General features: G+C 52.9%; 3 protein-coding genes across 4 annotated transcripts in view; 1 reads left to right on the plus strand and 2 right to left on the minus strand.

Annotated features, from left to right (window-relative positions):
- Window positions 1-566: 566 nt before the first annotated feature.
- SNTB2 (syntrophin beta 2) lies at window positions 567-53,098 on the minus strand. The gene is made up of 7 exons (XM_054048925.1): window positions 52,583-53,098; window positions 27,465-27,678; window positions 22,136-22,346; window positions 17,794-17,936; window positions 13,569-13,765; window positions 7,356-7,540; window positions 567-6,674 (listed from the first exon to the last, which is right to left on the minus strand). The coding sequence occupies exons 1-7, from the start codon at window positions 53,061-53,063 to the stop codon at window positions 6,582-6,584; spliced, it is 1,524 nt and encodes a 507-aa protein (XP_053904900.1). The 5' UTR covers window positions 53,064-53,098; the 3' UTR covers window positions 567-6,581.
- Window positions 53,099-58,411: 5,313 nt separating this feature from the next.
- On the minus strand, window positions 58,412-69,811 carry UTP4 (UTP4 small subunit processome component). The gene is made up of 16 exons (XM_054048921.1): window positions 69,636-69,811; window positions 68,573-68,764; window positions 67,511-67,595; window positions 66,741-66,830; window positions 66,145-66,356; window positions 65,604-65,775; window positions 65,410-65,501; window positions 64,844-64,940; window positions 63,850-63,914; window positions 62,904-63,026; window positions 62,481-62,640; window positions 61,876-61,982; window positions 61,517-61,612; window positions 60,767-60,952; window positions 59,901-60,011; window positions 58,412-58,616 (listed from the first exon to the last, which is right to left on the minus strand). Exons 1-16 carry the CDS (start codon window positions 69,792-69,794, stop codon window positions 58,500-58,502), a joined length of 2,064 nt encoding a protein of 687 aa, XP_053904896.1. The 5' UTR covers window positions 69,795-69,811; the 3' UTR covers window positions 58,412-58,499.
- A 128-nt stretch (window positions 69,812-69,939) lies between these two features.
- CHTF8 (chromosome transmission fidelity factor 8) overlaps window positions 69,940-69,998 on the plus strand; it is a 4,171-nt gene continuing 4,112 nt past the window's right edge. Inside the window, exon 1 of one of the 2 annotated variants that reach the window (XM_054048930.1) lies at window positions 69,940-69,998. This exon is cut by the window's right edge and continues 76 nt beyond it. The gene's annotated coding sequence lies outside the window, so the exon portion shown is untranslated. The other variant, XM_054048929.1, reaches the window with a different exon arrangement.

A 69,998-nucleotide genomic window follows, 5' to 3' on the forward strand; every position in this document is an offset into this window, starting at 1 on the left:
GGAGCTGATGGCTCATATGGGTGAACCCAGGGCTGGCTCCAGGCACCAGCTTAACAAGCAGGTGCTTGGGGCGGCCAAGGGAGAGGGGCGGCACCTGCAGCAATTCGGGGGCGGCAGGTCCCTCACTCCCTCTAGGAGCGAAGGACCTGCCGCCGAACTGCCGCCGCCGCTCGCGGCTTCCCCCCCCCCCCCAATTGCCGCTGCAATTTTTGCTTGGGGCGGCAGAAATGCTGGAGCCGGCCCTGGGTGAACCGCCTCATGAATCTCAATGGAGGCATGACCACCACAGATCCACCGCTGTCCTCGGGTTCTGCCAAGTCCCCACCCTTCCAACACAGAACCGTGTGTGGCAGGAAAAGCAGAGTCTCTCCTGTTCTAGGATCAGGTGGTCTCCCTGGCTGCCAGCTTCCAGGGTGCTGCACCACTGCACTGCTGGGGGGGTTGGGTTTTTTTTGTTTGCTCCCCTAAGCTTCTGGCCAAGGAGGGCAGGGAGTAATGTTTTCCATCTTGAATGGCAAAACAGTTATTGCATCTCCTACCCCAGACAAAACAGAAAAAACAAAATCTAAAAGCATAAAAGCCTTTATTGTTATTTACAGTATAAAGGTTATACTTGCCCTTCAGTTACATTTTCATTGTAATGTACAATACTATACAGTTAACATGCAACTCAAGGGACAATAGGTTGTCTATGCATCTATATTTATAGAGTACACATAAAGCTTTAATGTGATTGTGAAATACACAAACTCCCCTGCTTGTCACCACTTGGGTTATTTGGATTTGGTAACCTGGAAGTTCCAAAAGCTAGAGATTAAAAACCTCAAAAAAGGAAGAATTGTATAAATAGTGAACTACAAAGAATACAAAAATAGAATTGATTGCATCTTATTTTATTTTTCTCATGGGACTGTTACAGTCTGTGCCTTGATTATATCATATCAAACAGCATAGAGTTTGCACAGGTTAAAAAACAGTTTATTTGTAGTGGTTCGGTGCAAGTTATTCTTCAGATGACCTGGGGTCAGTTATACCTACAGGGTTCTTGTCTCTAGCACCTGCGGCTTGTAATGCTCTATTGACCCAAATTGTAAACTTATCACTGATTCACTGTAGTGAGATCCCCTACACTGGCTGATCCCAGACAGGCAGATATGCTAAAAGGAAAATGGAGCACCACAAACATTGATGTGCCAAGGGGATTTTGTTTTTTTTTTTTAATTTTCTTCAGCAGAGAAGAGATGTCACTGCAAATGAATTTATTTTTAAAACCAGGCAGAACTAGCCCTGTAGTTCTCCCAAATTCTAGAACATGGAAGTGCAATCAAGGTTTTGATGTACTGTATTGCAGGCCAGGAGGCTGCAAGATCAGCAGCAGAAACAGAATTAACGCATGTAGCAAAATCCTGGCAGCATAAAGGCCAAAGACAGAGGTGGGCTGGTTGTAGAGAACAGTTACTTAGCCTTACGGCAACCATGGTGCTTCAGGCTGCTCTGGCCACGTGGCTCCCACGAAGCACATGCACTCGGGAGTGGGATTCACAGCCAAAGATTCATTTGCTTTTACTAGTCTCACATCCATTTTCTTTATTGCTGATTATCTAACGCAAGGAGGCTACTGGCCTCCTTTTAAAGAAAAGTGTAGCCTGGTTTCTACATGCAAGCAGTGCTTCATTTCCGCCAGGCTCAGCCCTGGCACCTTTGGGCTTGGCGTGTCAGTTAGGAAAGTAAAAAAATTGCTTGAGCCCGGGCACCTCTTTCGTGACAAATGAAGCCATGCGTGCCATGTCTGCTTTCAGTTGTGGGAATTAGCCACAGGCATAGAAATATTGTATTGGGGAAAGCACAAGAATCTGCAAAGATTTTGCAGAGTTAACTCTGGGAGTCGATCCCACAAGTGCTGTTTGAAGAGGAGTTGGTAGGAGGAATTGATTGACTAGATAGCTTTTAAAATCTACGCAGCTTATGTAAGGTTTTGTAAACACCGTTCACTAGTTTAATTACAGCCCCCCCCCCCATATCTAAGACACTTGCCTGCTCTTATTCTGGACAGAAAACACAAGCTCGGCATAGATATTCTCCTCTCCTCCCTCTGGTTTCCAAGGATAACCTGGGATGCCTCTCAGTGGTGTATCTTCCACATGGAATGCTGTAACAGCTCTCCAGCTGCCGAGCCAGAGCGCCACATGGGGCATTTTCTAGCTTTCCAACATATCGCCTCAGTCAAAATCCCAAGGTTTGCATAGATGTGGGAGGGGGCAGGAGCAGTCTCTCGCAGACATTCCGGAGCCTTTCCCCCACTTACAGGGAAGACAGGGCAAGCTCCCAGGAGTTTGTACATTTCCCCAAGTCTCTACACAGGCTCTGGGAAGGGGAGCGCCTGCTGCCACCAGAAACAAACGAGGCCAGGTGAGGCACATAGTGTATGTACTGCAGATAAATCTGGTACCTCAACACTTCTGGGGAGGAGCTGGGACACAGTGGGGGCCTGAGCATCAGAAATTCAGTCTGCAGAAAGGCTTTAATACCAACATTAAAAACCTTAAAAGCTAAGAGGACTCAAGCTTCCAGAGTAAGCGATGGCTCGCAGCGTTCCAGGAGAGCATGCAGCATTCTGTAACAGGGCAGATATTTGGCATGAATGGAAGACAGCCCTGGGGAGAACTAGGCAGAGTGCAAACTGGCAAGTTTCCCCAAGTACCTCTGATCCGCAACAGACCTGAGCCTCCAATCAGTGAACACTGACGCTCACGCGAATGAGAAGATTGGTCTGGTTTGGACACAGGTTCTCTGGGGAGTAGGCTGAGATCTCAGGGGCTTCACTGGTGAAGCAAGTCAGAATCGAATTCAGGCTTTGTGGCAAAAGGCTCAAAAGTGATTGCTTAAACAGGACAGAATGTAATTCCTAACACAGCGAAGCCTGGGAAGGAACCTGGGTCGGTTGGGAGACAGGCTCATGCTGCCAGCCTGAAACTTTCTGCACATTAACTATACCACGTCTGATGCAAAGGGGAAGACAGACCATACTGTACTTCATTCCAGCTGGCCGTGCACAAGGGGTGCCAGCTCAGCTTGTAGTGGGCGGTTATGACAAGGCAGTACTAAGTACTCCCCTACCTCCCACAGAAATCCAAATCCAATCGAAAGGAGTTAAAATAACCTCCTGTTAAGCCAAACGTCCATCACGTGCAATTCGATTTGGCGTCTACTCTTGACATTTCAGTTGCCACCTCAACCAGAGCTTTGCTAGTGACAGGTGATTTGGGAAGAGTTCACCCCCCTGACAGCAAGGCATTTACACTGAAGTTTTGCACAGATCCTGGGCAGTACTGACAATCAGTGACCACCACCAGACCTTAAAATAGCAACCACTCAACCTTAAGTGTCAGAGCAAAATAAAAAAGCAGAGAAAGTGCTTAAGTCTACAAGTTGTTCCCTGAAATCCTCAGGGATATCTAACCCCTTGAAACCAGACAGGGCACAACAATTTGCATAGCAGCTTATTAGGTAGTTTGCAGAATGAAGGAATAATGGGGGTGGGGGGAAGAGACTGTCCCATTTTATGTGATATACTGACACTACTCACACTTCCAGTACAACAGGGGTGAATATTCCCCTGCTGATGGACCCCACCTTTACCCTCGTAAACCTGGTTCCTAGCAAGCCACATTTTCCTGGGAGAAGGAGGGACCTTGTCCAGAATTCTAATTTAAGTTGACATGTGGCTTTTGGTAAGAGACCAAACTGGCCTAGCCTCTAACTAAAAATATTCCAGTGCTTTACAGCCACCAATGTGGTGAAGCTGCAAATTAAAGAAAACGGACATTTAGATAAGAAAATAGTCTAACCTGGTAACAGCTTAATCACCATGTGGCGTTAAGAGTATTTCTTTATGGGTTGTCTAAGAACTGAGGCTTAGAACAAGTCTACTCTCCCTGCAGTAGATTTTTCACCATACAGATGCTGTGGTTTCCAGCACTCGCTGGACTGGTGGCACAAACCCCAACCATACTAGAGCTAAAATATCCACTTTAAGAGCAGCTAAAATAGACTGAAGAGCTTAACAGCCTTGTGTGGAAATGACAACTCTTCCAATTGGTCCACAGACCAGATAACAGTCTGTTGGGCGAACACAAACCTATCCAAATCAGTACTGTGCGGGAACTCACTTTATATTAACTTTATATTCACTTCATAAACCCCAATCAGCTAAGACACTATTCTAAGTATGTTATAACCTAGCACGATTTGTTGTTTAAACAAACACGTTTCAATTGATTGGCTTTTACTGGTTGCTAAACCAGTGTTTGGAAATGAGCTGCTAGGCATCCGGCATAGGCCTCGTAGTTGTGAGGGGCCTGTGAAGAACACTCCCTCCCCCTAGGGTTTCAGCAGGCTGCTGCACTGGCAGGACAATCTGGGCTTCATACCTCACTTAAAAGGAAGTGTGCCCTCCAGGATCGGTTCTTCACACTCTGCGAGCCCGTTCTGGGGAAGGCCAGGCTCGAGGCGGCATGCTCTTAGGTTCACCGTCAAACGTTCTGTGCTGTGAATTCTCACCCTAAGTCTAGTTACATCAAGCTGTCGATCTGTGCCAATGGGCTACCGTACTGGTCTGCAGATGGAGTACGTGTCCCACAAGGCTCTAGCCAGTCTCGCAAAGCTCAGTACACTGGTAACTTGAGAAGCTGAATCCCAGGAGTTAATCCTGAGCAACGTACACTGGGAATCAAACACTCACAACAGTAGGCGCTAGAGGCTCCAAGGAAGCAAGCAGAGCCTCAAAGGACTGTCCAAGCCACCTGATGTGTGCGCGCAGTGGGGCTCCTGGAGTCCCTGTCCCCCATCTCTGGGCGTCCCAGGTACAGCTCTTCCCAAGCATGAGAGAGACCAGGAATCTAGGAAGAGAGCTGGAGGGTGCAGGCCCTGCTGAAGGTCTGGGTTACGCAGTGAAATCAGTTTCTCAGAGTTTTGAGCCAGGCTGCATTGCCAGGTGCCCTGAGTCCTGTTGGGAAGAGGTCAGTGATGTGCTGGAGGGGGCTTCCAACAGCCCTGTGTGCAAATTCTGCCCCCAGAGTGAAGGAAGCACTGCAATTTCCCTGCCCCCCCTCGCCCCTGCAGATGTTCAGAAAACCTTCTTTAGGAATGGGACAGGCTGTGCCAGCATGCGCACAGCTCTGTGGGGCTTGAAAGCTGGTCCCTCTCACCGACAGAAGGAGGTCCAATAAAAGAGATACTATCTCCCCCACCTTGTCTCCCAGGCCCCTGTCACCCACCGCCCTGCAGCACGCACACCTGGGCACAGGGGCTCGCACAGGCTGAGGGAGACAGGCAGCCCAGCACTAGGGAAGGAGAGGGTGCTGCTCGGGTCTCAGAAGGAAGTTGCCAGGCCCAGAGGCTGCGTGCATCACTATAGGGCATCAGCTGCTTTTCGCATTCCAGCTCATCTCGGAGCACGCAACCACCTGGCCTTTCGGTGCCTCCGCTCCAGCCATGTGGTATCTGTCCTGTTGCATTTGACCATCGGGGGCCTTGGTAAGAAGCATCAGCAAAAAGCACCAAGTGCTCTGTATTTAGAATGTTTCCAGGTGCCCAAAGCAAGTCAGAAAAGTGACTGAAATCTCCCTGACTACCCATCCCACTGGCTAGTGAGGAGGACAGGCCGCTTCCTTACCAAGGATCCCTGGGAAGGTGGCTTTGTGGCAACAGAGGGAGCCGGGTCAGTCGTTCAGAGACCCCTCCTCTGACTCGGTGACTAGGGTCAGAAGCCACAGTGAAGGGTGTACTGCGTACCCTCCCCTAATATTTATCGACTGCAAAAGGAAGAGGCAGGATTCACCAGCTCCCAGAAGAGTCCCCCTCCCTCCAGGAGGAATCCTCAGCGAACTCAGCCTCGCCTACATGACCCCATGAGAGCTGCCGCACAGCCACAAGTCCATCTTTGCAACAGTTCACTTCTCCCAGGGGAGGCCGGGCAGCTTGGAACGAGCCGGGGGGGCTCATGGAATGCTTGTCCAGAGCGACCAGCGCTGAACTCCCAGTCTCCTCATCCCCAGCTCCAGTAAAGCCCCACCCACCTTACGCCGAAGGCACAGTTGGTAAGCAATAAAAATGACGTCATACGGATTGATTACAGTTCCTGCCCTAACCAGCTCCCCCCTCACAGCCCCATGCCAACGGCTCTTCTTGCAACAGAAGAGTGCCGGATGCTCGGCTTTACGTTGAGTCTTCAGGGCGACAATCGAATCCCAGAGGCGTCAGGAAGAAGAGTGTCTGAAATGGCCAGCAGCCAGGCAGTGGCTGGAAAGGGAGAATGTGAGAACCGCTTCAGCTACCAGCAGCAGCCTGGCCTCACGACTTTCTAGGCAGGTGGAGAAGTTTTTCCAGGGGATTGTGGAGAGGCTGGAGTTTCTGGCTAGGGCTCTGAGGAGGGCAGGAGCTTCCTTCCACACTGTCATGGTTCTGGCATGAGTCAGTCTTTGTCAAGGCACTGGTACTGCAGGAGGACACCACAAACTAGGGTCTTTTGTGCTGCTGGGACAGTAGATGTGTTGTTCGGAGCTGTTGGGATCCTTCACGTCTTACACAAGCAGTCCCATACGGGTGACTTTGGCTGACAAGAAAGTGTGCAACACAAAAACAATGGGTTTGGGACAGGAGTGCAGGTCCAGGGTCTGGAGAGAAAGCACAAGAGATGCCGTCAGTCCCACATATAGCACAGGGCTCGACTTGGAGTGAAGTGTCACTGTACAGATTGCAAACAAACCACCCCAAGACAGGTGTTCAGCTCCCACGCACCCACAGAGCCCAATGGTTACAAAGAGCTTCTCACACTGCAGGGAAGAGCAGATCTTGAGCTGGGCTTTCCCCCTGGGGACCGCCAATCTCACCCCCCCAATTCCAAAGGTGTTGGAAAAGCTGGGCCCAAAGCACTGAGGGCCTATAATCACCATAGAGGCCGCACGGCTCAGTCTGGCTTCAACAAGCAACAGCCTCTCAATCCACCTGCCCCTTGGGATCTGGGAGTGACGTGTCTGCACGGCAATGATTTGGGATCAGCCACCAGCATGGTGTGGGAAGGACTGGCTCTCCTGGTATGTCTGAGCAGACAGGGATCGTTTGGCCCAATGGTACCGAGTCTTGTGAGAGTGGAGTCTCCCAGGGCAGCTCTCAGGCCCTGAAAGAGTTCAGCTCATGGAGGTGAGGGCACAAAGGGTGGGATGGGAGACAGCTGAGACAGGCTTTGAGCACCTGAAATTAACTCAAGTCACACAGTAGTTTGGCAATGGACAAACCTGAATCCTTCCCACCCCACAAAATACAGCATCACGGCGCATCCCCAGCCCCATTCTCACCAGCTCCCCCTCTGGGCCACCAAAATCCAAGTAGAGGTTCCTGATGCCATCATCTGCAGACACTCTAAGCTTCTCAAAGGGGTAGAGGAACAGGGTGCGACTGGAGCCTGCCTCCTCCCTGGAGAGAGTGAATCCATTTTCATAATGGACCGTGAGCTTCACCTCCTGGCCATTCAACATGCAGCCTACACAGGAACAGAGCACAAACCCTCAGGAGCAGCCAGCCAGCTCAGAGAACATGCCCCCAAGCCTTCCCCCCACTGCAAAGACAGAGCCTGCAACCGCTGCACTGGACCCTGTGTCCCAACATTAAGAACATAAGAACAGCCAGACTGGGTCAGACCAAAGGTCCATCTAGCCCAGTGTCCGGTCTTCCGACAGTGGCCAATGGCTGGTGTCCCAGGGAGAATGAACAGAGCAGGTAATCAAGTGATTCATCCCGTCGCTCATTCCCAGCTTTTGGCAAACAGAGGCTAGGGACCCCATCCCTTCCCCTTCTGGCTATTAGCCACTGACGGACCTATCCTCCAGGAATTTATCTAGTTCTTTTTTGAACCCTGTTATAGTCTTGGCCTTCAGAATATCCTCTGGCAAGATGTTCCACAGGTTGACCGTGCGTTGTGTGAAAAAATACTTCCTTTTGTTTTGTCCTGCTGCCTTTTGTCCTGCTGCCTATTAATTTCATTTGGTGACCCCTCGTTCTTGTGTTATGAGGAGTAAACAACACTTCCTTATCTACTTTCTCCACACCAATCATGATTTTATAGACCTCTATCATATTCCCGCTTAGTTGTCTTTTTTCCAAGCTGGAAAGTCCCAGTCTTATTAATCTCTCCTCATATGGCAGCTGTTCCATACCCCTAATCATTTTTGTTGTCCTTTTCTGAACCTTTTCCAATTCCAATATATCTTTTCTGAGATGGGGCAACCACATCTGCACGCAGTATTCAAGATATGGACGTACCATGGATTTATATAGAGGAAATATGATATTTTCTGTCTTATTATCTATCCCTTTCTTAATGATTCCCAACATTCTGTTTGCTTTTTTGACTGCCGCTGCACATTGAGTGGATGATTTCAGAGAACTATTCACAGTGACTCCAAGATCTCGGTCTTGAGTGGTAACAGCTTATTTAGACCACATCTTTTTATATGTAGAGTTGGGATTATGTTTTCCAATGTGCAGTACTTTGAATTTATCAACACTGAATTTCATCTGCAATTTTGTTGCCCAGTCACCCAGTTTTGACAGATCCTTTTGTAGCACTTCGGAGTCTACCTGGGACTTAACTATCTTGAGTAGTTTTGGAACATCTGCAAATTTTGCCACTTCACTGTTTACCCCTTTTTCCAGATCATTTATGAATATGTTGAATAGGACTGGGCCCACTACAGACCCCTGGGGGACACTACTATTTACCTCTCTCCATTCTGAAAACTGATAATTTATTCCTTCCCTTTGTTTCCTATCTTTTAACCAGTTACCAATCCAGGACCTTCCCTCTTATCCCATTACATCTTACTTTGCTTAAGAGCCTTTGGTGAGGGACCTTGTCGAAAGCTTTCTGAAAATCTAAATACACTATCTACTGGATCCCCCTGGTCCACATGCTTGTTGACCCCCCCAAAGAATTCTAGCAAAGTGGTGAGGCATGATTTCCCTTTACAAAAGCCATGTTGACTCTTCCAACATATTACGTTCATCTATGTGTCTGGTAATTTTGTTCTTTACTATAGTTTCAACCAGTTTGCCTGGTACTGAAGTCAGGGTTACCGGCTGTAATTCCAGAAGTGACCCTGGCAGCCCTTTTTAAAAATTGGTGTCACATTAGCTATCCTTCAGTCATTTGGTACAGAAGCGGATTTAAATGATAGGTTACCAACTACAGTTAGTTCTACAATTTCACATCTGAGTTACTTCAGAACTCGAGTGAATCCCATCTGGCCCTCATGACTTATTACTGTTTAGTTGATCAATTTGTTCCAAAACCTCCTCTAATGACACCTCAATCTGGGACAGTTCCTCAGATTTGTCACCTAAAAATGTTAGCATGTTAGATGGGGTGGGATCTGAGTTACTACAGAGAATTCTTTCCTGGGTGTCTGGCTGGTGAGTCTTTCCCACATGCTCAGGATTTAGCTGATCGCCATATTTGGGGTCGGGAAGGAATTTTCCTCCAGGGCAGATTGGCAGAGGCCCTGGGGGTTTTTCACCTTCCTCTGCAGTGTGGGGCATGGGTCACTTACTGGAAGATTCTCTGCATCTTAAAGTCTTTAAACCATGATTTGAGGACTTCAATGGCTCAGACACAGGTTTGATACAGGAGTGGGTGGCTGAGATTCTGTGGCCTGTGTTGTGCAGGAGGTCAGACTAGATGATCATAATGGTCCCTTCTGACCTTAAAGTTTATGATTCTATGATTCTAAAAAGAATGGCTCAGGTTTGGGAATCTCCCTCACATCCTCAGCCGTGAAGACTGATGCAAAGAATTCATTTAGTTTCTCCGCAATGGCCTTATCCTTGAGTGCTCATTGTGACCACGAGGGCAGAGAAGGGGTCTACTCGCCCTTGGATAGGTGCAGGAGAGTGACCAAACTGACCTGGATGTGTGTAGTGAAGGTGAAGCATTTCCACACTAGTGCACCAGCTGTACCATTAATGATACAGACTGAGCCAGCGTGAAGTCAGGCTGCCCATGGAATTGCAAGGGACACATCTGCTGCTCTGTGAATTCACACAGGAGCATTATTTGAGTCCATGCCATTGTGCACCAAGCCTACAAAAGCATCGCCAAGGGACACTAGGGTGTTTCCTGACTCCTGGATGAGACTGGCAGTCCCCTTTGTGGAGCCAGTAAATTCACCATGCTGCCGACAGCCCAGAGAGCACACAAATGGAACCACTGCACAGAAAAAGGGAAGAGACTGGGGACTGTGCGGGGTTCAGAGCAGACACGTCTCTGGGACAGGGATGCTGTCGCCTGCTACAACTAGAACCAAGGAGCAGAGACTGGCAGATGTCGCTGAGGGGAGAAATACCTCAGGAAAGCCAAAGCAGGAGCATGGTGAGGACACTAGTAGAGGAAGCATCTCAGAAAAGCAGAAAGCCTGGGATTTCAATCATGTAACTAGATGGGTGCAAGATGACTAATCCTGCTGGAGCCTGGGATGGTGTGTGTGTGTGTGTGTGTGTGTCAGACACTCTGTCTGTGTCCCAGGACAGCATGGGGGCAGTTCAACCTGGAACATCCTCGAGGCACCAGCATGACACAGGATCTGCGCCCAGAAAGAGCAGGATTGCTTGGTTTGTGCCTTCACAGCCTGGCAGCGAGAGGGGCAGGGAACATAGGATGAACTAACTCACCAAGAATACACAGGGCGGTGGCTTAGCCTGTCAGTCTAGGCCTGCCTTTCGCTCTCCAGTCCCTTTCCGAAACCCATCTCATCCAATACTTAAACATGAAAAGAGAGCTCTCTGGGGTGTGTCTGCTCCCTGTGGACACAGTAATGATCAGAGAGACCATTAGTCTGTTCTGGACTCTCCTATCAAGGGGAACCTGCGAAGGACAAGACGGAGGTTTGGGATGTATAAAGACGCCCTGAAAGCATTTTTAAAAGTTGTTTTTCTCGGTTCGTCATGCTATCATGGCTATTGGATCTTTCCGGGAGGACTCAGGATAGAATATGAGCCTTTTTCAGGCCCTAATGTTAGAGTGGGACCTGAATCTTCACAAATAGCTTTTCTCCCAGCTAACTATTTTTAGGCTTTTGAGTTAACAAATAAAACTGTGCAACAGTTTCAATAAAAATCTATTCCCACCTCAACTAAATTTTACTTGCATGGCATATCAATCCTACCAGTTCTCCAGACATTCGGAGTCTCCCAGGAAACCAGAGTAGGTAAAACTTGAATTTCCAATGGAAAAAAAACAAGTAGATTCAACCCCCCACATACACGCCCCGCAGGCCTTTAACACATTAGAAAGCAGCCAAAAAGGGACAAGTCCACCACTCCCCCCCTAGATTGTTACTTTTTGCTCAGATTGCCGGTCACATCTAAGGCTTGTGGAACTTGTTCACTCCCTGTCAGCAGTCGTGCAACAGGTCCTGTTTTTGAAGGACTTCAAGCAGTTGTGTGCAGTATCAGGGGACTTGCATTCGTCTATAGCGGAGGGCAGGCAGGGTGTGCGGGGTGGGGAGAGTCTGAAATGTGACATCACTCAGGTGTTTCTGGTTCACCTGTGAAATACTACAAGGCCAGCCAAGCCTGCTCTCCCACCAAGTCTTTCCCTTTGCTGCCATGTCTAGCCCTAGTTTTCACCAGCCAGATTTCTATTGCTAAACCAATCAGCAGCACATTCTTGGGTTTTGTTTGAAGGAGTGTATATCATGCAAACAATACGAGACTATTAACTGCTCCTTAGCCTAACCTCAAAAGAAGCCCCTGTCACTTCTGCACGGTCCCAGCGTGAGCAGCTTTCCCTAGCACACAGCCTATTTTCCAGATGCTCTGGTTTTGATGCCTAGTGGCATTTGGAATCTTTCCACTTGTGGCAGCAATTTTATTACCTCAACTGGCACCATACAGGGCACTGGGGTGCTTGATACATCACAGAGCGCCTACTGCCAACAAGACAGCTGCCATTACAGATGCTGAAAGATAAGGCATGCGGGGGAACAGGCAGACTGCACAAGGGTATGGCCTTTAGGGAGCGAGCTCCAGATGGAAAGAACTGGCTGAAGGGCCCCTTCACACAAAACTCTCAGGACCATCATGCAGAGGGCTGTAGTAGTGCTTGTGGAAGGTGCTGGCTCCAAGCCAATGTTCTCCTTGCAGCAATTAAGCCGCTATTGCAGCAGGAGGGAAGCTGGCCTGACACCTCACATTAGCTTTTCCCAGTTAGATGACTGGCAAGCAAGAGGCTCAGAAATAATTAAAGCCTTCAAAAGGGGGAAGGACTTGTAGAATGGGTGCTATTCTCTTCTGAACACTAGAGGGAGCTTTTAAGCCATAGGTAACAGACTGACCCAAACCCCTCTCTCCTCAGCCTAGATGAACTTCAGTTTTGGCTGTTTCTATCTCTCTGCTGTTGAGCCCTCTCCCGCCCCCAAGCTGGAAGACTCCAGCTAGCAAGGCTGAGACTGGGTTTTCTAAGAGCACAGGGGCCACTTCACATCCCCCCGGCTGGAATGATTTCCCATGCCCAGGGCCGTACTGCCCAGCTCCTCTCTGTTCTCAAATTTACAGGCAGCCTTACATGTTCGGAATGCAGGAACAAAGCCGGCTTTCCCAGCGCTCAGCTCCAGCTGCATGCCAGAAGCATGTCTCAGAATCTCAGATTCTGCCAACCACACTGTGGTCATGGCACCTCCGGATATTAGTGACGCTGTCCTTACCCTAGGGAGATGGACCAATGGCCAGAGTCCAGATGGTTAAAACTTTCCACTCAGGCTTGTCTGCCTGTCAAGAGAGCCACACATTCCATAGAACTCAAGAAACCAGCACACACTTGGCAGTGCCGAGGCAACGAAGGTATGTTGTGCATCACCAGGGGCTGAGAGAGAACTGGCTTCCTTTTGATTAGGCTACTCCACTAACCAGTTAGGCGTGAACTGTAATCAGCCTTCCAGTTTCACTGCACTATCACCATCACCTCACACTAGCCTCAGCTCCAGTGGGACACTGGCCATCTCTGAGCACATGAAAGCACTCAGATCTTCCCATGTAAAGAGGTAGAGAAGAGCAAGGGATTCACTCCAACTGTACCTGGGCTTTGTTAGAGACTAGCAAGAAAACCTCAGTTATAGCAGAGGACATCCCTCATCCAAGACCCAGAGCTCCGTGCAGTCCACATGGCCCCACTGTGACCTCTTGTGTGACCACCGTGACCTCCAGAAGTGCAGTCACTGAGCCGAGACTCCAGGCTATGGAGTTTAGCCTGAACAGACTGGGCGCCTTAGTGTTAAGTTTTCTACACTTACTTTTCTTGTGTCCCTCATGAGTCTTAATTCCAAACCACGTCCCACAGCTCTCTCTTGCGTGTTTGTGAAAGCTAGGCAGCCCCCATAGGCCTGACTCTGCTCAGCTAGGGAGAGCTGCTGAGACCCCGCCCCAGAGGGTAGGTGATCAACTGATTGCTTGGCAGTTGAGCAACTCAGGAGGGAGCAGCGGGGTTGCAGGCAGACAGACCGTTACTGCCCCCAGCGTACCTACGGACACCTCCTTTATCAGCTCCGCAGCAGCATGGCAGCCCTGAACTAGCATCCTGGTCCAGGAGGAGAGGTCCCGATGCGTCTCCACCCTGAAAACGTGCATTTCAATGCCCTGGCGAGAGCCTGTCCTCGTTGCAAAGGTGAGCTCGGATCCCGGAGAAGGTGATCTGCGCCCGGAGCCAGAGTGAACCAGCCTGCGGATCACATGGGAGAGCAAGAGGGACGTTACTCAGAGAAGAGGGAAACCAGTGTGACTGCATCGTGGCCAGGGAGACATCGTTCCGGGACACTGCTGCTTCCCAACGTGGGGGGGAGCAAGCTGTGGTTCATTAACGAACCTCCATCATGGGGCCGGGAGGGAGGGCATCAGGCAGGGGGAGGGAGGTCTCCGTGGGAGGATGCCGCTTTTGTTCATTCATACCGATTTAGTGGCTGGTGAGTGGCCGAGCTGCGACTTATGCTGCTCCTAAGCCACTGTTTGAACCAACTTGCTCCTGGACAGTGACCTGGGGAAGCCACATGCATGGGCCACACAACACTCGCCTTTCCCGCGTGCACACATCCAACATCCAGTCATGCGCCACATGGGGAAAACCCTGCACCAACCAGGTCAGCCACTCGCAGCTTGATCCGCCGCCACCTCCCATCACACACAGCCAATGGCCCCAGGGGCGCCTCAGAAATCTGTCCACCAGCGCAGCAGCCAGGCAGTGATGGGGAAGGTCAGAGCCGACTAGGGAGACATTGCTCCCAGGCTGAGCGAGGCGTATTAGACACACAGGAGCAGTGCCCAGGGGAGATGGGCAGTAACAATTAACACGCTAGTTAAACTGCTCTCCCCTTACATGGGCAGCAGGCTGGCAAAGGCACACTCCTTAGTGCCCAGGGCTGGGGGTTCTCCGGGCAGATGCACTAGAGAGATGCAGCTAGCTCCCCTCTGTCCTCTCAGCTGGTGCAGCCAAGGAACCGGACAGCTGGAGCCCAGCCCTGTGGAGGTGACAGGTGACAAACTGAGCAGCCACATGGCACAATGGACAAGATGCCCTGCGTCTGCAGATGCCAAGAAGGGATCAGCCTGTTCCAGGAGGCCCCAAGCCAGATGTTCTAGAAACGCTCAGGCCAGAGGAATGTTTCCCTCCTACGGTTCTGGCTGCTGAAGACTTGGCAGGGAACATGAACTGATCCAGCGGCAGGACCTGCACACGCCCCTATGGGCGTCACAGGGAAGCTTGAGCAACGGATGTGAACACAACACCAAGGCACCACGGAGCCTGCTCAGGCAGGCCGAACCTTTTCTCTGGCAGCATGACAGCCCCTCCAGCTCCCAGCAAGGCTGGACTCAGGCTGCTAGCAAAGTAGCAAAGCCAGGAAGACTCTCTGGGAGACAGGGCTAGAAATGAAAAGATAAGTAGCCAAGAGCCCCCTCCCAGCACTCAAGAAGCCCAACACAAGATGCATGCAGACATCTCACCATGCCGAGAGCCTGCAGCCCCTCCTATGTCAGTGGACCCCCGCTCGGATCACAGCAGCTGCACTCTCTGCCCCAACAACCACCAAACACTCCTGTTTTGGAGGCTGTAATGGCTGTTTGAAATACAGGCTTGTCAGCACACCATGCTCTGCTCCCTTTCACTTGCGGGACAGGTGGCAAGAGTGGGCCTGGGAGGAGAACACACATGCACCCTGCCCCATAGATCATCATGGAAGGAGTTAGCAGGGCAGTAACGACACCGAGGTCTCCACAGAGAAGGCTAAAGCTTGGCATGGACTCCAGCAGGAGCACATGCTTTCTGCAGATGCTGCCAGACAGCCAGTCCTTAGCTCACCAGCACCTCCCAGGGATACCCACGCTGGTCAGCCTGATTTCCAGGGGAGCATTAGCTGTTCATGGTATTCCAGTAGCCAGAGCTTCATGGTGGCCACCTTTGCCTCTTGGTCTGTGCTTGGGCCACAGGGCTGGGTCTGTGTGGGACTGGAATGAACGCCATGGCAGGGCTGGGAGAGGCAAGGACTCATCCTCTCTGCTCAAAGCAGGAGTGCATCAGTTTACAGAAAGACTCTTATGCTGTAAGCAAACTCCTCGGGAGCGGGAATGTTTGCAGCTCTGTATTAGTGTGAGTGCCTACTGCCAAGTCTGTCATCCTTCAGCTCGAGCATTCCGTGTCATTTATGAATAACGTCACCGTCCCGCAGAATCCCTGGGAGTTTGAGATCCCTTTCCCCCACCAATGCCCAGGGCCTTGCTGGCTTACGGCTCCTGGCAGGGCTGGGCCGCACACGCTGGCTTATTACAGGGTTGTTCTGGGCTGCTGGCCACATTAAGAAAAAGAATCAGAGTCATTGGCCCAATAAGAGCAACTGGACGAAAGTGGCCTTTTACCAGGTGATTTATCAGAGGCCTGCATTGCTGTGTGAGCCAATGGGAGCCACTAGCGATGGTGGCTGAGAGGGATGGCCTGAACACAGCTAGCCCTCCCCTGACTCTCCCACTTGCTACTACGAAGAGCAGCCCAGTCTCTGCTGATTTGCCAGAGAGGTAATGGCTACTGGCAGTCCTGCCACTGAGCAATGTTTGTGGGAGGGCTGCCTCGGCTACTCTGATTGGCACTCCCCCAGCTCTCGCTGGCCAATCACAAGAACGATTTGCAAACTGTGCAGGGCAAGTGCCAGTTTCCACCCATCACCCTTGGAATGCAAATCCAAACCCGACACTTTCTCTGCAGGTGGGACCCCTCCCAGAGCAGTGGGGTTTGACCAGGTGGAAGTCGTCTTGCACGAAGGAAATCCTGTCACTGCAATGGAAGGAAGTTCCAGGTTGCAGTCGAAAGGAAAAGCAGCCCAAGGCTTGGAGCACGGTGGCCGACTGACTGATAACCGCTAGGGAAGTGACTGGGCTAGTATTTAAATGCTCACATCCTAGCATCCTGGCCCACCAGCAGTGATGAGTGTGCACTGGCGCTCTCATCTCAGGCTCAGCACAGAAAGAAGCAGGGCTCTCACATGCCCCAGCTAGGGTTGCCAACCCACCCGATTTCACTGGGAGTCTCCTGGAATCAGGCTCTATCTCCTAGAGGCTACTGAAGCCAAACCGGGAGATGTTAAGCCACTAAAAGTCTGGCAGCACAGCGGGGCAAAGGCAGGCTCTCTGCCTGCCCTGGCCCGCACCACTCCCAGAAGCGGCCAGCACTTTCCTGAGGCCACAGGGTGTGTGTGTGTCCGTCTGCTGCCCATGCCCCGAGCACCAACTCCGCAGCTCCCATTGGCTGGGAACTGTGGACAATGGGAGCTGCGGGGTCAGTGCCTGCAGGCAGGGGCAGTGTGCGGAGCCCCCTGGCCCTCCCAGGGGCTGCAGGGATATGCCAGCTGTTGATGGGAGCAGGACGGGGTCAGGGCGGGCAGGGAGCCTGCCTTAGACCCGCTGCCCAGGAGCCACCTGAAGTAAGCACCGCCCAGCCAGTGCCCGCACCCCTCACCCTCTCCCGCACCCCAACCCCCTCCTGCACTCAAACTGCCTCCCACAGCCCACACACCCAATCCTTCCCCCAGCCCTTAGTCCCCTCCAGCACCCAAACTCCCTCCCAGAGCTTGCACCCCACATCCCCTCCTGCACCCCAATCCCCTGCCCCAGGCTCAGCCCGGAGCCCCCTCCCACACTCTGAACACCTCTGCCCCAGCCCAGAGCCCGCACCACCACCCTCTGCCCCAGCCCAGTGAAACTGAGTGAGGGCAGGGGAGAGCAAGAAATGGAGGGAGGAGGGCTGGAGTGAGTGGGGTGGGGCCTCGGAGAAGGGACGGGGCCACGGAGCGGGGTAAGGGTGTTTGGGTTTGTGTGGTTAGACAGTTGGCAACCCTAGCAGGTGAGGAGCTGTTGAGAGGCTTAGCAGCAGCAAAACAAGGAAGGACCCAAGCTATGTTATTCCAGCAATGCCCTGGCTGGAGCTGTGGGCTGAGGGAGCTGTGGGCTGAGGAAGCTGTGGTTTAGCGGACTGAAGACTGGGCAGAGGCCAGAGGTTTGATCCCCAGTGTCATGCAGTGAGTCTGACTGCTAGGAAGTCACGTCCCAACTCTGTGCCTCAATTTCCCCTGAAAAGCTGCAGCTTTACAAAGTGCTTGGAGACTGATGGGTGAAAAGCGCTAAGCGGGGAAGGCTTTCACTGTACGGGGTAGGATTTAGGTCATCAAAGAAATGTTCTTCCAGGCAACTTGGAGGCTTGGATCTTACCTGGTAGCAACAAGAGGGTAGCTGTGGCAAGGTGATGCCCATGCGTCTCTTGTCCAGGGCATACAATCATAGAGCAGCAAGTCCTTCTCTGTCATAGCCATGAGGATGGGCCGCCACTGCTGCCTTCCTCCATCTAGTCTAGCCTGCAAGAAGGCGAGAGAGCTGTTAACATGCAGTCCAGGAAGCAGTGTGTGCTGCCCGCCGGGGGCAAAGGATCCTCATTTGGGAGCATCTAAGGTCTGCAATCTGGGGCCAAAGGACATTCCTGAGTAGTGCATCTGTTAAGGAAGTCACAATGTGCCAGTGGGAGAGGGGAGAGGAGCCTGAGTTAGGGTTACCATACGTCCGGTTTTTCCCGGACATGTCCGGCTTTTCGGCAATCAAACCCCCGCCCGGGGGGAATTCCAAAAAGCCGAACAAGTCCGGGAAAATGCCGGCCGGGCACTTCCCCTCCCGCGGCGGCTCTGCTCCTCCGCTGACTCTTCGGCTCTGTTTAAGAGCCGAGCGCTACGGGCTTTGGGCAGCCCCCATGCCTCCGGACCCTGTGCCGCCGGAGCCTGGGAGGGGAAGTGCCCGGCTGGGGGCGCAGGGTCCGGAGGCATAGGGGCTGCCCGAAGCCCAAGCGCTACCGGCTTCACGGTTTGCCGGGCAGCCTCCAGACCCTGCGCCCCCGGCTGGGCTCTTCCCCTTCCGGGCTCCAGCTGCGCTGGGGAAGCGCCGGCCGGGGGCGCAGGGTCTGGGAGCTGCCCGGCAAACCGTGAAGCCGGTAGCACTCGGGCAGCCCTTTTCACGTGGCTGGGAGTGGGAGGGAGGAGGGGGCGGAGTTAGGGTGGGAAATGGGTGGGGTTGGGGCGGGGCTGGGGGTGGGGGTGGGAAATGGGCAGGGCCAGGGCCCCGTGGAGGGTCCTCTTTTTTTTCTTTGTTAAATATGGTAACCCTAGTCTGAGTAACAGAGCAGACGAGGCGATGCAGACTAAGGAAGGGAGTAGCGAGCCGAGTTTGGAGTTTTTCTATCCTCAGTTCCTGCCTCTCCCTCCCTCCCAACAGCAGAGCCCAGTGCCTCCCGCTCTCCATGGGGCACACTGGGATCAGGCAATGTGCTGTAGGGCTCTTGTCTGACCCCATGTGGAATCAATCCATGACGCTTGTGCTCACCTCCCCTCCCCAGGTGAGGCGATCTACTCAGAGATCAACTGCACTAGGGCAAAAAATAACCTGGAAAATTAACGAGAGTGGATTTCCCTTCATGCCTGGAGCCAGGCCCTGTCTGAAGCAAGCAGCATGTTGTTGTGCCGTATGAATAACTTGGCTGTGGAGTGGCGCCCTAAGGAGCAGGCACCGAAGAGTCTAATCTTCAAGGAGTCAAGTGGGCTCTTTATTACTATGGTGTGGGAATGTGTTAACTCATCATCTGAGGAATGCCAGCAAGGCACTAATGGGCCCAGCCATCCGGGAGATCCCATGCCAGGGATGGCCACAGCTCAGCTCTTATCAGGCCAAGAAAACACTTACAAGGTCAAGGATAAACTGTAGCTTTGGGATCAGCAAATTCATGGAAGGGCAAGTCTGGGACTATAATTCTAACTCCACGGTAACTGGGCAAATCCCATGGTCGAGGGCTCATACTGCGTGGGCATCAGACTGACACTCAGAACCTACCGCGCAGATCCCTCCCCGGAGGCACCGCTAGATGCGGTCAGTCAGTCCTGATCACACAGCAGCTGGGAGAGCTCAGGCCTATCGACGAGATTCACCACCCCAGTGGAAAGCCGGGCAGGGCGAGCACTGGCTTCCACCCACTCAGACTATGACCCATCACATGGGGGCAGGGAACAGGTCAGGACCACAGCCCAGACCGGTATAAGCCCAGCTTGCTATGAACCTGGCCAGCCCTCTCTGGGCTCCTGAGGTGGAACGCAAAGTGCTTCACAAACGCTTCTGAAGTCGCAGACTCCTCTGGTAAAGCCATCCCAGTGTTCCAGGTGTGGGGACCACGGGCAGCCACCGTGCCTCCTGCAGCAGCGGGACAGTGAGCACAATCGACCCCGATCTGATGTTCCAACTAATTCCTTGTTGTCACAGCAACACTTCGCAGGACACAGTCCCACTGGCCCGTGGGGGATCATCCCATTGGAATAGTGTTCTGCCCCGTGTGGAGAGCAGCCTACCTTCCTTTAGCTGTTAAAATGCTCACCTGCCTGAATACCTTGTGGGAGGCTGTTCCCATTGCTGGGTTTTCTGCACTGTTGCACAACGTACAGCCCTTTAACTCTGCAAGGTTGCGATTTTCATACTGCACACAGGAAGAGTGCATTGCTTGAGAATATTTACAACAGAAATTAACCTTTGCAAACCCTGGGAGTTAGGTCAACATGACCTCTACGTCAGACTGGGAAGTGGAGGCAGAAAGTCACTGACTTGCCCAAAGCCATGGTCTGTGGCAGATTCCAGACCTAACTTTTGGCCATGTGCTTTAGCCACTAGCCCACGTGTCCAACAGCTGACATCAAGTGACTGGCTTAAATACACAGGACATTCTGCCCCCACAGAGTCTCCTTTGTCTCCTCTTATCTGCAGAAACAAACGCTCCAGGCCACTCTGAAGAGGATCTAGGAAGCTTGGAGCTGCCAAAGGTTTAACATCTTTAACTGGAAACTGAACCCAGCCCTGGGAAGGAAGTGCAGGCTCGGTGAAACGTGAGGGGGTTTCATGTTCACAATGGTTCAACACGTAGCTTTGCTGGCATTAGTTTCAGGGCCCAGCTGCACAGCAAAATAGTTGTGAGCCTGGCTGAGCACCAGGTTATGGGACCTCAAGAAAAGTCCATGGACTTCACCAGATTGAACCCGAACTGTCCCTCCCAATGACCTGTGAGGAATGGCCTCTGCTTTACCAGGTCCTCCTACCCACAACAACGCTTTGCTTTGCATAGCGCCTGGTACCCAAGGATCTCAAAGCACTTCAGTATAAGCAAGTTACTTTTCCTAGCAAAAAGGAGGGTTCTCAACTCCATTACTAGATGGACAGAGTGGTCGATTTGCCACAGCCACGTGACTCACTGACAGGGCTGTGCACAGACCCCAGGTCTCTGCTTTAACCATCTTTCATCCCCATTAAGATTATGGCATTGCCACCCCTTTCCTGCCAGTCTAGTTACCCAAGGGATGCATGCACAATGGTGCACAGATACCCAAGCATCAGGAGCTAGAAAGCTCTGCAAGCCTAGGATCAAGTGTGAAACTGGCACTTGGAGCATGAACTCCCACCTAGAAAGGAGGCGTTTTATTGCATGTGGAGGGCAGTAAGACAACTGCATACGCATAGCGCCTTTAAATAAAGAGGAAGAGCATCAGGTGAGGTTTTGACTAAAGGGGAAATGAATTATTGAGGGAAGGAGAGAGGACAGACACTCAGATGGGAAATTCTGGAGCCCTGTGTGCATGCAAAGCTGCTGACTGAAGCACCACCCTAGTGCTGCTAGGAATGAGATCAGGCTTGCACTGACACTGCTGAGAATCAGAACAAACCCTGCACACAACCCGTCCACAACAGGCATGGGAAGCCTGTGAGGAGGTTACAGCCCTGTCTACAACAGGCAAACACTACTACAGCACATGCCCCTGCAGGGTCGGTAGGGGCCACACCTCCAGAGGAGAGGAGGGTTACTGGAGCTGTGGCCTGCAGGGCAGAGATGAAAGCCGTCTCTGAAACATTACATTTGGTCAGGATGGTTTTAGGTAGAAGTTACATTTTCAAAACTGGATTGGCACAAATCCCTCCCTGGACAGGTCTCTCCCAGAGCGCCGGCTGCCATTGGATTCCATTATTGATCTGGCTTCTAGGCTCACAGTAGTAAGTGGAGAAAGGAGAACGGAAAACACACGAGCCACTACCAAAGTGCTGTAATCTCTGCAGTGCTGACCTTCTCCCATGCCTGCCAATGAAAACTAATCTCTTCACAGCTACACCTTAAGCAGAGTGCTAGACTGCACTGCTACCACACCTGTAAAAATGAGTTCTACCCAAATAAGGTCAAGACATCAGGGGCCCTCCATCTCTGCATACCTTTGGCTAGGACTATAACAGAGTTTAAAAGAGAACTGGATAAATTCATGGTGGTTAAGTCCATTAATGGCTATTAGCCAGGATGGGTAAGGAATGGTGTCCCTAGCCTCTGTTTGTCAGAGGATGGAGATGGATGGCAGGAGAGCGATCACTTGATCATTGCCTGTTAGGTTCACTCCCTCTGGGGCACCTGGCACAGGCCACTGTCGGTAGACAGGATACTGGGCTAGATGGACCTTTGGTCTGACCCGGTACGGCCTCTCTTATGTTCTTATACCTGTTCCGCCAGCCAAGCGATGTGTTTGACCTCCTTGTTACTTCCTGTGGCATTGTTGGCACCTAGCATGGCATTGAGTTCAGCCAGCACCTGAGGGAGGAGGGCCATGATGTTGGTGTGGATGGCCGTGAACCAGGAGTGTGCTGTCGCTGTGTCTTTGCACCGCAGGATCAGGGTATTTCTGCTGTCCGGAGAGTGCAGCTCTATCAACCTGAATAGGGAGAGAGAGAGCTACGCTGAGAAGTGCAGCCAGGCTAAGGCAGAGGGGGAACGCGGAAGCCCTGCAGCAAACATACCCTACACATCAGTGGGGTTTGGTTCCCCAAGAAAAGTACACATGAAACGCTCAAATGAACCCTTAGCCCTTTGGTGTCTGCTAGGAAGAGCCCCTGGCTGGGGTCATCTACGAGCAGCCCAGGCAGCGCTCACATAGACTTCACCACAGGGCCGGAGGTAGGGCAAAGTTGGCTCTGTGGCAGGATGGAATTCCAGTGCTGCGTGGCAGAACGCTGTCTGGAAACTCATCTGTCCAGGTGCTTATGAGACCCGCAGCCCCGGAGGCGGTGACGATCCCTGCTCTGCTAGGGCAGGGGGATGCCTCGTGAATCATCCTCTCCCTCAGCTGGCTGAGAAGCTGTGCCACTGATTAAAAGATTACAGAGCTTTCTAATCTTAGCTGTCAGGCAGCCCTGCCAGGAGCTGATGCAACATCTGAGAGCTCAGGAAGTAAGCGAGCACTGGCCCAGCACCTGCCAGCACTTGGAGGGTTTTGGGGGCAGCCAGGGCACCCAGGGTCCTGCAGGAACCTTCCTGCGGCAGCTCAGCATCCCTCAGAGCAGCGGGGGTGCCCAGCCCAGATCCCTGCCTGGCTTCTCACCCAATTGCTCAGGCCCAGGCTATTAGAGAGAGCGATACTAAAGGGCGAGCTGGCATCTCTCCCCTCCCTGGAATGCAGATGCAGCACACGCTTCTCACCTCCTCTGCCCTTCAATCAGTAGCTACAGAACCCAGAACAGACTAGCCCTGCCAAACCGCTGCGGACACATCTGCTCCTTATGATGCTCTTTTGATGCCTAACTCAGGACGTGATGGGAGCGCTCGGAAAGCCAACAATTCCCACCATCAGTTAAAGCTGACCGTCCTTTCTCCACAGTTACCTTCTTGGATCTGGGCATGCGTGCATAGTACAGAGCGGCTATTAATTAGACTGCCGGCAAATCAGGAGCCCAGCCGGACTTAGGGGGCAATCACCTGTTGACAAGCAGCTACAGGGATGAGATTGTAACCGCGAAACGTCTGAGATGGGCTGTTAAGTGGAATGGAAGTTACACAAATGCCACCCAAAGGCAAGCTGCCTACCATCCTCTTAGCACAACAGAGAAGCAGGCGTGAAACCACAGAACACATAGAAACGAGTCCATGTGCTTAAAAGTACATTGGGGCTGGCTAGCTTTGAGACAGGAGCGTGTGCACCGCTCCTCGCGGGAAGCCACCAGCGTGCAAAGTCAGTGCAGAATCCTGCTGCAGAACTCCGGAGAGGCAGCAGATACAGCGTGACAAAAGCCTTTTGCAGCGGCAGCTTATTTCCACCTGGATGAGCGGGGGTTGGGTAATTGGATTTGCATTCTTCAAACACAGGCTAAATGCAGTTCACTCTGATCCTGATGGGAACCCCAGGACAACTCTCTGCCCTTCCCACTTGCCTGTGCTGCAGGACCTTACACAGGGAATTGGTGCTGCCTTTGTCTAGGTCCAGAGCACAGCTCAGACCTCCGGTCACACAGCTCCACAGAGGCTCACCTCCTTGTCAAGTCCTGGGAGACAGGGAGACTTTGCACCCGAGACTTGGCAGAGATGGCATTACATTCCCCACCACCTAGTTAAGAGGAGTCTGCAAGGGGGTTCTGCAGGGCCGGAAACCTTAGTCGTTTCCATCGTGGACCAACTCTGTGCCAGGACAGAGATGCTGGTGGGGCAAAGGTATCAAGTCAAACTATTCCTGGCCAAGATCTTCTCATGGGAGCATTGAGGGAGAGTCCTGCAAAAGGCAGCCTGCATGCTGCAAAAACCCTGTAGCTTGGCCATGACTGTTCCCAAGAACTGAGTGGGAGGCAGCCTCCCAGCAGGGATGTGTGGGCAACATGGGACGGTGAAGGGATACCACCTTGGAAACTGGTCCTGCAATAACTGTCAGACCTGCTTGGCCCAGGAGATCAGGTAATCGGCCCTACACAACGGGGGCAGCACAACCCCCTGAAGATTAAGTACTTTCTAGCTATAGCAACTTCCCCATCAGTGAGAGCCTGACAGCATTTCCCTGGTCCCTAGCACCCAGGGGAGGGCTTTGCATAGGTAATGACAGATACAGGGAAAACAAGGGGAAGTGATTAGTGTCATTTCCTCCCTCTAATGACAAACCCAACTCTCAGAGCTCAGCAATGCAACCCCACTCTGCATGGCAGGGCCCAGCCACCTCCTGGGCAAATGGGGAATAGTTCAAATGCTCAGCAACAGACAGAGGAGAAGCAAGTTTCCTGCAGCAGAGCGCAGTTTGGGACATCACTGCTTACCCAGTACTGCCAACCAATGCTGCTCATTTGCCCCGCCTCCATGCCAGAGCCTGCTCACACAGGCCATGCCAATCTGGCTCCAGAGCCCTCATCTGTTTTTACAGAATTTAACCTTTCCTTTTAACAAAGCCCAGGTGGTTGAGGAAATCCTTCCAGATGCACCCAACAGAATCTGCAGGGGTGAACTACAGGTCCAAGGGCCAGTTCAACCGGTTAACTCTGAACCCTGATAAGTACTGGACAGATACACAGTTGTCAACTCTCTTTTCAAAAGGGAAGTGCAGCTGCTCTGGGACCATGGACTAGGTGTGACATTCCAACTCTGTCCCCGGCTGGACATAGGATACAGCCACTTGGCAGGTACAAAGAAGAGGTGGCAAGGGCAGAGAATGAAAATAAGCACAGCCAAGATTCCCCCTCACGCCCCCCCCCCCCCCCCCCCCGACACACACGCACCCAACAGGATCACTAATAGCCTCTAACTGCCCCCAACCACCACTCACTGGCAGGACTACACGCAATACCGCCCCCACCTGACAGCTGTGTGACAGGGCAGACGGGCGCTACCAGAGCAGGGGAAGGCCTGGATGAGATTCAGCCCAAATCCATCTGAACTCTGTTTTAGAAGAAAGTTAAACTGCCAGAAAGGCAATTTAGATGTGGGGGTTTGGATCCTTCCCTGAGCTGGAGCCTTCTACCCCAGGAGGACAGCAAAATGCAAACACTGCCTGTCCCACAAGGCAGCCAGCCAGCTGGGGGGAGGAGGGGCGCTGAGTGGAGAGACCTGGTTGGTAGCCAAACCACTGAGAATTTCCTGCAAGCTGCAGTTACGATTTGATGAGTGAATCAGGAGATTGGCCTGAGGCGCAGCTGTTCCCACCCTAAGTCTCCTTTAGTCCATCTTCTGCTGCTTAGCTGAAGCTCGAGCATCATCTCCAGAGCCGATCCCGGGGACACGGACCAGCAGAGGAACTGCCATTTCCGCTGGAATGTGCGTGTGGCGCAAGGCCAGGTATCTTCTCCATGGAAAGAGTTCAACACGCAGATTAGCCAAACATCCTGTGGACACCCAGCCAGCCAGCCCCTCCCAAAAGGCACCAGGAGAGGACACGGTCTTCAACCAGACGCTAAACACGCAGGCGTTACACGTAACCTGGCTGCAAGCAGAGACACAGCTGAACTAGATGGATCACAACCCCGCTTCTCCAGATGCATCTCTGCTGTGACTGCGAACAGATGCTGCAGATCCCACTGCTGCTCATCTGCACAGATGGCCCGTGGCCATGGACCTTGCTGCTCCCCTCAACTTCCCACCCCATGCGTGTCAGGCGCTGGGTCACTCAGCTCCACAGGCCTCCCTGTGGGTGTACAGCACCTGGCACAACGGAGCCCTAACTGTGTTCGGGACCCTGGGTGCAAGTTAATACAGCCAAAGGAGGAGCCTTGCACTTGTATATCACCTTTGACTCAATCCACTTGGGTCACGTGCACTAGTTAAGGCTCCCAACTCCCGCTTTGTGGCAGATAAGGAATAGCCACACCCACCTATGAAACAGCTACTTCTGGGGTGGAACACAGGCTCCTCACTGAACGCTTTGGAACAAGAAGTCTACACTGCCAGATCCTCCTGAAACTGCCGGGGGGGCGGGGGGGACTTATGTGAAATAATGACCCCTTTATAGCCCCTTCCAGCTGAAGAGCTCAGCTCTCCAAAACCGGGCTGGTTAACCCTCACATCACCCTGCAGGCGTAGGAGGGTAAGAATTGGCCCAGAGAAGTGACGTAACTGTGCCAGGTCAGAGGAGTCGGAGCTGCAGGCAGCGTTAGAATGCAGGTCTCCGGACTCCTAGCTCTATCCTCTTCCCAGGCAGGATCAGCACCCCTTGAGGGGAAGTTACCTGGCCAGAACGAACCAGCGGCAGGGTTACCACCTCGAATGTCGGGAAGTACAGTCAGGCCACCAGCTCCACAGCTCACTCAAGGCAGCATCAGCCTCTCTTGTAGAAAGCCCCATTGCTGCTGCCACAAGGTCAGCTGCAAAGGCATTCACACTGCTGGGGGACCCAGCGCAGACCCGACTCCCACCTGTTCATCACAGTGATAAGCAGAACAGCTCCCCCAACCTGCCCGAAGGAACAAACCCATGCCATTGGATCTCTCGCATCTAAGGAGGCCTACAAGGGAAGAGAAACATCTGTGCCCTTTCCTGACATACAGCCAAAGTCTGGTGTGTTTTTCCTGGTTGGTTTTGCATCAGGAATGCAGGTGTCTCATATCTGCCTTTGTTTGCTGGAGGATTCAAAACAAATAGATCTAGCAGGACTTTGACATCACAAGGGCTTCAAGTGGAGGGGGAGGGATTCAAACCCTGTTTGTCTTTGTAAGCACCCATTTAACTCCAGCTCCTATGGGCACCTGGGAGAAGAGAGTCTCAAAGACTCAGACACTCCTACCCCCATAACTAGGGCCTGGGACACTCCTGCAGTTCTCTGGCCTCCCAAGAGCCCTCCAGGAAAACAGACACACGAGGCTCCACATTCCTGACATCCAGATAGAAGCCAAGCAGAAAAAGCACCTTTTTAAAAAGTCTTCCAGACTCCTTTACACATTGCAAAGCAGCCAAAAAGGGATCATTTCTCACCTTGCATGTCCCGCCAGCCTGTGTCAACACTCCTCCCTGCCCCCCAAAATGCCAGGCAGATAGGCCCAGAGCAGCCTGCCACACGCCAAGGCCTCTGTCTCCCTAGGCTCCAGCTCACCTGTTCTCCAGGTCCGGCATGCTCAAGTTCCTGGCGGCGAAGCACATTTTCAGAGGGATCACCTTCCTGTCTTTGGTGCCATTGTAGTGCTTCGGGGAGCCGGAGTCCTCGCTGCCACTCAGGCTTGGTGACTGGGGAGCTGCCCCGTCCCACGGGAGGTCTGACACCAGCGACGGCTTCTTAATGTAGGGAGTCACTTCCCGCATGAACTTCACTAAGAACAGAGGTGGGAGAGGAGAGTGTTAGCACCTGGGCTGCCTCAGGAGGGGTACGCAAAACACTGCATGCACCTGCCCAGAAAGGTAAAGCAGCACCTGCTGATCTGTGCAGCCCAGGGCAGCGTGCCGACTCCCCCACCAGCAGGGAGCAGTGGTCTGCACTCACTGTGAGGACAGTGCCTGCCAGTGGGGGGGGAGGGGGAAACACACACTAAACAGGCCTCAGAGCATGGTCTCCTGCAAGGACCAGAAGTCGGCTGCTAGGGATCTAGCTTAGACTTAGAAGAGTTAGTTGCTCCCACCTTCCAGAGAGGACAGGTGAGTGAACCTGCCCAGCTAGTCCCTCATACGGATGTGTGCAAGCTTTTGCCCCTCTCCTCTGCAGGTCGGAGGGGGGGCACTTGCCTGAACTGTCCTAGGAGGATGTAGTTTCACACCCCCATTTGTCGACAAGCTCTCAGCTGTCTGGCAACAGGATGGGAAATGGTAAACACATTTATACACTATTTCCACAGGGGGAGGGTTCCTCAGGACTGTGGGTGACAGGAAGCTGGTCTCTAGGCACGCTGTGAGGACAGGAAAGGACTTGCTTGTCTTATATGGAATCAGACTGCTGCTGCCTCTGCAAATACAGTCCTAGTGCTCTGCTCTCCCCACTCATGGCCTCAGGGGGAGCGGGGTGGGTCTCAGGGCTATGTCAGCAATGGTCTCTGGATAGTGAAGCCAGAGGGTTACCAGACACAGAAGGTGTTTTATGGACACTTCCAACTCCTCCTTCCCTTGGTCATTCTGCCTGCACACGTTTGCCAGAGATGAGGGATGGCCCACTGGTTCAGTTCCCTGCTCTGCCACAGACTCCCTGTGAGACCATGGGCACGTCACAGCCTCAGCTCCCCAGCGGTACAGTGGGGATAACTGCCCTGCCCCACAGGGTGCATGAGGAGAGAGACAGGAAAGACTGAGATACTCAGATACTACGGTGATGGGGACCGTGTCAGTACCCTAGACACAGATCAGGACACTTCCAGAATAGATCCTCCAGCAGGCACATGCTACAGCCTGGATGCTTAGTGACATCACCATCAGCTACAGCACTGATCAACGAGGTGGTACTGCCATTACCTGACCTCGCCAGCTTGAATACTAGTTCAGAGTGAAGCTAGCCACCAGCCAGCTCCTAGACAAGCGATCCAGGAACACACACACACGGGCTCTGAGATGTGGGTTCTAACCCTGACTTGCTGTGACCCCTCAGGTAAGTCACTTACCCTCTGAGCTCCAGTCTTCCATATGTAAAATGGAAGCAGTTCCCTAAGTGCTACAGTGCAAAGAATTACAGCCTGACTGAGACAGGCTAGAACTTGGGAGTTTGCTAGAGGAGTGAGGGTTGGGATCACTGGCTCTCCATACCATCCAGATGGGAGCTTCCCGAGTGGCACCCAAAGGAGGAACTCTTCATGGCTCACAGAGTGGGAGAGGCTCCTAAACACTTGTGCATGAGTGGAGAAGCTCCCATCTGGCTGCCGCAGGGTTCCCCAAGCTCTGTAAGAGGAGCTGTGCACTCACGAACCCCACACATGCCTAAAGGAAGAAACTTTAGCTGCTTTAAGGTGTAAAGCTTCCCCTGAAGGCACCTATTCTAATCTATGAAAGTTCTAACACTTAACGCCACCTGCACCAGTCCTCATCCAGACCAATAGATTAGCGTGTCATACACTTACAGCTTGTATAGGGAGAGTGCACTGCTCACATGAGGTGCTCCTGGCAGCCCCCCCACAATCTTCCCAGATGCCACCCTCACATCTCCCTCTATTGTAGGGACTTATGCATTCTCCCACTGCCAGGAGTTATGCACTCCCCATTCTCCCACCCCCAAACCAGAATCCCCCCATTCTGTACCCTGTGGTTGTTATCTGTCTGGGTGTCCAAAAGTTAGTTTCTCTTGGGAGGACAAGAAGGGCTCTCCTTACGCTTGAAGGCCATGATCCAGTTGTTTGATCCATAGACAATTGCAGAGGTGCTTGAAGCTAAACAAAGGCCAGGGGCTCCATATACTCCCCATTTCCCCCCTTTCAGCTTTCTGATTTTCCCTGCAATCAATAGGGTTCTGGCCACGGCTGGCTGGAACATTCCCTGCAATTTTGGAATTGATTGGCTGAAGGGTTCAAAAGTTACCACCCCGCAGACCGACAGAGCCAGAGTGAATGGCCTCACAAGCCCAGCCAACCAGAACAAGTTTGAGTTTCCCCTCAGAGTTCCGAGTAGGAAACTTCTCAAGAAATTAATCAGCTCGGTTTTGGACCCCTCATGTCACCCAACCCTCTTTTCCAATTTGCCTCACAGGATTCCCAGGAGAACTAGGCTGGTGGCGGAACCCATCCGAAGTTTCACAGGTGGATAGGTTTATTTTGGGTAAAATTTGACAGAGGGATCAAAAACCTGCTTTATAACTGGAAGCTGCCTCGGCCTTTAATTCTCAGCCTCTCATCTCAGCACACAACAGTACAAGCTACATATTGATTGGGGGGAGGGATAGCTCAGTGGCACCTTTGAGCATTGGCCTGCTAAACCCAGGGTTGTGAATTCAATCCTTGAGGGGGCCACTTAGGGATCTGGGGCAAAATCAGTACTAGGCCCTGCTAGTGAAGGCAGGGGGCTGGACTCGATGACCTTTCAAGGTCCCTTCCAGTTCTAGGAGATGAGATCTCAATTAATTTAAATTTTATTTAAATTTAATTTATATTAAACATCCTCCAGACATCAGGATTTGGCTGGGAAGAAGGAGAAACAGCAGCAGCGTCAAAGAGGATCTTTCTTCCCCAGGTGATCAGGAGTGGAGCAGTCATGCACAGTGCTCCTTTTGGGGAAGCTGGTTCTCTCCCTGAGCAGCTGACCCAAGCATGTAAGTGTATGGCCCTCCGTTCCCCTTTTGCTTTTAAGGGAAGAGCAGAGCCCATGGGCTTTAGCAGTCTCAGCCCTGAGTTTTCACTCACTGCCTGCACGACTGTGCCATCTCCTCAGGAATGAAAGGGGAAACAGGAGCTCAGAATATTATCCACCTGGAAAGGAAGGAAGTGCAGCAAACTGCAGCCCGATGCAGGACAGACACGGATGGCTGCAGCTGCCTGTCTCCCCCAAATGTAACGGGCCAGCTACCGGGGGGGCCGGGGATTCAGTTGAGGAATTCCAAGGTATTTAGAGTTGTCCTAGCAAAAGAACCAAAAAGGCACATTTCTGTAATAAACTGAGCCATCTGCTTGAAGTATAGCCCAACCACTGCCCCGGAGACCACAGCAGCATGGGAGAAAAATGTCCCTTTCAAATGGCCTCATGCAAGACGAGCCACTATTAAAAGGGAGCCTGAGGAGGGAAGGGTCAAACCAGGAAGCTCAGTCTAGATGGCCTCTTTTCTAGGTCTCGTTGTGAACCTGCCCTGGGACCCATGGGCGACTGAGAAACGTTGATCACTCCCAGGAACGGCAGCTCCCAGACAGCCTCAGTGACACATGTTTAAAGGAACAGCAGCAAGCTCCCAGGTGACCAGCAGGCAGGGTGCCCACCCCAGAACTGGGCTGCTCTGGGAATCTGGGAGAGAATGGTCTGTCTGCATGCCAGCTGCACAAAGAAATGGAAGCAGGCCTGTCAGCCCCCTGGAAAATGTGACCGGGGCTTTGCATAGGGAAGTGTTAAGAGCAAGCTGTTCCCTTCCCTTCCGATAACCAAGCCGTGGGGAGGGGGGAGCTGGGGCACGGGAAGTAGATAGCTGCAGAAAGTTTGGAGAAATATCTGAGCCTCTGGGTGTGCTTCCCAAAGCAAATGCAGGCTCTGCAGCTGTGGGGCTGCCAACGACTACACTAGCATTCGCCTTTTACTGCGTAGGGTAGTCTCTGAAATTGGGTTCAAAATAGGATACAGCAGTTTAGATTTTTAAAACCACAGGAAATTCATGGTTCAGGCCAATTTGGTCCCCGACCCACTCTGCTGAGGAGGAGAACAGAGTCCAGACAGCTGAGTTATAGTTCAGAAAAATTGGAGTGACCTGGGAAACGCAGCTCTTTGGTCTTCAATTGCTTTGTTTATTTCAGGGATGAGTGGGTCAGAGGCTGGAAGGGGTACTGAATTCTGGGGTTTATTGGAATTTTTAATCATTTAATTGTTTCTGTCTCAGCAGCTTCCTGGACTCAGAGAAGCTGCATGAAGCCACATTTAGTGCACACACCAATTCCTGATACACAACATTCCGGGAAGTTACTGCATACATCAGCTGTCTGCTTATTTGTGACGAGGGCTCCAGCTTCGGTGACACAGGGACGGCTGCCGAGACACTCTCCAGAATGGGAGGACTTTTTAGTCACTACTTTTTGTGCTTCTAAATAGACTTTTGTACATCACCGCTCCAGGTGCTGTTCCGGTAAGGACCAAACCCTCTGGCCACCTTCCAACACAGAATTTCTGTGGCATAGAGATTTAGAATGGGACTAGCCTCATGAACGGCTCAGGGCTTGCCTATGTAGGGTGGCCAGGTGCCTGGTTTTCAACTGGAAAGTCCAGTCAAAAAGGGGACCTGACAGTGCCCAGTCAGATCTATTGACCGAACACCCAAAGTCCAGTTACTGCGGGATGGGGAGGTGCTGGGTCATCCTGACCCAGGCAGGGAAGTGGGAGGGGAAAAGCAGCAAGCGATGGGGGAGGGGGAGCTGAAGGAGGAAGAAGAGTGGACTTGGGGGGGGGGAAGAGATGGAGCCCCAGGGAAAGATGTGGGGCAGGGAAGGTTTCAGTACTCTGATGGAGTGTCCAGTTTTTAAATATTACCAAGTTAGCAAACCTATGTCTATGTCAACACTTAGTTTGTGGCAAGCCAGGGTATAAATGTACCCATGCTACCCTGCCACACACTAAAAGTTCCCAGTGCGCTTTGATGTGCCTGCTTTGAAACAGGGTCAAAGTGCACTAGGGAACTTTGAGTGCATTGCAGCAGGGCCCAGAGGGCCAGTTAGTGCTTGGCAGGCTAGCACAAGTTTGCTTTACACCCCAGCCTTCCGCAAACTAAGTGTCCATATAGACGTACCCACAGTCTAAGAGGGGTAGCAGATTGTACTGGGCTACATAGACTAATGCAAGGATTGCTCTGGATTTAGCCATCATACAAGGCAGACTGTTCCATAAAACACAGTGCACTATATAATCAGCTACTCCGCAGGCACAACTGAGACTGTCCCCTCTAATGCCTCCCCTCCAGATCAGCTAACTCACGGGAAAGAGCAGCACAGACCCACCTTCCCCTCAACTTCAGCACTGCGTTTCCCTGTGACTAGGCTCTATGAAGCGGGAAGGCTCTCTCTGCCCTGGCCTTCTCTGCACTAAGCCACCATCCTGGCTGGGCTGAGCGCTAATCATCTAGACATGATGGTTATTTATTACAGCCACAAAGCTTTCGTCAGCTGGTTCCCAGAAACCACTAATTTCCTTCTACAACACAATTAGCACTCCATCAATCCTGCCTTCATGCTCTTCGATCCTTCAGGAGCGGGTCAGCAATTCCCAACTAGCATCCAAACCAAACTCTGTACATGCAGCTTCTAGAAGACACCCCAAACTGGCCTGCATGGGAGTGGGCCTTGGGGCACAATTCCAGTCCCTTCCCAAGCTGACTGTACCCATTTGCATTGCCCTGCTCCTGTTCTCTGGCCATCCCTCCCTTCTCAGCATCAGACTTCAGGCTCAAGCCTGAACAAACCAGTTTCAGGCAGGAGGAGTCTAAACCTGCTCCTTGAGGATGGCCAGCTAACTCCCCCCCCATGCTGGCTACAAAGAGCTAAGCCTTGCGCTTCAGGCTGGGATGTGGTCTAATTAAACAGAGGAGCTGACCAAGAGAAGCCCCTGGCACCTGCCCAGAGCACACCAAGATGTAGAATTTGGCTGGATGATCAAAGACTCAACAAAAAACCTTCAAAATCTCAACAGCTTCATTAAGCAGGAAACCTGAACCAAATCCCCACAGGTGTGGGAACCTGTGCCACACGGGCTCAGATAGCTCTGCCAAACCAGCGCATGACTGCAGGGGACATGCTTTGCATGGGATGAGTCGATTATCCTTTATCCCTGGTCAGAAAGAGGAACTTGCCAAAGCTATTAAAAAGCGGAACAGTGTGCAGTATTGTCAGGGAAAAACAGAACGTCCAGTTACCACACCGATTAGGGAATTCTTCCACATTGCTAACAGTCGCCTAGCCAGTCCAGCTCTTCTCTACAATGCATTCTGCACCGTGTTCTAGGAGTGGAAGGTTCTTTCCCTTGCACGTGCTCCCTCTAGAAGAATATTCACGACTGCCCTAGATTAATCTCATTACAGATTACAAGACAAGGAGGAGGGCGAGCTGGCTCCAGTGGTGCCGAGAAGAATGGTTAGAACGTGCTCCCTACAAAGACTCAGATGTGTGGAGTGGGACTTCATTCTTGGGCAATTTGAAACTTCAAAACAGCCTGCGGCAGAATCTCCATAGCAGGCAAAGCCCCCTTGCTCCCTCCGCTCCCAGTCAGACAACTGCACTCAGAGCAAGAGGCTATGGCTGGTTGATTGACCTCTGCTCTTTTAGCCCTACTGGAGTGAAATAACAGAATTGTTCAAAGAGGGAAGGGGAGCAACCAGTCCCTCCTGGTTCAGACTATTACCACTACTAAGGGCAGTGAAGAATTTTCAGACCCGGAGAAACTCCTCTGCATTCAAAACAAGGGCTCTTCATATTAAGTTCAAATGCACAATACCTCCACCTATGAGTCGTGTCCTTAGAAGGGTGGAGGGACCAGACAGCTCATCCCCAGTTCCTGGCAGCACAAGGAACGGAACTGAAGCAGGAAAGAGAATATAAACTAGCACAATGAACGTGACCAAGGGGTCAGCTGCCACCCCATCCTGGATCTCATCTGCAGCCATGCCTGCGGAAGGACGACGCTATCCATGTTTCCAAAGCTTTTGACGCTTCACCACCAGCTTAGGATCTGCTGTTCACAGCTGCCGGGATTCTGTCATCTTGGGGGATTTTCTAGCCAAGTTGGCACAGTTCCAAAGGCTTCTCCGGTGTCAGCAGTCGGAGGGAGAAAGGGGAGCCATTTGTACATTTCCCCCTAGCTAGATCACCTGCCCCCAGAAGACACAACTAAGGAGTACAGCTGAGAAGGAGCGCTTTCGCAGTAGGCTAACAGACTCACCACTAGCCTTGCCTACACTAAGGACATTTTGGAAAGATTCCTCAGTATCACTGTCAGTCCAGAAGAACCAGCACTAGCAAATCGGTTAGACTTGCTCCCAGCAGGCATGGATGACACAGGGTTGAAAAATGTACCAGCAGCAGGTGGGCTGTCTACATTAGGGCTGCCAATGTCGGTAACTCCAGGGAAGGGAGAAGCAGTGCACGGGAAAAAAAATTTCACAAGTTTCCTCTAGTACAGACAAGGCCGGTCCCCTGCCAAACACGTAAGGGGAAAAGCCCTATGAACAAGGGTGGATTAAAATAGATTTTTTTTTTTAAATGGGTGCATTTAAATTGGATTTTTCTTTGTAAAATAAACCTATTTAAAATTAAATATTACATTTGAAATGATGACAACCTAAGTTAAGGCCTCAACTTACTATCATCTTTTAAAATAATTTAAATTAAAAAAAAATCAAGCAGTACATTTGCTATTGAAGTTTTAAAGGAAGTCAAGCCACTGAACAAGGGGAAGTTACTGGCTAAGCACCTGGGACCAGGGATTGAAAGCGCTAAGCCAGCTTTCTGATAGCAGTAGTCACTTCTCCAGGAGGTGGAGAGGGCAGGACAGTTCTTTTTCCTCTTCCAATCTATGAATGCAAATGAGGTTCAAGAGGATAAGATCTAGTTTAAAATTTTGAAGGACACTGTGACCAGAAACAAATCAGTTCAATTCACTATCGACAGATAATACTTCCTCCTCTGTTAGTTTTATGATACAAAACAGGTTTTGCATTTAAATATTCTTATCAACACAAGATGAAGTTGTGGTCAACACGGGTGGAGCTCTTCACTTTACAGCCTCATGCTGTTCCACTCAAAGCAGTAGCTTGGGTTATTGCAGTCTTGTGTGATGTCCTCCAAAGATCCTGCCCAAATCCTCCAGCAGAGACAGGGAAGGGATGACCCGAAACTTAGAGTGGAAGTAGTCAGAGATCTTTCTGAAGCTGGGAGAAGCAGTTTGGTGGGTTTTTTGCCACTTAGACCGCTGCAAGGCCTTTCAGGGATAACCCCCTAAGTGCCAACCATTTAACATTAAATAGGTTAATTACATCATAGGTGAAGGCTGCCTCTCATAGCAGAGGTATAGCGTGCATCCACCTAAGTAGGCACTGATCTGGTCTCCACAGGATGGACACACCAAGACCTGAATTAAGTTAGAAAATGTTTCCTGCATCTAAGTGCCCAAAATTAAGCACCCTACTAAAATGGTCCAATTTTTTATGCATGGCCCACTCCCACTGAAATGGGAGCTATCGGTGCGGAGTACTGATAAGTGACCCACTGTCAGCAGGGTGCCTACTACTGTGGCTTTAGGCACCCAGTGCAAGAGTTCTGGCCAGAACTACTCAGGGCAGGGCTGTTTTGTCCTAGTCCCCTCTCTGGTACTGGGCCAAACACATTTTTTTCTTTCTACAGCCCCGTCAGTTGCAACAAACTCCTGAAGTGGTTCCTGTTTAACAGCTGCATTGTGGAAGATTCATTGAGGACCTAATCCTGTGCTCACTGAAGTCAGCGGCAAAACTCCTATTGAGACTTCAATAGATGCAGAATCAGGTCCTAACAGGACAAGTTCACCTGTGTAGCTCTGCATATGCTCTCCCCAACCCTTCAGAGAGGTTCTCCCTGCATGAACCATTGACCTCGGGGGTTCTGGAAAGGCACAGATAGATGTTTCTGAGGTCAAGAACGCCCCTGATGCAAGTAGGCTTGGCAAAATTCAATTTTTTTTTTCAATTGTTGACTGATAACATCAATGTTCATATTTAAGCATTTTTTATATTTATCCCCCACAGCAGTGGGAAATTAATGACAGTACTTGTTGAGATTCAAAAAATAAAGCCTCATAACTTAATACATTATCAACCTCACATGTCAAAATCCTCAAAGTAAATATCCTTAAATCAAACTTTAATATGTTTTCAAGCAGCATTTTTCTTACTTTGCCTATCTGTACATTTCAGTAATTGAGGAAATACTCTTTTTGTTGATTTGTGTATTTAGATTTTTAACAGTGAATGTCAATTGCATCATAATCCTCCCATTCCCCCCATAAAAGGCAAGGAAATAGTGAAAACATCTCAGCATTCACATTTTAAACGTCCTAGCTCTCGAGCAGCTGGTGATAAGGCATGTTTTCAGGTAGAGAATCAGAGGAACCTAGATCCTGAAAACAGACAGTTGACAAGTATCGGGGGTAGCCGTGTTAATCTGTATCTACAAAAACAACAAGGAGTCTGGTGGCACCTTAAAGACTAACAGATATATTTGGGCATAAGCTTTTGTGGGTAAAAACCTCACTTCTTCAGATACATAGAGTGAAAGTGGACAGCTCTTTCACTCTACGCATCTGAAGAAGTGAGGTTTTTACCCACGAAAGCTTATGCCCAAATATATCTGTTAATCTTTAAGGTGCCACCAGACTCCTTGTTGTTTTTGTAGACAGTTGACAGTGAATCCTAATTATACATCTTTGAAGAAGGGGAACAAAGCTGAAGGCAATAACTAATGAACTACAAGTCAGCAGAGAGTAGAGAAGAAAAAAGCAAACTAGCTACAGCCCACTATGAACTAAAACAGTCTACAGCTTGGGGAAAATATCTGAAAAGCCCTCAAAGTCTCTCTTAGTCCTCTCCACATCAAATATTTGCAACCCAATTCATGAAAGCACCATTAAAACCCAAACAATATGCCATCCTGCTCCAATAAAACACACACACAATAGACAATGTGCACTGCTAACATAAAACAGAACATACAGGCATTCAGAGCCTCTGAGGCAGAATGATTTGCTTTGTTTAGAAGTTGAGGGTTTCAGTAATGAGAGTGGCTTTCCCACAGTCTGAACCACAAGGGGGCATTTGCCCACTACATTTTTGGGGATGCCTCCCCTTTACATCTCTCCTGAATACAAACAGGATAGAAATCAGTATTACAGCAAAACCTGCACTCCTTGTTCAGCCCCATTCAACACAGAGAATTGTGCTAACCATCTTGTTTCTGATCGTTATTTTCCCCAAATAGAGAACTGCCATAGCACGAAATTGAGTGTCAAAACGCTCACACTAGACCCTCAAAGTAACCTAAGCCACGAATGCACCCAACATATATATGGCTTGCTACGCATGTTCCTGTGGAGCCCCAATATGCACACAAGAGCTGCTGACAAAGGCTCGCCAGCTTACATTAGTGGCACCGGCACCCACACTTCTTGAGCTTGTGTGTCATGAGAAGTGAAAATTGTGTGGCTATTTGCATCTGACTTTTGTCTGGGTCTGATCCAAATGGGCATCTGCAATTAACCCAATCATGTCAGATAAGAATGTAACCAACAGCAGCAAGGCGAGTGCAATGCTCCGTGGTGAGACAGGACGCAGAAAGCAAAGACAATGGGTTGTGATGACAAGCCAGCAGAAGGGCTGAGAGATAAACAGTAGAGGGATTACACAGGGGCTGTGCAGCCATCTGATTCTACTAGGAGGGATTCTAAACTACCTACACCTTAGCCAGACTGTCTGATCCTCTGATTTAGGCTTCAGGCATTTTGCTGGAACTGTGGAACAATCGACACAGAATGATCCAATACCAGGCTCTCCTGTAATTTATGCTTAGAGGTGTTACACATTAGGTTTTAAATTTGTTTTTGCCTGCCCCCCACCCCCCACCCCGGAGGCAAGAAGAGCAGTTTCTTTTTTATGCTCATTAAAAGGAAGCGATCCCAAACCAGCAAAGTTGATTAATAGAACAGAATATTTCACCTCTTTGGTCTAAGCCTGTTTGCCAAGTTTCGGTCTCACTCAAAGTGATCAAGTTTCAAACGTCTCAAAAATGGGGTTTTGTAATAGGAACGCCAGCAGCCAAGGAGACCTCTGGCCTTGGGGTGTGTCGCTTACTGGCGATGCTCTGTGCAGTGAGTTTTGCAGTAGTCAAAGCCAACTCTTGAGAGGAATGAAGAATCCTCCAACTCAGAACCCCTGCCCTTCTGAGCACCACTGACAAGGCCATTAGCCTTCATGTGTCCTGGCTTAGCACCACAGCACATTATCTCACTCACCTTCCCCAGTGCCCAGGTGGTCTCCAACCTTGGGAAGAGTTTGCCACAGCATCACTCTCACTGCCCCACCCGTCCTTCCAGCTCAAACCCTTGGTCATCGCTCCCTCCTCTGGCCTCTCCCCCTTCCCCTGCCCCATTCCACTCCAAGCGTTGCTGTTAGTCCTGCCTATGATGACCAACCACACCTACTCCCACTCCTGTCACTGTCAGAAGTCTGAGCTCCTCCCGCTTCCCAAGGCCATACCCACCTCCAGCTACCACATGCACAGTGCAGCAGGTTGCCCGGAGGCTCCATCAACTGGTGGGGCCAGGAGGGGGTTCAGTCACCAAGCCAGGCCATGGGCTTAGAGCGAGCTCGGACACTGCTGAATTCAGCACCAGCAGGTACTGCTCTATCCAGGCTCCTCAACGGCAAAGGGGACATTAAAGCAAGGACTTTCCAGCCTCTCTCTGGAGTCTGCCCAGACACAAGGGGAGTTCTTCACAAACAGGCCGCAGAACCTTTGCAGACTGTTCCAATCTCGGCTCTAATGGCAAGGTATGGGCAGACTTCTGCCGAAGGAACATCCCTCTGCATTACCACTCACTGGATTCCCGGGCTCGAACACATTACCCCAAGTTGGCATGAGACAAAACCAGGCTCTCAAGATGCTAGATCAGAACTTAGCATTCAGTCACAGCCCCCCAAAGCTGCCTTCCAAAAGACAACATTTTCAACTGACCAGGAAGAAGAAAGTCTGTCACCAGAGGGTTAACGCTGCATTGTAGCATCTCCTTATGCCAATGAAGTACCAGGGGAAAAAGCAGCACTAATGCAGCCAGCTCCACCTCTGGAGTAGGTCTCTGCCTGTGACAGGTGCATAGACATGGTTAGCCGTGCCCACCTCCTTGGGACCCATGCTTCGTATCCAGAGGCAGTTGCGCTGTGAGAGCAGTGGGTGTTGAGTGTTAATGTGGCAAAGGAGTCAAGGCCATGCAGAAAAGTTTTATCTGGTTATATGAGCTTCAAGCCAATAACTCCTGCCCTCTTCCTTCGGCTCTGTGCTCCCATCGGATCGGTTCAACTGAGCGGCACGGCTGGACCAAGATCCATGCTGTGAGGAGAAGCCTGCCCTTGCTGAGGGAAGCTAACTAGAGTTAATATTAGCCTCCTGCAGGCAGTCAGAGCACTTATCCCAGGATTACACAGCTCCATGCACCTTAATCTTCCCCTCCCTGCTGGAGATGGGCGAGCCCTGCAAGGTGGAGCACTAATCCAGAACTCCGCAAAGGGGCCTGCTACACAGCTGGCCACCAGATGTGGATGTTGGTGTCTTTGTTCTAAGTTGCTTTCCAATACAGTCAGGAAGTTAAATACCAAAGTATAACCCACATGGTAGAAAACAGGTAGGTCATTTATACCCTGCCCTGACTTTCAAGGAAGGGCTAAAGGCTTGACTCTTTGGAAAGGAAAATCTGTGAGCTGCTGAGCCTTCAATGATTTTTGAGTGAGTGAAACTCACAGATAATCCCAAAGGCTGCTATGAACATGGCAGCAAAGCATGTGCACAGCCAGAACCTCATCACGTCTGACTGCTAAATGCAGCTCCAGGTGGGGGAGCCTCATTCAGGATTGGCCAGGTGCAACTGGAACTGTACTTGCAAAAAAGGCCAACCAAGCCCGCTTAGAACTCAAAGAAAACATTTTTAACATTTTGACAAATGCTGAGATTCTAAAAAGGTCTAGAATTGAATTTGGTAACTGAAAACCCATGTCAGTGAAGGGTTGGCCTCAGCAACTGGCACATCCCCGCTGCACGTGGAAACCTGGTGCTTCCATTACTGCAGCTCTCCTCCCAGCTAAAAGTGAGCCAAAGAGGACCAATAAAGGCAGTATAACATGACCAGTTCTTGGAGGGAAGGAGAAGAGTCAGAGCTTGTCACCACCACTTTCAAGAGTTGCATAATGTATTTTAAGAGGGGCCGGAGAGGATGCAAGATGCCCAGCAAGGAATCATAGCTTGGAAGGTCCATCCCTCTCAGGACAGGCCGGAATGCCTTGTTTGTGTCCTGCCCATGTCTGCCAATGCTGCTGCTATCAGGATCACATCTGGGCCTCAACTGTAAGCCACCCTCAGTGAGGGATTCTAACCCTGCAGATTAACGTGGTGTTTGAGGAAGGATGCATTACAGCATTTCACAGCTTAAATTCACAGAAAAGGAAAAAGCCAACACAGCCCTTTGAAGACAGGGACTGCTGCGCTGTAACAGCTGGAGCCCACAATCCCAGCGGGGACAAAACTGGGAGCTTGGTTATCATTCAAGTGTGCAAGCTATTGAAGTCAAGGAATTGGCTACAACCTAGCACCCTGTTTTCCTGATGTTAATATGTAGTTCACTGGGACATGAAAACAGCCCCGAACCAGTAGTTCCTTCTTGCCTTACAAATCCATGAATCTATGAACTGCATGGATGGAAATACAGAAAGCATGGAGCACCAAAAGTGAACACAGAACTTCTAACTGGGGAGGAAAAATCTACAAACAAACATGAAGAAGCCGTCTACGTAGCCGAGAATACATCCTGGAGTAACGTGCTTGGCCTCAGCAGCTTTTCCACAGGCTTATTTTTGCAGCGTAAACGAAGGACAATTTGCCAAGGCTGGTCGGATTTTTAACCCCTTTTAAAAGCAGAACCAAGCTCTGTGATATACTGTGTTGGAGGGAACCCTCAGGTTTTCAGGAAAACTTTGCACAATGCCACTTTTCTAACTGGGTGGGCAATACCAGGTGCTCCATTGATTGGCTAATTCCCTTTCCAAAGCCTAAGGGATAAGGAGAAAAGAAAAGCAGGAGACCAGTGACCAAGGTCCCCCCAGTGACTAAATACCACCCCCCATATGAGCTACTCTGAACCAACCATAACTTGACGTGGTGCGAGACTTGTTAAACATCTACCTAACAACCCATCGAAATCTCTGCTGCACGCCTCAAGCCGTACAGCCCTGGCAGTCAGGCACTAGCCCCAGCTATTGCTCTGTACGAACAAAGCTCCTCAAAGGTGAAAATCCGTGAGACAAGCACCCAAACAGCCTGGTGTTTTGAACTGTTCCCAGAGTGGGAATACATTGGACTATTCAAACACTGGCGGTATAGTCTACAGGAACTACAGGGCACTGGCTGCATGGTAGATGGCAAAGGTGACTGTAAACAGGAATGTGTTAACAAGAACCCAGACGGAGGAGACAAGAATGCAGGAATGCACTTGTGTGGGGGAAGACCAGTCTTCTGCAGACAAGATGTGTTTCTCTCCCCGGATATGCTGGCTGGACATCCGGACAAAAGATTCTGGACTTCATTTCAGTGATATGAACAGATGCCATATGCTCTCTCTAATTACGAGAGAGACCATTTTGCCACATATGCACCCCTTCCCTCCTCCTACATCTGAGGCCAAACATTAACCCACTGCTCCCCGGGGAATATCAGACCTGATGCCTGCATCTGCTCATAAGAAATTAGAGCACCATCTGGTTCAGCAAGGGTCAGCCCAGTAGTCTGACACCAGCAGAGGAAACATCGCCAGAGAGGAAGGGTGGGGTGAGCTGGTGATGGTCACAGACAGACAAGTGCTCTGCATTGCCAGCAGCATTCAATGCAGGTTTGAGTCCAGCACCAACTTGGAAGCACTGGCGAGCAGCAAACCCTCAGAGCAGGTCCAGAAGGCGCTTACTGACATACTAATATAAAGCTGCAAAAGCCAGAGACTGGTCTATGCAACTGTTGCTCACAACTGTTTGTCTGTCTCACTATTGCAGCAGGGCAGATGTCTGTGCTTTCAGGCGAGTGGTTCTGAAGCAGCCTTGGCCATGCACTCCTTTAGTGCAATGCTTGAAGACATCAAAGCCACTCCCTGCTAAACTCCAGGACACAGGCATTCAGCAGTGACTCTGCTATCAGCTGGAAGCAGTAACTGGTAGCCCAATGAATCACTCCTCCCTCCTACACTACGCAGGCTAAACACGCCCGTACTTCAAGAGAGAAACGCCTTCTTTGCTTTCAAGTGAACGAGGTAAAAGCAAGGCAAACCCTGCTTCAGAGGATTTCATGTCCTTCTCTCATTTAATCCTCTTCCCCGGCCCTATTATCTTCTCTAATTCCAATCTATTGCGAGAGCTGCCTTGTGCCAATTAGTCTGACCCTAACGAGCTGCAGCTGCCATTTTAAAGGTGCATTGTGGTGAGCATGGCTAGTCAGCTCTGAGCCAGAAATGCAATCATATCTGTGAAAGTAAAAATAATTGAAGTCTGGCCCCGAGCCTGGCCATTGTGATGGTTTCGGATCATTTGGGAAAGGGAAGCAACTCCCAACACTTTACTTATATCGAATCACCAAGTACGTCTAGGGTGCCTGCTGTTGCAGCCTAGCGCCACGGGACCCAATCCCCGACTGCAGCCTCTAGGAAACACACATACCAATCATCTAGTTCTCCTTCAGCACCTTGTTCCTGAGTTAGGGCATCTACGCACACAACCCTGCCAGGCCTGGCCAGGAAAGTAGAGCACTTACTCAAAAGGAACGAGCTAGTGCAGTGACAAAGCCTCACACTCGCTAGTGACATTAGACAGAAGAGTCAGCACAAATACGCCCTCAGAACTTCCACAGACTTTAAAGCTTGTGGGAAGAGACGGTAGGAAAGTGGGAAGGTGCCATGGTATGGACGCTCCAACAGGACATTGACTTCTCCAAAGTTAAGGCATCCACAGGTGCAGTCTGAACTTCTCAGGAATTTCTCAACTCCTTCAGAAGAGTCTGATCCACAGACGCCACCTTACAACAAGTACCCTGATCCTGTAAACCATTCACTGAGTAAGGGGTTCTCAAGCTCTGGCCCCTTGCTGTGAAAGGGACAAAGGGAACACTGGAGGTTGAGGTCGCCGTAGAGAGAAAGATATATGGTCTGGGGACATTCTAACTGTGCATTTCTGTCCTGGCATGTGTTTGGGCTTCTTTAAATTGCACCTTAACTCTGAACAACTTGGGTTTCTGCTGCTTGTTTGGTGTATGGCTACAGCTCTCCTGTAGAGTTCACCACTTGTAAGTTACCAAGGTGTTCTACCAACCTCAACTCCAGCTTAAAGTTCATTGCCTGGGAATTAAGATAAAGTTTAACAAATGAGGAAGTGGTCATGTGTGTTTTGAAACCCAGGTTAGCTCTATCCCCTGATGCAATAGAAGCTGTCTTAGGGCTGAGACTTTCTCTACCAAGTATACTAGGATCTTAACCCCTCCCCCCACTTGTTCCCTCCCCCTCTCTCAGCCCTTGATGAGGACCCCTAACTCCACCTGTCACTGCCAGGGGTTGGTTCATCCCCAGCTATTCAAATGGCCCTTGGTATGAGCAGAAGGGATATTCTGCCCATGCCAGATGTAGGGAGAGGGGGCTGTAAAATCTGCTGTGGAGCCAAATCTACCTTGGTTTCATTCCAGTTACTGAGCCCTGAATTCAATGCTTCCAATAGGCTCTCCTCACCCCTACCAGCACCCCAAGAGTCAGTTATCTCCCAATGGCTGCTCGGGGAGCAAGTCTCCTTCATACTGGTAGGCAGTGACATTATAAAACCAGGCCATACTGCAGCTTAATGGGGACGCTGCAGGTTGTCCCTAGAACACAGAATGTTACAAATATTCAGACACTAAGTTTATTGTTAACCAGCATTAGTAAGAAGAATTAGGCCTTTTGCAGACTCGCTTGCCAAATCGCGGCAATAACTGCAGTGTTTCAGCACTGGCTACAAGCCAAACATGCATCTGCTAGCAAACGACATGAGTGGGCATGCCCTCCAGCAGCTAATTAACAAGGTGGCACACAAGCACGAAGACAGCAACAGTTAGCACTAAAGGGAACAAGAAAGATGTTGGTAAGGTGATTAGAACACAGCTTTGAATACACTGATGAAGATACTGAGCCTCAGCAGCTGGGAGAACTGGGGGGGCAGGAGGGGGGGTGCATCGGCATCATCAGGGCAGTTTCCTTTAAGCGGTTAGCTGACCAAGCTCTCTAAAGCAGTATCAACTGCAGAACCCTGCAGGGAAGGCTGTGCAGCATGTTACTCTCTGGGCAACAAGGCTGGGGGCCTCGGCATGTGGCTTTGCCAGACAGGAAACATATCTAGGAGATCAAATGTAGAGAACTCTCCGTGCCACTTTTCAGTACTGCCACAGCCTGCAAGGAGCAGCCTCCGAACTTCACCCCTGGTACTTTAAGATTCTTTAGAACACTTGTCATGCTTAGATGATTACATACCCTCAGTGGTCAAAGCTGCAGAAGCCAATACAAAAATGGGAGGATTTTGCTAGTGTATTCACAGTACACCAACAAGTAGGGTGACCAGACAGCAAGCGTGAAAAATCGGGACAGGGGTGGGGGGTAATAGGAGCCTATATAAGAAAAAGACCCAAAAAATCAGGACTGTCCCTATAAAATCGGGACATCTGGTCACCCTACCAACAAGGCCTAAGCTTCATGGGGACCAGAGTGACACCACATGGCTCTCCCTGCTGCACAGCCTCAAGACACGAGCGTCCCAAGCTCCTGAACCATGTCCTCTATTCACGGCTAAAGACAGTCAAAAAGGTCAGAGAGTCAACACTAGACAATAGCTGGAACAACAAACAGGAACCGGGGCCTTGATTCACATTTTGCTTTCAATCCCGAGCACTACAAGTGCACTCATCTTCCACCCCCTTCCCATGCCTGCAGAACCATCAGGGACCAGGCCTCAGAGCGAGCACTGCATCCATTTCACCTCCATCAGTAGCCAGCATTGCTCAGCGCTACATTAACCACAGGAGTGATGGTCACAGAGGAGACCCCATCCCTCTGCTGTTAAACTCCATTACCGGGAAGATAGGCCTACCCACAATCTGCCGGGAAGGGGAGAAGAGAGACTTGGGCTATGTCTTCACTGCAGAAAAATGCAGTGCTCTTGACCTGGGTCAAAAGAGCAGTGAAGACATGGCAAGACTGCAGCTGGATTTAAGCCTACAGGGGAGCCCCTGTGGTTGAATTCGAGCTGCTAACCTGAGTTAGAGACAAAATCTCTCTAATATTCTGGGTCCAACATGGCTACAACTACGCTGCATACACCTGAGTTAGAGGCAGAACTGCTGTGCCTTCACTGCTATTTAACCCAAAGCAAGGTCAAGAACACACCTTTTTTTGCAGTGAAGGCCAGGCTCTTAGGGCTTCTCTTCAGGACAGCGTTAGCCCAGCTCACACCACACACAAGCCTGCAGCTCCGCAGGGTGAGAGCAGCCGGGTTAGCCGCACAGCGTTTGGAGGAGCAGCAGAGTAGCCGAGTCCTGCCCCTGCATTACTGGCTGGGCATCAGCAGCGCCCTGTTGACGGCACAGCCAGCTGGAGGCTAAAGCTCCACTAGCGCTTTGGGGATGTGCACAGGAGCCTGGCTAGGGGCACTTGCATTACACCATGAGCTAACGCCCCAGTGAGGACAAGCCCTTACTCCCCCAGCACCCCTCATGGCTGGAGGTGACTAAAGACATGGAGTTACCAAAGCTGCAGCTTGTTCCCCACTATCCCCTCCACAGAAAACCCTCATCCCCGGGGGCTGCCAGCAAAGCAGCGAGATTTGGGCAGGGAAAGATGTGGAACATGCTGAATTTTATCTAGATTGCGGTGGTCTTGCGGCTCTCCTTTCTCTTCGTGAGCCACACAGGCTGAATTTTAACCTGCCCCATTCCCTGGGGGTTCTACTCTGAAGTCTCAGGAGCCTGCTTTAAAACTAACATGAGGAAGAGCTTCCCATCCCCCAGCTCAGAAAACCTTCTGATCAAACAGTGCCCTAGAACACATTCACACACAGCCTCCCTTTAGAGCGAGTCCTGGGAGGGAAACACTCAGCATGGGTCCACCCCCCAGAAATACAGCCTCTCTAAACAGCTCCCATAGCTAACCAGCAAAGGAGGGACAAGCGGTGTGCTACAGACGAGCCCAATGCCCTGCAAGCATTGCACTAGCTACCACTCCCAAGCATGAGAAGCATCTGAGCAACCAACACATTGGCTGTGCACCTCTAATTGCTGCCTTCTTGCCTCTGGATGCATCTTACCGCAGCTACTAGCTCGGGCTTTTACAAAGCAGTTGGACGGCATTTTACTTTCCTGGTACGATGACACTTCTGTGATATGCCAGTACGAGGTGCTTGGTCCATCCAAGATTAGAGTCTTGTTCCCAAATAATACTACTGCACAGATTCTATCAGGTCTCTAACCATCATGTTACAGGGGCCTTTCTATAGAAGGCCACTTTGGCAGGGCTCAGCACAGAGGAGCACAATGAGCCTACCGACTGGACCAGTTACCCAGTCCTCACACTAACTGCCCTTTGCCCACATCTCATGAGCCCGCCACATAAGAGATGCTGGAACATAAGAACGACCAGACTGGGTCAGACCAATGGTCCAGCTAACCCAATATCCTGTCTGACAATGGCCAGTTCCAGATGCTTCAGAGGGAATGAACAGAACAGGGCAATTTCAAGTTACCCGTCCTGTCATCCAGTCCCAGCTTCTGGGAGTTAGACATTGGGGGACACCTGGAGCATGGGGTTGCCTCCCTGACCATCTTGGCTATCCTCCAGGAACTTATTTAATTCCTTTTTGGCCTTCACAACATCCCCTGGCAAGGAGTTCCACAGCTTGACTGTGCGTTGTGTGAAGTACTTCCTTAAGTTTGTTTTAAAACTGCTGCCTATTAATTTCATTGGGTGACCCCTGGATCTTGTTACATGAATATACAAACCCCAAAGAGGCTCTCTCTTGAGCCATGTACCAATGGGTCATTAGATAACGTACCGCTGATGAACTAGTAGATTTACAATCCCCACTAGAAAGCAAGGAGCATCTTGTAATGCATTCCAGATTGTAAAGTGAGGGAGGCTGCCTTTTGAGCTCCGGCATCTCAGAGCTGTCTCTTATGACTGAGGTGAAACGTACAGTACAAACTTCTAAAAATGTACAGTTATTTGTTCTTCTGTACAAGAGGATAAAAGGAACCTTACAATACGAGACAAGGAGTGAAAGGGGAAACAGATGGAGGAGGAGAAATATTAAGTCTGGCACATAAGACCTGAATGGAAACTTTCTCTGCTTCTCAGCCAATAATTAGAGACCAGCCTGCAATCCTATCAGCTGAAATGTAATGCCATGAAGAGTGCAAGTGACAAGTCCATTTTTTGTTAAAAGCAACAACTGTGATTGGAGCTAGTGAAGTGACGTGAAATCTTTTCCCAGCCACTGCAGAGCAACACTGACTCTCTCCAGAGGCCCCAAAGGCTCAAATTATCAGGTTACAGCTGAGCTGGGGTAAATCAGCATCCTTTGGCAGCTCTAGTCTTCATGCTGGGGTTCACAACAATTGTGCATCAGCTGGAGCCCCTCATGTTCTAACTCTAGCAACCCGGCGGCAGCACTACCGAGTCCCTTCAAAATTCACAAGGGGGTTCAGGGATATGGGTAATGGGCTGCATACCCTTTTTACTCTAGGTCACCAATTCTAATGCAGTCCAGGCTGAACGTGGCCTCAGTAGACCCCATATAACGTCTGTTTGGTGCTGTATGTGAAAACATGTGTGTTCTCAAGCCAGTTCCACAGCCCAAAAAACAAAAACTGACATTTGTGGGCAGCCATAGCAAAAATAAAAATACCAAGATGGGAAATGTGCTGAACTGCACTCTGCTACTGAAGGAGGCACCTACACTGCCAATGCCCAGAATGCACCCAACTACAGCCTACGGGCAGTTCATTACACATCTCTGTACCCCGATGGGAATCAGTGCATTATGCTCAGCATTTCCAGCCTGGTACTGTAATGTATTACGACACTGACTTTTGAATGGAATCCCATTGTACGCAGCAATTTTATCTTGGCAGTCCCAAAGCACTGACCATCCACCTAGGATTACTCGTTTGAGCTCTTGGAAGGCTGGATTATTTTATATTTCTTGTCTGAGCGTGTCAAAGAACGGTAGTGCTAGAGTCATATTTGCTTTGCATGGCAGAACATTATGCAATCTCTTGTCATGTTGATCACTTTTACACCAATTACTTCCACCAGGACTGAATTCTTATCGCCAGTCACTGGCTGTGACAGAAAGGCCCAGGAAGTGCTGGAAATCTCCCAGCAAAATCTCATGAGATTTCTAGCCCAGTTTGCAAACCAGAGGTTCAATGCCACCAAGCCTTCCATTGACTCAGGACTCTACCACATGTCAGCAATTTTCAGGCTTTACATTTTAAAGGGTTAATGTAATCTTTAGCAGCAATCACTGGAAGAAGGTACCTCAGAATCAGCCACATGAGCACAGGGAGGATTTAGAAAGCTGTACTAGAATTAGACCATCTAGCCTCTGAGTACTGCAGGATTTACTTCGACAACCTTAGGCCTGCTGCAAGACGGTAAATTCTGGAGGCGGCAGCTACACTGCAAACCCACCCCTGTTCTGGCAGCCATCTGTCAGGGTACAGGAACACAAGAACGGCCAAACTGGGTCACACCAAAAGTCCATCTAGTCCAGCGTCCTGTCTTCCAACAGTGGCCAATGCCAGGTGCTTCAGAGGGAATGAACAGAGCAGAGCAATTTCGAGTGATCCATCCCATCGTCCACTCCCAGCTTCAGACAGTTGGAGGTTTAGGGACACCAGAGCACAGGTTTGAATCTCTGACCATCTTGGCTAATAACCGCTGATGGACTTTAAAAGGAAGCTCTATTGGCAGCTTCAGGCATCAGTTCTCACTAGAATCAGAAATGTCGTTGTGAAAGGGCAGCCCAGGGAAGGCAGTAGAAGAGCAGACTCACTCCCTCTGGCTCTCCAGCTACCCAAACAGCTCAGTGCAGGAACTGTAGGTCTTAACATGGAATTACCTCTCCAGAAATCAAGGCTTCTCTGTCTGCTTTCCTGATGCATCTTGCAAACTAAGATACATTTTTCTGTTTGGTTTAGAAGAGAAACCGCTCAGTTTTCCCTACTTTCTTCCACAGATTACTAATGACAGAGTCACTCCCTAGACCAGCAGATCATTTATGCTCTCAACTCCTTTTAATCACAAAGTTGCGTAATAAATAAATAGACAACACTCTAAAAATACCAACATCTCCATACCACAGCATGCAGACTTCAAGGAAACAGCTTCCCAAAGGAATATCAAACCTGGACCACGTTTTACCTCCAGCAAGAATCAAATCCTTTCACAGTATTAAATTTTTTGTAAGCTGAATTCTGCCTGCCTGCTATAGGCTAGGCCAGGACAGTACAGTGAAATAAAATACACCGCCATAATTTACAACCCTTCTGAATGTAGCTTTACGGTTTTCTTACTGCTATAATCTTCCAGATAATGCAGTCACCCTCACCACCAACGGTGGGTCAGCTTGCTGCATATTTCAGCTTTCTACAGGTAAATTCCTCCTTTAAGACCCTCTGGATCTGCCTCCAATCCCCAGCACCTCTCCCAACACATTCTTTGCACCAGCATGTAGAGGCTTTGCTTCAGAAAACAGGTTTGCAAGAACTTTCATAAAAGAAGGCTCTTGACAAATAACCAGTCTGTCCGAGCCAGCATGTTCAGGGCACAGGAAATGATGCTGTGAAGCCATCCCAGCTTCTTCCAGACCAGTTCTCAAACTTCTGCACTGGTGACCCCTTTCACACATAGCAAGCCTCTCTCTGAGTGCGAGCCCCCCTTATAAATTAAAAACATTCTTTATATTTAACTACTATAAATGCTGGAGGAGAAATGGGGTGGAGGCTAACAGCTCATGACCACATAATAACCTGGGTCACGACCTGCAGTTTGAGAACCCGTCCCAGATCATCCCATCCAACCTGCAGTCCCAAGCTGTGAGTCCCAGAGCTCAATGTTCTTTGCAGAATGCCACCCACACACAAGCAATCAGCAGTTTGATTCTAGTAACTTTACAGAACATATCCAAATCCATCACCTAATATTGCAGTTTGCTTTCCTTCATAAAGGTTTTAGGCCACCAATGACTTTCCATTAGGGAGACGATTCATTCCCACAAAACCAACACATCAGCATGGGCCTCTAGTTAAGGGAGGACTGCTTTGAATAGCTGACAGCATGTGCCGCCAACTCCATGCAAACAGAAAACTTTGGCCGGTTGCTTTGCAGCCCAGCATTTAAACTTAGTCTGTTCCAGTGGCGTTGGAGCACATCACTCACAAACCTCACTGCTCAAGCACCCACGGACAGGTCTGTACAGCTGCATTCTCAGTTACAGGCCCTCAGCTACAAGGGACTTCCAACCACAAATACTACCTTGCGGGTTCAATTGCAGATGCTACCCCACTCAGCAACTGCAGAATAGCAACAACATCTCTGCTGGAGGCAAAGCCACAACAGACTTGAGTATCAGAATTGCACTAAAGCTTTCACCATGGGCTGGGGCTTAGCAGCGAGCAGATGTTGCTGCTAGCATGTGAGCCAGGCAGTGAACGATTCCCCTAAGAAAGGAAGGGAGGAGCCAAATTACATCTTCACTTGCAGTTTGTGGCCCCCAGGCTACTTGTCATGAATTCCCCTAAAACAACAAACAAATCAGGCATGGACTTACACCCACTGCCACATCTTCCAGCCCCAGGAATGCAAGCACACTTCAATATAGTGGATCCACGACAAGGGCTGGGGTGAGGACTCGTCCCCTCTAACACTGGGCTACTTAGAGATGACAGACGGTGAAACAAGAGCTTTCACTCTAGCAGCCCTATAGACAGCATCTCCAAAGAGGACTCAATGGCTATCCCCACTGCTCTGCTTCTGTATTAGGGAGAACCCAACCGGGACAAATGCCACAGAGCAGGAGCTTTGAAATGCAAATGAAGGAAAACGGCATGCGATAGAGCTGTTCAGTTTAGGACCACACACGAAGTCAGCGGGAGGAGCTTGTTTCCAGGCACTAACAGGCCATCTCTCCTGCCTACAGAGCTGCACCTGCGAACAGAGCTGCCCTGCCCAGGGACGGGGTATGAATGAGCAGTGGCAGGAAAGCAAGATTCTGCTGGACCAACCCGAAGTAACCAAGTATCTAGCTCAGATGTACACACCGGGCTGGGGCGCCTACACACATACCCCCGCCCTGCCAGATCCCACCCCTTTGGGGATCACACTGCACCATGACCCAGACAAGCTCTTAACCTCACCCCCAGCGTTTGCCTCTAGCCCGCACACAGACAACGCTCCATGCCACCTTAAGCCCTAGGATTTCAGAGCCGGACAAACACTAACAGCGATACTATCGGTCTTAAATAAATCTGTTAGTCTTTAAGGTGCCACCAGACTCCTTGTTGTATCTGTCTTACAGCAGCGCCTGGAGAGGCCAGGCCAGGCCGGGGGTGGGGTGGGGAGGGCAAGCGTGCGAGGCGCTGGACAGACACATCGGCCATGCAAGCCGCAGACTTCGGGGACTTGCCCAGCGCCTCCCCCACAAGGCCAGCCTGGCTCCGGGAGTCTGGAGGGGGGGGGGGTGTCACACACACACACACACACACAGCCCGCCCGCCCCGCCGCCCCCGGTACCTTCCAGCAGCACCTCGCGGCCGGCCCGCTTCAGCGCCTGCACGGCCTGGTCGTGGGTGGCGTCGCGCAGGTCGGTGCCGTTCACCGAGAGGATGGCGTCCCCGAGCCGCAGCGCGCCGCAGCGCTCGGCCGCCAGCCCCGGGAAGATGCGGGAGATGAGCACGGGCATGCGGTTCTCGCGCCCGCCCTTGATGCTGATGCCCAGCCCGCCCGCCTCGGCCTTCACCACCCGCACCCGCCGCACGCCCGGCGGCGCCGGCTCGGCCGGGGGCGGCGAGAGCGGCCGGGGCTCCGGGCCGCCCCCCGCCGCGCCCCACTCGGCGCCGTTGGGCAGCCCGTTGGGCGGCCCCGCGGGCTCGGGCGGCGGCTCCGAGGTGAGGCTCAGCGCCTCGCCGCTCAGCTCGGCCGCCACCCGCACCCAGCGCTCCCGCAGCAGCAGCTCCAGCAGCCCCGCCTTGGCGGCGCGCGTCCACACCGCCATCCCGCCGCGCGGCTGCTCCGCCGGCCCGCCGCCGCTCCCGCTCCCGCTCCCGCCGGGCCCCGCTGAGGAGAGGGCGGGCGCGGCCCTGCCATTGGCGGAGGGGCGAGGCTCGCGCTCCGGTCCGGCCTCCTTCCCGCGGGGGGCGGGGGCAGCGCGTCGATGGGAGCACGCGATTGGTGGGGAGCGGGAAGGGGCGTGTCGGCAGGCCTGAGCTCCGCCCCCCCCAGCGAGAGGCAGCAGCGGGCGGGGTGCCACAGCTCAGGGCTCACCCCCGCCGGAACGGCGGTAAGGGGCGGGGCTTGCGCCTCAAGCTCCTCCCCTGCACTATAGTAATAAAGCCTCACGGTCGCTAGGGGCGGGGCTTCTGCTGCAGGCTCCTCCCATCCCTGCCCCCCCCCTCCAGGGCAAAGGGGAGGAGAGCTACAGGCCCCCTTCCCAGCAGGGTGCCCATCCACAGTGTGTCCAAGGGCAGCAGCTGCCCCAACCCCACCCATCCCATGGGGCCTGCACAGAGCTTGGGCTGTCCTCACCCTACGGGCACCAGGGGCCCTTCCCATGCCGTAGATCAGACCCCCCAACTGCACAAGATGGGCCTCCCTCATCCTGGCACACCTAAGCTGCCACCCCAGGGCCCCCGGCCAGCCACATTGCCTTCAGCACCCACATGGGAGTCGCGGCCTCTGTCCTTCTAGCCCTGCCCAAGGCACTATTGAGTCCAGGGCAGGGGACAGCTATGGCAGAAAAATACCATCGCCCTGGGAGACTGGAGCACATCAGAGGTGCGGTTCGAGGCCCAGCTCTGGAAGCCCAGAGAGCCCTTCTTACCCCGATAGGTGGTTCAGAGCGGTAGTGAGATAAGACTCAGCTGCTAGAGGTCAAAGCTGTAGCATGGATGGGAAACAGTTCAGGGCAGCGGACAGTGCAAGGCTAAACAGTATTAATAATAAGGGAAGAGGGGATATGAGTATAGCCACTTGCAGGGCCGGCTCCAGGGACCAGCCTGGCAAGCAGGTGCTTGGGGCGGCCGCTCCAGAGAGGGGCAGCCCATCCAGCTATTCGGCAGCAATTTGGCAGACGGTCCCTCACTCGCGCTCGGAGCGAAGGACCTCCCACCGAATTGCCGCCACAGATCACAATCGCAGCTTTTTTTTTTTGGCTGTTTGGGGCGGCCAAAACCCTGGAGCTGGCCCTGGCCACTAGGTCCTTCCCTCTTGTAGAACCAGAGTGTAGCCAAAGCCTAGAGGGCCTTCCAGCTCACCTCACTTTGCTTCAGTTTCTTGCTCAAGGAAAAAGGTAGCCCTGAGCAATGGAAGCATAACCAGGTTTACATAGATGGCGTTAGTTCAGCAGCAGATCCAATATTAAGACAGAAATGTGGTTGCAGGCCCACTTGATAGTGCAGCCTGGAGCTTGCTAACTTCCTGCCTGAGGCTAGGCCTTGGCTGCTGATCCTTCAGAGCAGGAGCACTATTTTAACTCAAACATGTAATCACCGGTGATCCCGACTCCTGAGGACACCTACTGAGAGAAGGGAAATACAATAAACTCCTTCCAGCCCTTGGGCTCTAAGCACTCAGGTCCAAGGCACTGTGATTGCAGGGGTCAGGGAAGGTGGTTCGGGAAGCAATAACCACACTACATTGACACCCCATTCTCATTCACGAGAATGAAAGGAATTGTGAATTAGAGCAGTTCTAAGGCTTCTGGAGGGTGGAGGGAGAGGCAGGATACAGGCATTTTTGCTTTAGAAATCAATTGGCCAAAGTACTAGAAAAAAATCAGTTAAAAAAAGTCATCTATCAAGACATTCTCCCCCCCACCCCACCCCGTGTTCTAACCCCGTCGACTGCTCAAACAGCAGCAGATACAAGTTTTATTTGCACAGTCAGGTGCTTTTGCACATCAGACCTTTGCTAAATATTATATGCAACAAACAACACTAACCAGTGCAATATAAGTTACTAGGATTTGGGGATACAGGTATCATGTTTAATAGGTGGTTTGTCAAGTGCTTCAGGATGAAGTGATCACAAACAAATTATAAGAACGGGGGGTATTATTACTTACAATGTATCAGGACTGCCTACTCCAGAATTACGAGCATTGCATTTGAATGTTAACACGACTGCTGTGAGAGACCAAAAAACGCTGGGAAAAGCAACTACTGCCCTTGTGTAACTGGAGGCTTGTTTAGGCATCCTTCCTGTTGATCAGATGTATAAATAGTACCAAAGGGCGGTAGCCTACAATATTGGGGGGGAAGGGGGGGCTGTTTTCCACTGTAGATGGAACAACCTACACTACAAAGCAATTCTTTGCAACTGTGGTTTCCTGCTGAAGAGTGTGAGTGGGTAGAGACCCTGATCTGATTCACTATTTAGTTCAAATACTCTCACCACACATGAGCTTTTGCCTTGAAATGGGAGTTGCAGATGAATTGAAATGTCATCTAAGTTCACTGGAGCTGCCGAAATCTGCCGAGCTGCTATTCTGTGATTTACCATGGCCTGCTGAATGAGTTCTGATAGAGAGCTCTCGCCTCCTCCTCCGGACAGATGATGCTGTAACTCAATCCAAGGGCTGGCCTTTGTTACACCGCTACCAACAGGGCTGCACGCTAATCGCAAGTCCGGGAAGGCCAGATGGATTGCAGTGGTGCTTGGTTAAAAGGTGACATGCCCCACACTGAGTTCCAGCAGGAGGGGAATTAAAATAGCCAAACCAAGAGCCTCTGAAAAAGGAGATGAATGGAATTGCCAGCACAGCGGAGCGGGGAGGGCAGCACTCACACAGTCGGGCTAAGTAGCATCTCCTTCGGGGAGAAGGGAACGGTCATGGAACCCGAAAGATGCTGCCCCATTTGCAACCGGGCTTGGGCTCGGTCTCCCTTCACGATCAGCAGGGAAACTCAAGCTCAGTGAGCAAGGTTTTGCAAGCCTGAGCATACCTCCATTCATCATATTTTGTGAATTAACTTCCCTCCCTTCTGACACCTACCAAGCTGTAACAAGCTGACTGCCCAGAGGGAGCCACCCAGGCAGTCCTTTACTCTGCCTCACACAAGCCTGTCGCTTTGGCCAGAAAATCCAAGTTCAGTTTTGCAGCATCTTAGAATCATGGAAGCACAAGGCTAGGAGGGTCCTCCAGTGGTCATCTAGTCCAGCCCTCTGCATCGAGACAGGGCCAAGTACATCTCGGGAGAGAGCAACTCAATCTCCCCTCTCCTCTTTCATTAGCAGTATCCTAAAAGCTAAGGGAACAGTGCCTCCTGCTGGCACAGTGTTAGAGGGGCCGGCAAAGAAAACCAGGGTGCTGTTTGATGATATCTAAAGGCTGAGTGGGCATCTTTCTGCACCACAGAGTTCAAAATCTCATCCTTAAAGGCTATGACAATGCAGAACAGCAGTTCTCAGACTGATCAGCAAAGCAGTGGCTGCTGCCATGGGCTGGCTCTCCAGCTCAGCTGTTAAGTCATATTAAGAGACAACCAACATCCCTTAACACGTCCCTACTTCTCTTCCATGTGAACATCTGCTGGACTTGGCACAGGACGGTTATGGGATGGGAAGTGGGGCTAAATGATGGCAAATGGAGGGCGAGGGGTGTGGTAAATGGAAAGGAGGCGTTCACAGCACAACCCACACTACGAAAAGAGCCCGAGAACTTTTGGGGTAGAACAGGAGTGTCCCATATGGGGTTCAAATGGCTCATAATCACTTACTGAGCCAGATACACATCAGATCAGTGTCCAGGTTCTGGGGCAAGATGGAAGTCTGTCTATGGTCTGGGACAGAAGCTACTAGCAGACCGTCCTTTTAAAATGTAGTTAGTAAAATTTCAGGCCAGCTCTGCCTCATATGACGCCCATTGTGGTCTTTTACCACCAGTCAAGGTGCACGTGGCCATGCTGAACTAGGTAGGTGCAAGGGCACGCAGAGGGAGGGGGAGGGAAGCGGGCTTGGAAGAGGAGGTGGGGTGAGAGGCCTGGAGGGGACAAGGAGCCGCCTGCAGCTGCCTTTGGGGTGGGACATGTGAGTGCAGGCAGCAGCAGACAGGCAGCGAGAGCCAGGTAGCTACAGCATGTACACAACAGCAACAAGTCACTACCTGTACGTGCAGCACTGACATCTACTCCGGGCACTCACACAGCCCGGGAACGGTTACCCCAGAGCCGCTTAGACAAGCCAGCAGCAGCCAGTCAGTGTTCTTGAGTTACTAGAACTGCCTGCAGCTCCGTCTAGGCCCAGATTTGTACACTTGCCCATAAATACTGCATAGGCAACTGCACACGAAAGCGTGCAAGTTCCATGTTCTATGCATCCGAAGAAGTGGGCTGTAGCCCACAAAAGCTTATGCTCTAATAAATTTGTTAGTCTCTAAGGTGCCACAAGTCCTCCTGTTCTTTTTACATTCTAAGCAGGGTCCCTGCCCAGGCACACCGCAGTGACTTTGATCATGGCACTAGCAGCGAATTAGGCACAAACCAAACCTAAATCGAGCGAGCACCTGCCTTCTATAAAAGAGCCACCAACACTGTAACATGCACCAGAAACTGCATTTCAACCCACCCCCAGGTACAGGCATCTGAATACAGGTCACCAGCTAAAAGAACTCTGGCCTGGTCTGCTTCCAATCACCCTGATCTCCTCCCGTCAGAGCTAGTCACTGTCTACAAAGGGAGAACTGGGTGTGAAATTTGGTTTGATGCAGGGTTTTTGGCACCAGCCGAAGTGGTTATATTTGTTGGTATGAATTTGGGCAAGAACTGACTACATCTGGCAGAGGCCCCCCCAACCCCCCATAGCGAGCAGCCCAGCAGCAAGACACAGAGGAGTGGATGGGAAGGTCCAAAATGTGCCGAGGTGTCACCAAAATGGATTCCAGCATCTAATTTAGGCTGGAGGTCTTTTGGGACAGGGATCATGTCTCCTCCTCCACCTGCGCAGAGCCTGGCTCAAGGGGCTTCCAGTCCCGACAGCGACCAGTGGGTGTTGGTGTCCCCATTAAACATGGTGAGAAGAGTTCCTTTCCAGGCTCAGTTCTGGGATCAGCCCATGAACCAGCCCCGCTGCTGGTGGTCAGTGCCACGGGAGGAGCCCCAGCACCTAGAGCAATAAAGCCACTGCTGACCGCGAGCATGGGGTCGACGGTTACCAAAAAGGGGGAGAGATTGGTGTAACCCTCCAGGAAGTGGGGACTGGGGGCAGGTCCAGCCTCTGCTGGGTCAGATGGGGATGAGAGAAGCCCCAGGAGTGCTGATGGGCCCATCCCTCCTGACCTTGGAGCCATCTCAGTTGCTAGGAAAGCAGGGAGCCCAACAGGGCAGAGGAGATTCGACAGCACAGGCCTACAGAACAGCAGGGGTTTATTATTACGCGTGTCCCAGGGAAGCAACAGTACAAAGAGTCTCCATTGGCAGAGCACCCAGCTCCGCTCTTAGGTGCCAAACTTCTTCTGTTGGACAGGTGGGGGCAGCTGTGTCTTGATGTCCATCAGGGGCCGCTCCACCACCACCAGGGAGCCCTCCTCCAGCAGGTCCACAAACAGCAGGGGCTGCAGGGCAGGAAGAGGGCGACAAGATTAAAGCTCTTCTCGGAACAGCATAAGCAGCTCTGACAAGTGCATCCAGGAGCCGCTGCAGTAACATGAATCAACTCTCCAGCAGCCTTGCCAGACCAGTTCCTAGCCACAGGGTCCAGGAACACGAGCAGTCGTCAACCTAAGATCCTCTGAAACCCTGCAATTCCCTACACCAGGCAGCCCCATAACCTCAAATCAAGTCCTCTCAACCTACTGCTGTATAAGGTCAATGGGGTGGGCACATACTGCTCCGTAGTGACCAGCCTCCAGCAAGGCAGCTCTGGCTTGGTTCAAGAGGTCTGTGCGACCCAGCAGGCAGAAGGGACGTGCTTCATAGAAATGCACACCCAGCAGCTGGTAAGCGAGCCTGGGAGATCCCAGAGGTCTGTCCTGCTGGGAAGGAGCTGAAAGAGAAGCAATACCACCCCCCTAACCCTCCCAAGCATGAGAGATTTCAGGTCAGAAACACCGGGTCACAAGTGCTGTCTCAGGCCCTCTCAGCAGGACTCCGAGCCTCTCCCGGAGGCACCCAGGCAGGCCGAAGAAATGGCCTGGATCAGCTGCACGTGGGGGTGGCTGCTCAGAGTTAAGCCACAAGCTTGTCAGAACATCTAACAGACGCAGCTCCAACGCAGCACCAGACCCTGGGGCAGTTGAGCATCTGCCCCTACTGCCCAAGACCCTGCAGGAGGGAGGGAGGGAGGGTTACACCCAACTCCCATGGCTGGCAGCACGTTTCAAGCCTTTGTTTTATACGAAGCACCAGAGAGCATGTGTGCACGTGCGATGTCCCATCAGCATCACGTCACCTGTGAGAACTGACTGACCCTGGGGAGAGTTCAGGGGCTAGACAGGCGCAGTCCTCCTCCAACAGATCCCAGACCTCCCTCCACTGACTGACAGGGAACGGGTGTATCCAGCCTGCTCCAGCCTCCATGTGTCAGCCAGCTGGAGCAGCCGTGACTCCCACCTCAAAACCCATGGGCATCGAGTTCAGCTCTCCGGCACCACCCTGGTGTTTCCAGAGCCATCCAGCTAGCAGGGCACCCAGGGGCTGATCTTGCTATCCTGGAATCTCAGCTCTGGCTTTAGTCCCCAGGGAGTAAACATCCCACTAGGGAAGAGCTGCACCGCAGCACCTCCCAACACAAGGAAAAGCTCTCCTGGCTCCCGTACCCGGCTGCAGGGGTGAGCTGTGGGCCCAGCAGGCAGCCGCCCATCCCTCCCCAGAGGCGGCCCTCACATTAGCACACTCACCTGGTACTTTTTGCAGATCTTGAAGGCGTGAGCATGGCCCCGCCTGGCCTTCTCTGAGAGTTGCTTCAAGCTAGTCTGATTCATCAGCGGGGTTGCATCGTCGGGGAGAGGCTGGGGAGAAAGCCCACAGTGTGTGTCTCAGCACACTCCACAAAGCCCCCCATCCCTTTGTTTGGTCCACTCCTCCCGCTGCTCCCACCCAACAAAGGATCCTCTCTGGGGGGGGGGGGGGAGGGTTGCTTTGGTGGGACAGGCCAAGCACACAGGCACAGCCATTCTATCGAGATCAAAGCCCCTTGGGGAGCTGTCCGTTGGCACAGGCTATGCTAAAGACAGGCTGCAAACAGGGAGAACTCCCCATCCTGCACGTGACAGGACAAGCCCCTGTATTGTGCGGTTGCATACTCAGCGCATTACTCCCCAACCTGCTGCTGCCCCTCCCAAACCAACTGGCACACTAACATCCCGGGCTAAGGCACCAGGCCCATGTGACAGCCCCATGCCTGCCAGGGGTGCGACCTGCCACCCTAAGGCCAAGCACCACCAGCGGCTACAAGAGCCAGGTCAGAAGGTATCAGGAAAGCCCATTGGGGGGGAGGAGGGGGGAAAGAGACACACTCCACATACTCCCCTGCAGCGCTCCCCTTCCCAGACTCAGCCATTGCTAACAAGGCAGCTTGTGCAAGTCACAGGAGCTGCCGCGCAGCTGAACGCCCATGGGGATGCCCATCGCCTTGCGCTCCAGGGAACGTCCCTTGATCAGACACCCAGTGGGGCAAGGCCCTAACTGGCAGAACAGCTTTCCCTGCTCGCCCCACCTTGTACCACAAACTGCTTCACAGAAGTGACCCAGGGCCAGGGCTCACCAGTGACTTGTCGAGGATGCAGAACATGTGTGTGTCATGGAGGAGGATGTGCGCTGGCTGCTTGGGGTTAAAGGCGATATGGGTGATGGGCATGTCCCGCTCCAGCCAACCCTTATGCAGCCCGTGCTGCTGCACCTTCCTGCTCCACGTGGTGTATTCTCTGTCGGGGATGCTGAACTCAAACACCTGCAGAGCACAGGGGAGGGGCGGGAAGAAACAGGATTACAGCCCCAGACACAGACGGACATACCCCTGGCCAAGTCCCTCCTCCACCCTTCCCCTGAAGGCCAGATGAGCAGTCAGGAACCGCCGGGCTGCTCCACCACCCCACAGCCCGGGCTGACCTGACCCAGCCTCCCCTCTAGGACTGAGGCAACTGGTGGCCTGTCCCGGCCAGTCCAGCCCCAAACCACTCAGCTGGCAGCAAGAAGGATGGTGCCCACAATGGGAAGAGTTCCCTGTCACGGGGTTGACATCAGACATTGCCAACTTCACACCTGGACTGTGGCTGGTAAATACCAACGTCCCTAAACTGGAACTCCAGCGACTGCAACAGTGACCCACAAACCAGTCTAAGGGGTGCATTCATTCCTGAGAGCCTGGACCCAAGGAACCAACTCTGAGGGCAGGCACGGCGCCCTGGCGGGATGGAGTCCGTATTGCCCAAGCACGGGCAGTTAACGGGAAGCGGAGCAGCAGGTGAGCCTGGGAAGCCTGTGCAGGAGATGAGACCCAGGGGACAGCTCCTACCTGCTGGTCCGAGTGGGTGATGACGAGGTTATTGGTCACGGGGTGAATGGCTAGGGCAGTCACCGCGCAGTTGTACGCAGGCACCGTGCAGTGGGGCTGAGAAGAGAAGACAGGGTGAGATACGGACGTCCGCGGGACCGAAATGCCAGGCTCGCAGTGTCCAAACAGTCCAAGCTGCAATGGACACCAGATCGCAGCAGACACTCCCAGGATTCTGCCCTCTGGAAGGCAGTGATGGAGCTAGAGCGCCCCGAAGAGCCCATGCACCAAGTCGGCTGGTCTCCCGGCTATGGCCAACCCCCAGAACACATGCAGGTTCACCCTCCCACCACAGGAGGCACCCTTCACACCGCTCTCACCTTGAAGTGTCTCAGGCTGTAGATGTTGATCTCCCAGTCCCCACCAGCGGCAGCCAGCCAGTCCCCGTCCGCACTCGCTGCCAGCAGGTACACAGCCTCGGCGCTTCCTGCAGGAGAGTCAGAGCGGCCACACTGCTCAGCACCAGTCGTTTCCTCTCTAGCCCCATGGAGGTGCAGGGCACCCCAAATCCAGCCCCGGCCCAAAGCCATAGGGGATCGCTGTCCCCCACCAGGCTCTTCCTAGGGGTGCATAAACCTAGTCATAGTGACCTCGGCAGAGGTCACATCAGGGCACTGGGGGCAGATTGGTGAGCAAACCCGGCAGAGTCCGAGGGAGGGTGGACGAGACACGCTCCATTTCAGGAGTGAGGGGGAACAGCTCCAGGGTACTCTGGGCATCTCAAATGGGGGGTAGGCGTTCATAGGCTGCCCCAGGGAAAAAATGCCCCCCCACCAGCAAAGCCCCAGGGAAGGCAGTGGGGCTGGAATGGCTCAGCCCAGGGCTAGCCTCCCCTACTGCCCCAGGCACAGGTTTGGGGAGAGCTGGGGATCCTTTGAAATTTGCTCCCACCTGCAGCCACCCAGGAGCTGCAGGGAGCGCATACCTGAGTTTGGGCGGAGGGTCTGCAGGTGCCCGCAGCCCCCTGGCTCCAGGAGCTTGAGGACATGAACGGCACCCTGATCGGAGGCCACGAACAGACTGGTGGAGTCAGCGGAGCACAGGAGCTGGTGGGCTGAGCACAGCAGCTTGGGCACCTTGGAGACCTTGGAGAGGGCAGGAGAGCGGAGTCAGCGCTCACTTCCTACATGCAGATGGCAAGGCACACCCACTGCTCAGGGCTCCATGGCCCTCCAACTGGCTACAAGGGGGCACTGGACCGAGGTCCTTCCCTTCCCATCGCGGTCTCCCCTCCCCCACTCCATCACACAACTCGCAATCCCACAGAACCCATTCTAATGCCGCCCCATCATTGTGACATCAGCAACGGTCAGTCAGGGCAGCCCCCGACAGCAGGGCCTGTACTCACCCTCTTGACACTGACGCTGCCGTTCTCCAAGTGCACTCTGTGCAGATGAAGCCTGGAGGCCGTGGAATAGGCGATCCAGCTGCCACACAGCGAGATGCAGCTGCAACAGATGTGCTCCGGGCCCTGGGAACCACACAGAGTGCTGAGGCTGGGTTGGCCAGCAGCCACCCTCTGTATTAGCCTCAAAGGTACCTGCACCCCACACGCAGACGGGTGCCCTCATTTAACGGTTGGGAACAGCTGCCAGCAGAACTGCACTGCGGAGGTCAGAGGGGCTCTCCCCATGGGAAGGAGTCCCAGAACAGCCATGCTTTCCCGCACACATCCTGGGGAGTGTGGGGTGCATCTGCCCTTCGCTGTGGGACTGTCACATGCTGGGCCCCTCTGGGACCAGGACTCTCAGTAACCAGACAAATCAGCTGCAGCTCGTCCCAGCAAGAGGGCGGAGGCAGGGCTGGCCAGAGAGCGAGAGCTGCCCGTGGGATGGCAGGGCCTGCCTTCCCCACCACCCGGTCTCCCCTTGCTGTCAGAGCCCGATGCTCTGTGCAGAGCGTTCCAGCCCCCAACCTGCCCCCTGCGGCAGCCGGGGCAACCCACTCGGCGCCCTCTAGCTCCCGTACCCAGAGGGGCTCGACAGCAGACACGGCCACGAGGGAGCGCAGTGCAGCGGGACTCAGAGAACGGGCCGGTAGCACAGTGCTCCTGCCTCACAGCATCTGCCAGCGACTCGGAAGTGCCCTGGGCCAGGGAGGCCACAGACCGGGCAAGGCTCGCTCAGTGGCCAAGCCGCACTGTTACTCTCTCTGACTCTCCTGTAACTCTCACGCCACCCCAGGCGCAGCACATGTGAAAACTTATAGCTGGGGACAGCTGGGGCCTAGGCCAGGCCCAGCCACCAGGGCAATGGGGAGGTGGCACCCCCTCTGGAGAAGTTGCTCAACCTTACCTTGCTCTTCAGCTGCAGCAAGTGCTCAGGGGCACGGGAAACTGGCAGGATATCACCATCCTTCCCTGGGAGAAGAACCAAGAGCACTTAGTGCCAACACTGCTTGAGGAGCTCAGCACAACTCAGGTCACTACCGAACCCTCCACGGCACAGACGGGGAGAGACTTGCTGATGATCCGTCCTGGCCGGCATCCAGCACCTCCCACAAGACGGGAACCGTAGCAGGAGGGGGGAGCTTTGCCCATAGAGGTGCCCACCCCATGGCTCAGCTCTGCCACACTGAACTCTACTGAACCATTCCCGGCACTTGTGCCAACCCTCCGTGACACACACTGGCACACCAGGGATTTGGCGTGTCACGTGACATTGAGTACAGTGGTTTTATGTGGGCAGCACATGATTTCTGCTTGCCATGTGCAAGCAAGAGAGGGGAGTGGCACCAGCCCTCCAGCCTGTGCCCAGAGTGGGGAACGCTTCCTAGTGTCAATTATCAGGATGCTACCTAGGCCCCTGCATGTGGCTGAAACAGCTGATTAACAGGCAAGAGGTTACGCTGAAGCCAATCCATTCAGGCCCCTCCCAGGCTCTAGGAGTCTCAGTGGGGCCAAGACAGGGGCTCTTTGACCCTCCAGTCACAAAACTACATCTCGACTTCCTAGGCCAAGAGCATTCTCTTTTTGGAACCTTCTTCAGGCTGGACTCAGCTGCTGGAAACTGACACACTCGAGAGACACCGGCAGCGGTGGGCACTTCCTGCAGGCCATGCCGGCAAGGCACAGCCATCGTTGCCCTCTCTGCCAAGGCTGACAAAAGGGGGCCGGTTAGAGACCGCAGGGGAGGAGGGGGTTGGTGACGTTGACACTCGCCCCTAGGAATTGCACTGGACTCGTTTCATTGATTTGCTAGAAATTCCCTTTCGGGCACTTCACTCTGCCAGATCCCAAGGACAGATTTGGTTTTCAATCAGCGCTTGGGAGCCCTCATGTGGTCTTACCTGCGGAATTGGTGGCTCCGAGTCTCCAGAGCTCCAGGTGTTGGGGGAACTGGAAGAGGAGGAGCCCGGCCTTCTTAGCGCACGAGACGAGGCGTCGCTGCAACCAACCAACAGTCAGACAGTTACGAGGTCCCCAGGTAACAGGGCAGGGCGAGGCAAGCCAGGCCAGCGGCCGGACAGCCCAGCATGCACAGCTCCTATTTGTGGGTGCAGAACCCCCCAGGGTGATGGGCACCCACAGGATCGTTGCATGGCACGTGGGAAGCCGGCCAGGCACCTCTTGTGCTCCAGACTGTCACTCAGCACGTTCTGATGCCCGTTCTCCCCAGCAGGTCAGCAAGTGGCACGGGCCACCCCCAGCAATGGGACTCCCCAGCCAGCACAGCACCCCACTGGAACCGGGAAGGGTGAAGAGGGACCAGGCTGACAGTCTGAGCAACCCCAAGAGCAGGAGTGACCCAGGTCTGCATTTCTGGGGACCTTAAAGCAAACGGGAGTCAGTGGCTCCGACAAGGGACTTGGTGAGCAGGGGTACCGAGGCAGAGCTCACGGGGCGCGGCACTCACATGGGGGAAGGTGAATTTCCGGAGGGCAGCATCATAGCCCTTTCCATGCACCTTCTCCATGAGCGGGCGGATCACCAGCTGGGCATCCAGGCCTGAAAGAGGAGGAGACAACCAGGTGGCTAAACTGTGCTGAGCCAAGCCCAGAAGCGATCAGAGCCCCCCTTCTAGGCTGGTGCAGCTTCCGCACCCCGTACCTCCAGAGATGAGTGCTGTCGCGCTGTGTGCCACGGCCCGCACGTCATGGGTGTGATGCTGGAACGGCTTCGTCCGCACCCACTTGCTCTCAGCACTGCCCCACTTCACCGGCAGCAGCTGGAACTGGTACACCGCCCCCTCCGAAGTGCCCACCACGATGCTGTCTTCCTCCTGGGGGGGGAACCAAACAGCCATAGCTCGCCGTGCCCACAGTGAAGGGCTGGGAAGTGCCAAGGGAAGGGAAGGGAAGTGAACCCCCATCGCACTAGGTACTGGACAGAGCCCAACAGCTCCCAAGAGCGTGGGAGATGGGCGAGCTCCCAGCCAGTGCAGCGTCCACCCCAGCAGCCTGCAGTGCCCTTTAACCAGGTGGGGATGGCTCCTGGCCAAGCTGCTCTGGGTCAGCCAGTGTCACAGAAGATGCTGCAGATAAGGGGTGAGATCCCAGATTACGAACGTCCCTGCGCAGAGCCCACGTGGTCACCACCCCTCTGCCCAGCCTACGCACGGGCCTCCCAGGAGCTGCCAGGCCCTCCCTACCTCAGACACAGCGAGACACAGCACAGCCGAGCTGCTGACTGGGTGGGTCTCCAGGAGGGTTCCTTTCTCCGAGTCCCAGAACTGCACCTTGCCCACCGAATCGGAGCTGACGATGGTGCCGCTGGACAGGAACGCCACGCTCCACACCACGCACTCGCGGCTGTACAGCCCCTGCAGGCGCCGGTCCACCAGGATCCGCTGGATGGCATGGCCTGGGAAACGGAAAACCTCGGATAGCAGCGGAGAGGGGGGCTGGGGCCATGGGGAGCTAACAGCTCAGGGTGGGGGCAGGGTGCGTGAGCTGGGCCCCTCGTTAACATGACAGATATGCCAGGCTCCAAGCCTCTCTCCTCCATGGCGATCAGGAATGCCCGGTACATGGACCAGCAACCCCACCTGGCCTGGAGTCCGCAGGGCACAGCTGGCTCTGTCTGGTGCAGCTGAACTCTGCTGGGGGAAGGGAGTCAGCAGCCGGGCCGCAGGAATGGGAGGGCGAGCACACGGCCCACGTGGACATCCCACCAGCACATCCGGCACTCAGGGGCACCTGGACGCTAACACTCCCCACCGTGCCTCTGCTGGGCGCTCCTAGTCACCTGATTTGACGTCGAAGACTCGGAGAAGGTCGATGGAGCCAACAGCAATGCGGGTCCCAGAGGGATGCCAGGAGAGGGACATGACACGCCCTGGAGAATTACACAGCAGGGAAGGAGACCTCACATGAGCCAACCCAGAGCAATGCCCCTCACCCCCACCCTTCAGTGCAAGCCTGCACTCAGCAATTGCCTGGCAGTGCCACGGGGCAGAATCCCCAGCCTGGGGTGGCAGAAATAGAAGGTGCTGTGCCTTCCCAATAGGGGCGAGGGTACAGGGCTGGGACAGGCTAAGCTAGAGGACCGTTCGGAAGCAGGGCCAGCTGGATCCATGGGAGGCTGACACGTTTCTCTCAGAGAGGTGTGCACCAGCCTCCCCGTCACCACACCCACACCCTGGACTCCTGAGTGACCACATTGTCCCTTTTAACTGCCCTCCGCCCACAAGACCCCATCCATGGCCACGTGACTAGGGAAGAGGGCAGACTGTGACTCCCGCTGCACAGTGTGGGGCCTCTGGAGGGCTCCCTGGTGGCAGTGGGTCCCACCTGAAGCAGATTCAACTCATCTTAGTTGCTTCTTCGGAATGGAGAACACAAGTCCCACGGCTGACCCAGGGCAGGCGGGGCAGGCTTTAGAGAGAGCTGCGGAGGACCAGGCTTGGGGCATTTAAAGGGAGCGGGAAGTAGATTCTGTAGCCTCCCCTTCATCACTCCCCCCAACCACAGCTTTCCCCATCAGCCTCTGCCATGCTCTGTCCCCATCGAATCTACCTTTCTGCCGGTCCAGGCTCCTCTCAAACTGGATTTTATCAGGCAAGACTTGGAAAAGCTTCACTGACCCGTCCTCACAGCCAACCTATGGAGGGCAGGCGAGCGAGGAGACAACACAAGAGAGAGATGATTAAAGCCCTTATTTGGCTCACGTCCCACCTGTCTGCTGCCAAGGGCAGGTAGTGACGGGCTCCCCAACTGCCTGAACATGGAAGCTCAGAAGCAAAGTCAGTTCAGCTCCCAGCACAGTAGAGTGCTTGGCACAGCGACCTAGCAAGGCCAGGACGGTGCCGCACTGCCAGCCCGGCCTGCCCCACTGTTTGGTGAGGAGTATTGCTTAGCACACAGAACTCCTCTACCTCCATCTCCACAAGGGGAAGAGATTGTACCACAACTCGGCTTCCTGCTGGTCAGAGATTTACATTCAGCCCCTTCTGCGCTCTGGAAGGGCCCGGGGCTGGGCAGCCCGGACTCTGTGCTGAAGTAGTTCTGAGAACAAATTGCCCTTGGGCCTCGTGGGCACAGCTCACCACCACTCAACTATTATGTCACCCACCCGGCTCTCTATGCCCACCCCCAGCCCCCGCCCAGATGCACTGCTCACAGCCCATCAGCGGGGGGGGGAGCGGAGCCCCACAGTCCCTACCCCACACTGCCATCTGTGGTAGTGGGAAGGGGCTCTGCACACCCACCCACGACAGGGGGAAGAAGATTCTGCAGTCCCCACTCCATCACTCCCCGGAACCAACATGTATGATTCTCATTCTCATTCTCCCCCTCCCCTAATCTCAGCACTGTCTGTGGCTTGCACCAAGCAGTCCCACAGACCCGGTCCATCATGCCTTGTGAGGCTGGACAGCAGTGTAGCACTGAAGACAATCCGAGTATGCACCTGGGTTTCAGAACACCAGGGAGCTTGCTAGTTGGGAGCAGCAGCAAGGGAGGCAGACCTCATCTGCCCCATAGGCCAGCAGGAGCCAGAAGTGACATCCTGGCCCAATGGCAGAACCACGCTACAGAGCTGGCAGGCTTCCCCGGGATCTTCCAGCCAGAGGTACTCACTGCTAGCTGAGTGCCACTGGGATCAGCCGCCATGCTCCAGATGGGGCCCCCAAAGCCATCCAGGGAGTACTTGACTCGCAGCTTCTCTAAATCATACTCGCTGATGTCGCCGCCCAGGCCTGCTCCGAAGAGCCGATCCCCAGCTGTCCAGCACAGCGCCTCTGTGGATCTCGTCTCATGGCCTGGGATACCCTGAAAAGATGCCCAGATGAATCCCACCATCCTGCTTCCCCTGGCAGCGACCCGGGCTCAGACAGCCCAGGACAACGTCTCATTTTGTGTCCCCCATCCTCTGCTCCTATGGAATTCCCCTACCTCAATCCCCAGTGGGAGGGCCAGGGCTGAGAACGCCCCCAGTCAGTGCTCCCTCTACACCAGCTAGTAGAGGTTAGTCACTCCCAGGCAGCCAGTACAGCTGTACCCTTCCCTCTAGCGCAGCCGGCTGGGACGGGCCCCAAGCCCCTCCACTAGCCCCCAACCCGTGGCCAGATCAGCGAAGCCACTGGGCCCCGGGCAAGCAGGTTGGGCTGAACCAGCCCCGGAACACTGTCCGGAGCCGCTCCCAGGCCCCCCCTCGGGCACATTTCTGACTCCTCCATCACCCCAGGGCTTTGGGGGTCAGGAATGTTCCATTCCCATCCCTGTATGAAATCTCGCCAATGGGGGGTTGCTTGGTTAGCTGGAGAGACCCCCCGTGCCATAGTGAGCGAGAAGCTGAAGCCCAACAAAGCCACTGACACTCACCGCTGTGTGCTACACACGAGGCAAGGGTGACAGCTGCCCGCTCAGGGTGCCCCGGGGCCCAGACTGCGGCTGGGGCAGGTGAAATCCCAGAGCTGCGGGGGGCCGGTGTCCTGCTCGGGGGGGTGGGGGGGGCTAGGACCTTCTCCCGGCCCCACGCACGCCCCAGTGGGCGCTCAGGCTCCAGCCAGGGCTCCCCCCACCCCCGGTTCTCTCCCCAAGGCACAGGCTGGATTCGGGCCGGGATGGCAGCTCTGGGGGGGGGCTGCCCATGGGTTTACCGGAGGCGGGACCCCCACCCCGGCTCCGGGCGGCCCGTTACCTTTTCCTGGAAGTAGTTCGCAGCGAAGTTGTAGACCTCGAGGGCGCCGTCCGTGCGGGCCAGGGCGAGGCGGGCGGAGCGGGGGCTGTGAGCCACGCAGCGGATCCCCGCGGGCACGTAGGCGAAGAACCGCACCCGGTGCACCTGGAACTCCCCCATCCCGCCCCGGCTCCCGGCTCCCGCACCCAGGCCGGCCTGAGCCGACCCTGCGCCCCGGGGAGGCCCCGCGCAGGCGGCGGGGGAAGGAGAGGTTCTCCCGGCTCGCTCCGCCTCCTCCAGCTCCTCCCCACGTGCGCGCCCTGCAACCCGGAACCGGAAGCGAGGGGAAGGGTCCGGCCGGGCGGAAGTGCGCAGCGGCGGGAG

This window comes from Malaclemys terrapin, chromosome 14 (assembly GCF_027887155.1).
Source record: "Malaclemys terrapin pileata isolate rMalTer1 chromosome 14, rMalTer1.hap1, whole genome shotgun sequence".
NCBI classification, from domain to species: domain Eukaryota; kingdom Metazoa; phylum Chordata; order Testudines; family Emydidae; genus Malaclemys; species Malaclemys terrapin.

Coding starts and splice junctions, on each gene's coding strand:
- SNTB2 (XM_054048925.1), bottom strand. CDS start 53,063: ATGGCGGTGTGGACGCGCGCCGCCAAGGCGGGGCTGCTGGAGCTGCTG. Junction 13,766..17,793: donor TACCCTCTTGTTGCTACCAG/GTAAGATCCAAG, acceptor TGTGATCCGCAG/GCTGGTTCACTCTGGCTCCG. Junction 6,675..7,355: donor GTGGCCCAGAGGGGGAGCTG/GTGAGAATGGGG, acceptor CTTTCTCTCCAG/ACCCTGGACCTGCACTCCTG.
- UTP4 (XM_054048921.1), bottom strand. CDS start 69,794: ATGGGGGAGTTCCAGGTGCACCGGGTGCGGTTCTTCGCCTACGTGCCC. Junction 64,941..65,409: donor GGAAATTCACCTTCCCCCAT/GTGAGTGCCGCG, acceptor GGTTGGTTGCAG/CGACGCCTCGTCTCGTGCGC. Junction 60,012..60,766: donor GCATCCTCGACAAGTCACTG/GTGAGCCCTGGC, acceptor CTTTCTCCCCAG/CCTCTCCCCGACGATGCAAC.